Source organism: Rhincodon typus, chromosome 1, assembly GCF_021869965.1.
Source record: "Rhincodon typus isolate 14 chromosome 1, sRhiTyp1.1, whole genome shotgun sequence".
NCBI lineage: Eukaryota > Metazoa > Chordata > Chondrichthyes > Orectolobiformes > Rhincodontidae > Rhincodon > Rhincodon typus.
In genome coordinates this window covers 20,563,000-20,631,422 of record NC_063332.1, presented here as the reverse complement: position 1 = coordinate 20,631,422, position 68,423 = coordinate 20,563,000, and the positions used below count along the sequence as shown (strand labels likewise).

Sequence of the window (68,423 nt, the reverse complement as noted above, 5' to 3'; positions counted from 1 at the left end):
TTTCTGTCTTGGCCTAAATTCCCATCTACCCTTGCGATGTAATTTCTGTCTTGGCCTAAATTCCCATCTACCCTTGCGATGTAATTTCTGTCTTGGCCTAAATTCCTATCTACCCTTGCGATGTAATTTCTGTCTTGGCCTAAATTCCCATCTACCCTTGCGATGTAAAATTTTTCTTCCATACTGGAGGAATGAATAGCTGCTAATGGGGAGTACTAGTGGCTGGGAATGGATAAAGTGTGTGGTAGCAGCCAATGACAGGGCCTGGTATGTAGGGGTGGGGGAAAGTGTGTGGAAAGTTGCTGAAGCCCTAAAATTGTTGAACTCAATATTAAGGCTGCAGGGTCCCCAAGTGGAAAGTGAGATGCTGTTCTTCCAGCTTGCGCTGAGCTTCACTGGAGCACTGCAGCAAGCCTGAGGCTGAAATGTTGGCCAGGAAACAGGGTGGTGTGTTGAAGTAGCAGGCAACAGGAAGCTCAGGGTATTTTTTGTGCACAGAACATAGGTGTTCTGTGAAACGGTCACCCGGTCTATGCTTTGTTTCCCCACTACCGGGGAGACCACACTCTGTGCAGCGAATGCAGTAGACTAGATTGAGTGAAGTGCAGGTAAAGTGCTGCTTCACCTGGAAGGTATGTTTGGGTCCTTGGATACTGGGGAGGGAGGAGATACATGGGCAGGTGTTATTCCTTTGGCGGTTGCAGGAGAAAGTGCCATGGGGCTATGGGGGTTGGGGTTTGGGAATGAAGGAGAAGTGGACCAGGGTGTCTCTTGATTTAAGAGTAAGCATATATCATTGTTTAGCAACATAAAACTTAGCACTTAGAACAACTGTTTAACTTGTCCCATGAATAGTCTTCTTTAACCTGATGGGCAGAATTCATCTCAAGATGTCAGTGAACCCTTTCAGGACTAACTATCTTATACAATATGAAGTGCTTCAGCTCTCTTCCTCTCTATTCTCCGTTAAGACACTCCTTGAAACCTACCTCTTTTGACCATGCTTTTTTACACCTGCTCTACTGTGTCTTTCTATAGCTCAGCATCAACTTTTCTCTGATAATGCCCTGGTGAAGATCCTCTGGACTTTTTACTACATCACATGTGCCATATGCAATGCAAGTTACTGTTTTAATTTGCTTTTTTTGATTCCTAGCATTTTATTCTGTGCTTATTGAAATGAAGGGTAGGAAATCTTCTCATTTCAGGTAGTCAGCAACAGTATTAGGAAGCAGGTCAGGTATAACACAGCATGACACTGAACAATGCTTCCTTTATTTAAACCCATAACATGCCTCATTCCCAACCTCGGGTATAGAGTAATTGTTTGTTTTTATTTGTTCATGGGATATAAGCATTACTGGCTGGGCTAGCATTTGATTGCTCATTCCTACTTGCCTTTGACAATAATTTGTGTCAACTAGTAGCTTCTCTGAGTGAGAATTAGTGCTGCATCTTCCAGTTTGACTGGATTTTAACCTCAGCTTCGAGAGGTGACAGGTCGGTGCCTGACTTACTGCACCAAAGAGTAAGAAGGATCAATTTTAGGTTTAACCTCAGAATTGTTCCATATTTCCAGAAATCTAAATTAAGTATCCATGAGAAACTGTCTCAGCATTCATGTTACTAAAATTTACACTATTTATTTTTTAACTGAGGTTTTCATCTGTAGAGATTATTAGCGTACAAAAGATTACATTTTAATAATGTTCCTATATCATTATAGGATACACTTCATCATTCCTAAAGGCACTGAATTATAGTGATTTAAATCCCTCCAGGCAATAATTTTTCTTGAAAGAATGAAAATTTGGAATGCTATTATAATCACATTTTTCTGATTGCAATCAGGAAACATGTTGCTCCCAGGATAGAACCTTTTGTATAGGGAAGAGTTCTGCCTTTCCAACTGAACAGTCAGTGGGAAATGCATCCACGCCAATATTGGCTGACCTGCAGCTATTTAACATTCAACTGGGTATTAATTGACTAAGGCCAAGCCTTCCACCCTTGTCTGGGGAGGACATGCTGCCTTCGAGAGCTGCCAGCCATATTGTCCTAACAAATGCCCTATTCAACTGGTGGCCACTGCTGGAACTGCAGCTAGCCACTGAAGAACGTGAGCTAAGTGACACTCAAATGAACATAAGCCAAGAATGTAAAGGTTTTAGAGGCAGCAGGTAAAATAGTGGCAGAGCTGGGATGAGTCATTGGCTACTTAAGGATCTCAACAGAACCAAGCTGCCCGATGCCTTCACTGTCCCCATGGATTGAGATACTGATCAGGGATAGATGAGTCATCAGAGGGCTAGCCCAAATACTGCATTTTATGAGCCACCTACCTTCAAACTCTTCAGCAGGGATCCATAAAATTCAGCCCTAGAATTTGGTATTGTTTCATTCCATGGTAACCAGGAGACCCTGGAGCCCTGAACCCACTAATGTATTTAATGTTCAGGTGTGAGTTTACACTCTGTAGCAACAGGCTAATTTGCTTCTTTCAGTACTTTAAAATTGGACAATTTCACTTTTTCCCCACAATGCTATTTTCTTCTCAGCTTGAAATGTTTATCAAATTTTCCTGTAAGGATAGACTATAAGATATAAGAGGAGATGTAATCTACTTTGCCCATGGAGTCTGCTGATGGCTGATCAGATAATCTTCCACTCCATTTTTCTGTCCTTTCCTCATTATCTTGTTTCTGCTCAAATGATCCCTGTGACAAAGCATTCCATGATATACCAACCATTTAACTAACTCCTTTCCTTTCTTCTTTATTCATTAACAGGATGTGGGCGTTGTCCATTCCTAATTGTTAAAAGTCAGCTGCATTGCTATGCTATGGATCTGGAGTCACATGTAGGCCAGACCAGGTAAGGATGGCAGCTTCCTTCCCTAAAGGACATTAGTGAACCAGATAGGTTTTTCCTGACAATCGACAATGGATTCATAGTTATCACTAGATCCTTAATTCCAGATATTTTACTGAATTCAAATTCCACCATCTACCACTGCAGGATTTGAACCTGAGTCTTTGGATTAGCAGTCCAGCGATAATACCACTAGGCCATTGCCTCCCCTATTGTAGTAACAACTTTGAAATAATGATCAATATAAATTTCTTCCCAAATAGTCTTTTCTTATTTAACCCTTCATATTTTTTATTTTAAAAATACCATCCATCACATCTATTGACCTCTGTGTTAGTGGAGAACTGCAAATTATGCAATAATTTGTGGGGAATTGGAGTACCATAAGACCATAAGACATAGGAGCAGAAATTAGGCCATTCAGCTCATCAATCATGGCTGATAAGTTTCTCAACCCCATTCTCCTGCTTTCTCCCCGTAACCCTTGATCCCTTTGACAATCAAGAACCTATCTATCTCAGTCTTAAATATGCTCAATGACCTGGCCTCCACAGCCTTCTGTGGCAGTGAATTCCATAGATTCACCACTCTCTGGCTGAAGAAGTTGCTCCTTATCTCTGATCTAAAAGGTCTTCCCTTTACGCTAAGGCTGTGCCCTCGGGTCCTAGTCTCTCCGACCAATGGAAACATCTTCCCAACATCCGTTCTGTCCAGGCCATTCAGTATTCTGTAAGTTTTAGTTAGATGCCCCCCCTCATCCTTCTAAACTCCATCAAGTATAGACCCAGAGTCCTCAAACGTTCCTCATATGTTAAGCTTTTCATTCCTGGGACCATTCTCATGAATCTCCTCTGAACCCGGTCCAGGGCCAGTACATCTTTCCTGAGATATGGGGCCCAAAACTGCTCACGATACTCCAAATGTGGCCTGACCAGAGCCTTATAGAGCCTCAGAAGTACATCCCTGATTTTATATGCAAGTCCTCTCAAAATAAATGCCAAAGTTGCATTTGCCTTTCTAACTACTGACTCAACTGGCAAGTTTATCTTGAGAGAATCCTGGACTAGAACTCCCAAGTCTCTTTGCATTTCAGACTTCTGAATTTTCTTCCCATTTAGAAAATGGCCCATACTTCTATTCTTCTTACCAAAGTGCATGACCTCACACTTTCCCACGTTGTACTCCATCTGCCACTTCATTGCCCACTCACCTAATCTGTCCAAATCTTTCTGCAGCCTCCCTGCCTCCTCAATATTACCTGTCCCTCTACCTATCTTTGTATCGTCTGCAAACATAGCCAGAATGCCCTCAGTTCCTTCATCTAGATCATTACCATATAAAGTGAAAAGTTGTGGTCCCAACACTGACCCTCGTGGAACACCACTTGTCACCAGCTGCCATCCTGAGAAAGACACTTTTAACCCCACTCTCTGCTTTCTGCCAGACAGCCAATCTTCTATCCATACTAGCACCTTGCCTCCAACACCACGGACCCTGATCTTACTCAGCAGCCTCCTGTGCGGCACCTTATCAAAGGCCTTCTTGAAGTCCAGGCAGATTTCATCCATTGGCTCTCCTTGGTCTAACCTGCTCGTTACTTCCTCAAAGAATTATAGTAGATTTGTCAGGCACGACCTCCCCTTGATGAAGCCATGCTGACTTTGCCCTATTTTACCATACACTTCCAAGTATTTAGAAATCTCATCCTTTACAATGGACTCTAAAATCTTACCCACGACCGATGTTAGGCTAATCGGCCTGTAATTTTCTGTCTTTTGCCTTACTCCCTTTTTAAACAGGGGTGTCATGTTAGTGATTTTCCAGTCCTGTGGGATCCTTCCTGACTCTAGCAATTCCTAAAAAATCACCACTAATGCCTCCACTATCCTTTCAGCTATCTCCTTAGGAACCTTGGGGTGTAGTCCATCTGGTCCTGGTGGTTTATCCACCTCAGGCCATTGAGTTTTTCTAGCACCTTCTCCTTGGTGATAGTCATCATACTCAGCTCTGCCCCCTGACTGTCTTGAATTTTTGGAATATTACTCATGTCTTCCACTGTGAAGACTGACACAAAGTAAATATTTAGCTCCTCAGCCATTTCCTTGTTCCCCACTACTATCTCGCCAGTGTCATTTTCCAGTGATCCAATGTCCGCTTTTGCCTCTCTTTTGCCCTTTATATATTTAAAGAAACTGGCTAACTTACCCTCATATTTAATCTCCCTCCTTATATTTTTTTGTCGCTCTCTGTTGGTCTTTGTAGGCTTCCCAATCCTCTGGTTTCCTACTGCCCTTTACCACATTATATACTTTGTCTTTTGCTTTTATGCTATCCCTGACTTCCCTAGTCAGCCATGGTTGCCTCATCCTCCCTGTACCATGCTTCTTTTTCCAGGGGATGAATTTTTGCTGCGTCTCCTGAATTACTCCCAGAAACTCCTGCCATTGCTGTTCTACTGTCTTTCCTGCTAGGCTTCTCTCCCAGTTAATTCTGCCCAACTCCTCCCTCATGCCTCTGTACTTACCTTTATTCAGCTATAAAATCATTACATCTGATTCTACCTTGTCCCTCTCAAATTGCAGAGTAAATCCAATCATATTATGATCACTGCCTCCTAAGGGTTCCTTCACCTTAAAGCTCCCTTATCAAGTCTGCCTCATTGCACAACACTAAATCCAGTATTGCCTATTCCCTAGTGGGCTCCACCACAAGCTGCTCCAAAAAGCCATCTTGTAGACATTCCACAAATTCCTTTTCTTGCAATCCACTACCAACCTGATTTTCCCAGTCCACCTGCATATTGAAATCCCCCATGATCACCGTAACTTTGCCTTTCTTACACACCTTTTCTATCTCCAGGAATATTTTGCGCTCCAGCTCCTGACTACAGTTTGGAGGCCTGTACATAATTCCAAACCACGGCTTTTTTTTACCTCTGCGGTTCCTCAGCCCTACCCACACAGATTCTACACCATCTGACCTTACTTCGTTTCTTACTATTGATTCAATTTCATTTCTTAGGAATAAGGCAACCCCACCCCCTCTGCCCACCTGCCTATCTTTTTGTTAAGCTGTATATCCTTGAATATTCAGTTCCCAAACCTGATCCCTTTGCAGCCATGTCTCCGTGATGCCCACCACAACATATCTGCCAATTTCGATCTGCGCCACAAGCTCATTTACCTTATTCCTTATACTGAGTGTATTTAGATACAACCCCTTCAGCCCTGTATTAACCATCCCTCTTCTCATTGTCATTCATTTATCCAGTGTGCTTGAAGTTTGATTCCTAACCCTTTCCAAACACTCTGTCCTACTTGTGTCTGTGCTGGAGACTTTAATAATCTCTCCCTGTTCTTCTTTCCAGTCATTATTTTCATATTTTTCCACGCAGTGAAATCTACCCCTACAGATGTTAACCTGTTGCTTTGTTCCCCACTGAGGGAAGCTTTACCCCTTTCCTCCCTCCCCACTTTCTAGTTTAAAGTCCTGTTGACCAGCCTATTTACCCTTTTCACTAGAACATTGGTCCCAGCTCGGTTCAGGTAGAGACCTTCCCAGCAGTACAGATTCCTTCTGTTCCAATAGTTCCATAGTATATGCGCCTATCTTTTTCCTCAGGCAAAGTGCTGGATATTTTTTTGAATTTAAAACAGTGGGCACTTTGAATGCAACAATATTTTTCCAGCAACTTCTGTCCCATTGTAATCCTTGTGTCATTACCCATGGAGAGTTGGAAGATTCTGCTGTTTTATAACAGTGTAAGGTTCAGGGAATAACACAAGGACCAGTAATACAACAGGTCAATTTGTATTTTTATCATATTACTTTCTGGGATTTTTATCTAGAGTGGTTGATTTCACAGTTGGCCATTTTTCCTGTGAAAAGGATAAATGAATGGCTCAAATTTCCCATAACCTTTCTTACCTATGAATTTAATTTTCAGGAGCAAATTATTGCAGATGCTGGAATCTGTACTGAAAACAACAAATGCTGGAGATCACAGCGAATGAGACAGCATCCAAGGTTAGAGAGCAAGCTAATGTTTTGAGTCTAGATTACTCTTCATTTTTATCCTTTGACAATCCGTAAGACCATTAGAAATAGGAACAGGAGTAGGCTATTCAGCCCTTGAGTGTGCTCCACCATTCAATAGGATGATGGCTAATCCAACATTTTTCATGTCCATTTTAATGTCTTTTTCTCAAAATCCTTGATTGCCCTCGATCAAGAGTCTATTTCAGCCTTAAATATACACAAGGACCCTGCCCCCACAGCTGTTTGTGGCAGTGAGTTCCAAAGACTCTTCGGTCTTAAATCCAAAAGTAAAGAGCAAGCTGATATTTAAGGGAAAGCAGTTGGAATTAGGTAACTGGTGTTTGTCAGTAATGGGAAATGGAATGGCTGTGGGGCAGAAAGGTTGGGAGCTGGAGAAAACAGGATGCCGTCCTGTGTTTTTGTAGGTACCAGCAATTGGATTCTAGCTTTAATAGAATTTCAGTGTGGGGCCAGGAGTTTAGCTGAATGTGGGATTCTTTGGTTTTCTATCAGCGTGGAGGGTTTGGAAGAACTGGAGGAAGGTGAATTCGAGGTTTGGCACATTTCTGTTATCTGCCAGCCTCAGAGAAATGTTGCAGTTTACTTGCTGTAAATAAATGTATTATGCATTATTGGGTACAGTATAATTTCTGTTAATTGATAGCAGGCTGCAAAATGATTTGGAAATTACTGGTGTTCTTTGTCTTGTTACATTAAAAAAAACTGTTGCAACTCTGCTTAAAATCAGAGCATCTTCCAATTATGAAGAATATTAATGAACCATTGTGCCTTTTGAATAATTTGACAGCTTTGCAATAACCTTTACTGGGACCAGCCCTTTATTTTCATTTCTACTTTATACAATGACTTCAAATAGCATGATGTGATTTGAAGCTGCATTCTCTGGATTATTAATCTTTAAGGAACATAAGGGTTAAGTTATTGGCTAATAATCCAGTGCCTGAACCGTTAGCTAAATCAGATCACATCAAAACAACTAATACGTTTGGAGTAAAATGCTAGTATCAGTAAGAGTGACCATGGAATCTCTGGATTGTTGTAAAAACTCATCTGCTTCACTAATAAATGTCTTTTGGAAAGACAATCTGCTGTCCTTACCTGGTCTGGTCTACATGTGACTTCAGACCTACAAAAAAAAACTACCCTTTGAATAGCTTAACAATCTACTCAATTGTCAAGAAAGTGACCCATCATTATCTTCTCAAGGATGATGAGAATCAGATATTAAATATTGACATTGATAGTAATTCCCACATTCTGTGAATGAATTAAAAGAAGGCACACTGTTATACATGTATGGGTATGAGTTGCTTTAAGGCTACAGATGTAAATTATGTTCGGTAAACACTGGGTGAGTTAGTTTGGTGGCCAATTACTATCCAAATTGCAGGTATAGAAAGATCTGTAAAGTGTTTATAGAGTGTTTTCAAGATAGTTTCTTACAGCAGCAAATTCTTTAACTAACCAGAGAGTAGTTTATAGTAGAGTTGGTATTGTGAAGGGACAGGATTGATGAATGAATTCAGAGTCAAGGCACTTCCATGTAACAGTGACCACAATACGACTGAATTTTATATGTAGTTTGAATGGGAGAAGAGTGTAAGTCTCTTAAACTTGAATAAAGACAACTATGTGGGAACAAAAGCTGAGCTGGGTGAAGTGAACAGGGATATTAGGCTATTAGATAGATCAATAGAGGAGCAGTGGCAGATATTTAAAGAGGTATTTCAGAATATTCAGATTCCTGTTATCTAGAAGAATTCTAAGGGGAGAATTCATCATTCATAGTTGTTTTAAAAAGTTGGGAAAAACATTAAATTTAAGGAAAAAGTATACATTGCACAAAGATGAGTGGCAGATCGGATGATTGATCAGAAAAATAAAGAACAACTGATGATGACTAAAAGGTGAATCAGGCTAGCCAGGAATGTAAAAACAGATAGCAAGAGTTTCTACAGCTATCTAAAATGGAAAATAAGCAAAGTAAGTGTTGGTTCTCCAGAAAGCAAGAATAGGGAGTTAATAGTAGACAATAAGGAAATGACAGATGAAATGAATAAATATTTTGCTTGTCTTTAAATAGAGGATACAAAAAATCCCAATAATAGCTATAAATCAGGAGCTGAAAGGAACAGAGGAACTTGATGAAATTGCAATCGACAAGGAGGCAGTATTGAGCAAACTGTTGGAGGTGGGGTTTGACAAGTTTCTGGGTCCTGAAGAACTTCATCCAAGGAACTTAAATTTGTAATGGCTAATGAGAATTTGGATGTGTTGATGTTGATTTTCCAAAATTCACATACGTCTGGAAAGGTTCGAACAGACCGAAAAGTAGAAAAAATAATTTCTGTATTCAAGAACGGAGGCAATAAAACAGGAAACTATAGGCCAGCTAACTTGACATCTGCCATGAGGAAGATGTTAGAATCTATAATGATAGAGGTTATAGCTGGGCACTTTAGAAACACTCAAGGTAAGCATGATTTTGTTAAAGGGAAATCATGTTCAATCAATTTGTTGAAATTATTTGAAGTAACATTTTTGAAGAAGTAACATGAGCTGTGGATAAAGGGGTAGCCCTTTACTAATGTACTCCACTTGAATTTTCAGAAGGTATTTGACAACGTGTCACTTAAAAGGTTATTGTGCAAAATAGGACCCCACAGTATAGACAGTAATGTGCTGGTACACGTAGAAGATTGGCTGGCAGACAGGTACATCAATGGGTCTTTTTCTGATTGGCAGGATGTGGTTAGTGGAGCCCTGCAGGGGGTTTCTACAAACATGGAATTTTTTTTAAACAACTTAAATTGGTGGACGCTAAGACATTAAATAAATGAAGGTGGAGATAAGATTTTATTAGTAATAGGTTGAGAATGGGCAAGAAAGTAGAGGTGAGGTTGAGATGAGACCAGCCATGATTGTATTGAATGGCAGAGCAGGTTTGAGGGGCTGAATTGCCTTTTCCTGCTCCTCGTTCTTATGTCCTTATAACTTAGCTGAGGGAAGTTAGGGCATGGTGATAGCTGAATTTGCAGAAAACACAAAGATAAGTACAAAAGTATGTTGCGAAGAGGACATAGCAAAGGTGTAGACTGGTTATAGATAAAAAGTGTGTCAATAAAAAGATGGATGATGGATTTTAATGTGGGATATGTGAAGTAGTTTCTTTGAAAGAAAATGAAAAAAAAATCACTTAAATGGAGAATGACTTTAGAATTCTGATGTACAGCAAGATATAGATGTTCTGGTGCATTAAAAAATAGTAAATAAATAAAGCAAGGAATCGAAAAGGCTAATGGAATACAATTATTACAAGATGAATTTAACATAAAAAATATACAGGGCATTGCTGTGACCATATCTCAAATAGTGTGTGCAGTTTTGGTCTGTTTATTTAAGGAAGACTGTAAGTTTGTCTTAAGTGGTTCAGAGATTTTACCAGATTGATACCTGGAATGAGCAAATTATCTTATGAGAAAAGATTGGACATACTAGAGTTTAGTAGCGAGAGTTGTGATTTATATATATAAGATTTTGAATGGTTTTGACAAGTTGGAAGTGGACAGGATGTTCCTCTTGTGAGTGAGTCCAGAATAAGGGGGCATTCTTTAGAAATTAATGGTCACTTTTTTAGGACAGACATGGGAAGGAACCTGTTCTCTCAGAGGGTTGTCCTATTTTGGAACTGTGCTGAAGAATGTGGTGGAGGTAGGGTCATTGAATATTTTTCAGACAAAATGAACAAGATGCCTAACAAGATTTGTGTTAGGCAAATCAATCAAATTGGGGTGAATGGGAGTGTTGAATTCAAAACACTACCAGATCAGCCATGATATTATTAAAAGGTGGAGCATGCACGAGGGGCTAGTTTTTTCTGGGATGTGGGATGTGGGCGTTGCTGACTGGCAGCATTTATTGCCCATCCCTAGTTGCCCTTGAGAAGGTGGAAGTGGTCGTGAGTTTGGAAGGTGCTGTCTGAGGATCTTTGGTGAATTTCTGCAGTGCATCTTGTAGATAGTACACACTGCTACTACTGAGCGTCGGTGGTGGAGGGAGTGAATGCTTGTAGATGTAGTGCCAATCAAGTGGGCTGCTTTGTCCTGGATGGTGTCAAGCTTCTTCAGTGTTGTTGAGGCTGCACTCATCCAGGCAAGTGGGGAGTATTCCATCACACTCCTGATTTGTGCCTTGTAGATGGTGGACAGACTTTGGACAGTCAGGAGGTGAGTTACTTCCTGCAGTATTCCTAGCCCTGACCTGCTTTGTGTTTATGTGGTGAGTCCAGTTGAGTTTCTGGTCAATGATAAACCCCAGAATGTTGATTGTGGGGGATTCAGTGATGGTAACACCATTGAATGTCAGGGGGCAGTGGTTAGATTGTCTCTTATTGGTGATAATGATAGCCTGGCATTTGTGTGGTGTGAATGTCACTTGCCACTTGTCAGCCCAAGCCTGGATATTGTCCAGATCTTGTTGCATTTGAACACGGACTGCTTCAGTATCTGAGGAGTCATGAACGGTGCTGACCATTGTGCAAACATCGGCCAATATCCCCACTTCTGACCTTATGATGGAGGCAAGGTCATTGATGAAACAGCTGAAGACGGTTGGGCCTAGAACACTCCCCTGAGGAACGCCTGCAGAGATGTCCTGGAACTGAGATGACTGACCTCCAACAACCATGACCATCTTCTTTTGTGTCAGGTATGACTCCAACCACCGGAGCGTTTGCCCCCGATACCCATTGATCCCAGTTTTGCTAGGGCTCCTTGATGCCACACTTGGTCAAATGCAGCTTTGATGTCAAGGGCTGTCACACTCACCTCTCTCCTGAAATTCAGCTTTTTTGTCCATGTTTGAACCAAGGCTGTAATGAGATCAGGAGCTGAGTGACCCTGGCGGAACCCAAACTGGGCGTCACTGAGCAGGTTATTGCTGAGCAGGTGCTGCTTGATAGTACTGTTGATGACACCTTCCATCACTTTTCTGATGATTGAGAGTAGACTGATGTGATGATAATTGGCCGGGTTGGATTTTTATGTATAGGACATACCCAGGCAATTTTCCACTTTGTCAAGTAGATGCCAGTGTTGTAACTGTACTGGAACAGCTTGGCTAAGGGAGCGGCAAGTTCTGGAGCACAAGTCTTCAGTACTATTGCTGGACTGTTGTCAGCGCCCATAGATTTTGCAGTATCTGGTGTGTCCAATTGTTTCTTGATACCATGTGAATCAAATTGGCTGAAGACTGGTATCTGTAATGCTGGGGACCACTGGAGGAGGCCAAGATGGATCATTCACTTGGCTCTTCTGGTTAAAAATTGCTGCAAAAGCTTCAGGCTTGTCTTTTGCACTGATGTGCTGGGCTCTTCCATCATTGAGGATGGGGATATTTGTGGAGCCTCCTCCCCCAGTGAGCTGTTTAATTGTCCACCACCATTCACGACTGGATGTGGCAGGACTGCAGAACTTAGATCTGATCCATTGGTTGTGGGATCGCTTAGCTCTGTCTATCTTTTGCTACTTTTGGTGTTTGATGTGCAAGTAATCCTGTTTAGTAGTGTCGTATGCCTGGTGCTGCTCCTGGCATGGCCTCCTGCACTCTCCCTTGAACCAGGGTTGATCCCCTGGCTTGATGGTAATGGTTGAGTGGGGGATATGCTTGGCCATGAGGTTACAGAATGTGATGGAGTACAATTCTGCTGCTGTTGATGGCCCACAGCACCTCATGGATGCCTAGTCTTGAGTTACTAGACCTGTGCGAAGTCTGTCCCATTTAGCACGGTGATAGCGCCACACAACATGATGGAGAGTATTCTCATTGTGAAAGTGGGACTTTGCATCCATAAGGACCATGTGGTGGCTCCCTCTAGTTAGTTCCCTCTCCACCTGCCGCAGACCCAGTCCAGCAGCTATGTCCTTTAGGACCCGACCAGCTCGATCAGTAGTACTGCTGCCGAGCCTCTCTTGGAAAGTCAGATGTCACATGACACTATGTTATAGTCCAACAGCTTTATCTGAAATCACAAGCTTTTGGAGTGTAGCCCCTTCTTCAGTGAGAGAGAAGCACACAGAGACAGAATTTATAGGCAGAGAGATCAAGGGCAGAGAAATCAAAAGCTCAGACAAATGGTGTGAGTGGAGTATCAAATAATAATTCTCTGCAGGTGATCAAAAGTGTCAACAGCTGAATAACAAGCAAAGGGATGACCTATAATCAGACTAAATGAGACAGAGAGATAATTATAAAATAAATAAAAATAAGGTGGTGCTGGAGACAAACCAAATGACTGGAATAACATGATAGGTGTAAGAGTCACATGCCAAGGGTCTAACGAAAGTAATAAGTAATCCAAAACTGTACAAGCAAATTAAAGTAGAGAGATCATAACAGTTTATGAAAGTGATAGTGTCAAAACAGGACAGTAAGGAAGATTTTACAAATACAGAACAGTGTGATGGGGTCACATGTAGCATGGCATGAACCCAAGGTTACGGTTGAAGCCATCTTCATGGGTATGGAACTTGGCTATTGATTCTGCTCGGTGATTCTGCATTGTTGTGTATCTCGAAGGCCACCTTGGAGGATGCTTACGCGAAGATCGGAAGCTGAATGTCCTCGACCACTGAAGTGTTTCCCGACTGGGAGGGAACATTCCATCTGGCGTTTGTTGCATGGTGTCCATTCATCCATTGTTGTAGTGTCTGTATAGTCTCACCAATATACTATGCCTCGGGGCATCCTTGCCTGCAGTGTATGAGATAGACAACATTGGCCGAGACACATGAGTATCTGCCGTGCACAAGGTGGGTGGTATTCCCACAAATGATGGCAGTGTCCATGTTGAAGATCTGACATTTCTTGCAGAGGTTGCCATGGCAGGGTTGTACAATGTTGTGGTCGATGTTGTCCTGAAGGCTGGGTACTTTGCTGCAAACAATAGTCTGTTTAAGGTTTGGCAGTTGTTTGAAGGTGACAAGTGGAAGCATAGGGAAGATCTTGGTGAGATGCCTATCATCATCAATGACATGTTGAAGGCTGTGAAGAACAGGACATAGTCTCTCCGTTCCAGGGAAGTACTGGACGCTGAAGGGAACTCTATCGGTCGTATCCTGTGTCTGTCTCCTGAGGAGGTTATTGCAGCTTTTCACTGTGGCACATCAGAACTGGCGATCAATGAGTTGAGCATCGTATCCTGTTCTTATGAGTGTATCCTTCAAAATCTTTAGGTGTCCGTCGTGTTCCTCCTCATCTGAGCAGATCCTGTGTATGTGCAGGGTTTGTCCATAGGGGGTGGCTTCTTTAATAAACATATTAAATAATAAAAATATTCAATAAAATTCTGAAATTAAGAGTCTAATGATGACCGTGAAACCATTGTCGATTGTCAGAAAAACCCATCTGGTTCACTAATGTCCTTTAGGGAAGGAATCTGCAATCCTTAGCTGGTCTGACCTACATGTGACTCCAGACCCACAGCAATGTGGTTGACTCTTTACTGCCCTCTGGGCCTTCATTAGGTGAAGAAGCAGCACTCCAAAAGCCTGTGATTTCAAATAAACCTGTTGGACTATAACCTGGCGTCCTGTGATTTCTGACTTCGTCCACCTCAGTCCAACATTGCATTGCCGCCATATCACACTCTTGGTGGTGGACATTGACATCCCCCACCCAGAATACATTTTGTGCCCTTGCCATCCTCAGTACTTCCTCTAAGTGTTGTTCAACATTGAGGAGTACTGATTCATCAGCCGAGGGAGGACAGTCTGTGGTAATGAGCAGGAGGTTTCCTTACCCATGTTTAACCTGAAGCCATGAGACTTCATGGGGTTCAGAATCAACGTTGAGGACTGCTAGAGCAACACCCTCCCGACTGTATACCGGTGTGCTACCACCTCTGCTGGGTCTGTCCTGCTGGTGGGACAGGACATATCCTGTCTGGGACATTGTAAGGTATGATTCCATGAGTATGACTATGTCAGGCTGTTGCTTCACTAGTCTGTGAGACAGCTCTCCCAATTTTGGCACTAGATCCCATATGTTAGTGAGGAGGACTTTGCAGGGTCGACAGGGCTGTTTCTGCTGTTGTCTTTTCTGATGCTTAGGTCGAGACCAGGTGATACGTCCAGTTTCATTTCTTTGAGACTTTGTAGCGCTTGGAACAACTGAGTGGCTTGCTAGGCCATTTCAGAGGGCAATTTGCCATATTGCCACATGGAGTCACGTGTACCCAGCCCAGGTGAGGTTAATAGATTTCTTTCCCTGAAGAATATTAGTCAAGCAGATGGGTTTTTCTGACAATCAACAATGATTTCATGGTCATCAGTAGATTCTTAATTCTAGGTTTTTATTGTTGAATCCAATTCCACCATCTGCCATGTCAGGATTCAAACCAGAACATTATGGGGTCTCTGGATTAATAGTCTAGTGATAATACCATTAGGCCATTGCCTTCCCTTAGAAGGGAAATGGTTTATGGCTTGCTTTTATTTCCTATTCACTTGTGGGTCATGGGGACAGCTGGCTGGCCAGCATTTCTTGCCCATCCTAGTTGCCCTTGGGAAGGTGCTGGTGAGCTGCCTTCTTGAACCACTGCAGTCCACCTACTGTAGGTTGACCCATAATGGCCTTAGGGAAGGAATTCTACTCCTACTTTGTATGTTCTAAGAGGATGTAGCCATTGTGGCACTGTTATTTTCCATTCTGTACATTATTGAAGAATATTTTTACTTCTTGATAGATTTTGCTTTGAAGTGTGATGTAGACATCCATGTTAGACAATGTATGACACCTAGTGTGATGCAGAGCAACTACACACACCAGCTCCTGAGCTCTACTCTGCGTTTCAGAGGATGTGTTATTGCAAATGGATAGGAACAATAACATCATGAAAAATGTTATTCCTGGGGTGTAGGAGTAGGAACACAGGCCTTTGAGGCCCTCAGGCCTGCTCTACCATTCAATAAGGTAATACCTGCTCTGTTGCCTAACTCCATAAGCCAGCCTTGCAGCAATATCCCTTTGTACCCTTGCTTAATTAAAAAAAAATCAATTGCAGATTTAAATTTAACAATTGAATTAATATCAACTGCCACTTGAGGAAGAGATTTCCAAAACCCCACTACTCTGTGCATAGAAGTGCTTTCTAACATCTCTCCTGAATGGCCTGGCCCTATTTTGTTTTATTCATGGCATCACTGGCTAGGTCAGCATTTATTATCTATCCCTCATTGCCCAGAGGACAGTTAAGAATCAACCACATCAGGCATGTTGGTCTGACCAGGAAAGAATGGCAGTTTGCTTCCCTAAAGGACATCTGTGAACCAGATGGGTTTTTCCCAACAATCTACAACAAAACCCATTTGGTTCATTAATGTCCTTTAGGGAAGGAAACTGCCATCCTTACCTGGTCTGGCCTACATGTGACTCCAGAGCCACAGCAATGTGGTTGACTCTTAACTGCCCTCTGGGCAATTAGGGATGGGCAATAAATGCTGGCCTAGGCAACGATGCCCTCATCCTGTGAACGAATAAAGAAAAAAAATATTCATGGTCATCATTAGACTCTTAATTCCAGGTTTTCATTAAATGCAAATTCCACAGTCTGGGATTCAAACCTGAGTGCCCAGAACATTGCTTGGGTCTTTGGATTAAATCCAGCGATAATACCACTAGGCCGTCGCCTCCCCTCCTATTTGTAGACTATGCCCCCGGTTCTAGACTCTTCAGCCAGTGGAAAGGTTTACCTTTATCTACTCTGTCTTTCCTTGTTAACATCCTGAAGACCTCGATTAAATCATGCCTTCCAGAGCATCCTTTGAATAAAGGTCTAATTTGTCTAACCTCTCCTCATAACCTAACCCCTAGAGTCCAGGTATTATTCTTGTGTTGAACTCCCTCCAGGACCAAAACATCCTTCCTAATATGTGGTGTCCAGATCTGCTCTCAGTAAACTAAGTGGTGTCTAATGAGCATCTTGTACAACTGCAGCATAACATCTGCATCCCTATACTCCAGCCCTTTAAGATATGAAGGCCAGCATTCCATTAGCCTTTCTGACTATTTTCTGTACCTGTACATAGCATTTTGAAGAGTTATGCACCTGAACCTCCAAATCTCATTGGACATCTACTGTATTTAACTTTGTACCTTCTAAAAATACCCAGATCGATCCTTTCTCAGTCCAAAATGGATGATCTCACACTTGCTTATATTAAAATCAATATGCCACAGCTGCTTTACCCATTCACTTAATCTACCAATATCATGTTGTAATTTTATGCTGTCGTCAACATTGTCAACATTGCCAAATTTTATGTCAGCAGCAAATCTGGCCACTTGACTTTTTATGCCAATGTCCAAGTCCTTAACAAATATTGTGAATAAATAAGGCCACAAAACAGATCCCTGTGGGACACATCTAGTCATGTTGAGCCAATTTGAGTCCTTACCTATTATTCCACTTCTCTAGTTCCTGCCGCTCAACCAATTCCCTATCCATATCAGTAATTTGCCCTCAGTTCTGTGGATGTCCACCTCAGCTAACAGTCTTTTGTGTTGGACTTTATCACAAGCCTTTTGGAAGTCCATATAAACAACATCCATCGACTTACATCTGTTCACTACCTTTGTTACGTCTTCAAAAAACTCGATGAGATTTGTAAGTCGGTCCTTTACGTTTAGGACACCTATTGGCATTAAGTAACTATCTGTGTTAAGTGAATTTGTACATTGTAAAAGACTGATTTTATTTCAGTATACTCAAAGATTATACTCCTTATCAGGATGGCAGCAGAGTAGCATGGATCTTGTCTGGGTCTCATCTGCTTTATCTCTTTTCTTTTTTTAACTTCTGCTCTTTTCCTTTCCTTTTCTGTTTTTCTTTGGCAGGTTAGTCTGTAGAATCAGCGCAGCAGCGAGAGCAGGCTGTGTGCAGAGTGGCGGAAGCAGCAGCAAGAATATCCTCCTGACATTTAGGGCTGGCAGCCGCGGGAGCAAAGCTCCTCCAGCGACCAGGGGCCTGGCCCGGCAGCAGAACCAGGCACTCCCAGGTGAAGAGTGGGGACTCTTGGTGCTGGCGAGGTGGCAGCGGAGCCAGGGATTCCTAGTCTTGGTATGCCAAATGTGAGGACTCCTGACCTTGGGGGGATTGGGGGGGGCGGTGGTAGTATCAGTTCAGCGTGGCACTCAATGGTGGCAAGGTGGGTCCAGCAGCAAAGAGATGGCATCTAAAGAATAGCGACTATTACATTAGTGGGTCTGGCGCAGGCAGCAGCAAGTTACTGAAAGACCCTCTTTCAGTTATATCTTTTCACTCTTTTTATTGTTGAACTATTCAAAATGGCACCAGATTGTGGTGACAATTGAAGCTTTTCGCTGCATTTTACTGTATTAATCATTGAAAATGCAAGTGACAATAAATAGATCAGTCATTCACAAATCATTCATTCACTCCCCAACATAAGAACATAAGAACTAGGAGCAGGAGTAGGCCATCCGGCCCCTTGAGCCTGCCCCGCCATTTAATAAGATCATGGCTGATCTTTTTGAGACTCAGCTCCGTTTACCCGCCCACTCACCATAACCCTTAATTCCTTTACTGTTCAAAAATTTATCTAGCCTTGCCTTAAAAACATTCAGCGAGGTAGCTTCAACCACTTCACTGGGCAGGGAATTCCACAGATTCACAACCCTTTGGGTGAAGAAGTTCCTCCTGACCTCAGTCCTACATCTGCTTCCCTTTATTTTGAGGTGATGCCCTCTAGTCCTAGTTTCACCTGCTAGTGGAAACAACCTCCCTGCCTCCACTTTATCTATTCCCTTCATAATCTTATATGTTTCTATAAGATCTCCCCTCATTCTTCTGAATTCCAATGAGTATAATCCCAGTCTACACTGTCTCTCCTCATAATCCAACCCTCTCAACTCTGGAATCAACATGTGCTACAGAAAACTGCACAGATACTTTTGTGACATCTGAGATGTGTTGGACAGGAAATGCCTGCCTATAAAGAGGTATTATAGAAATAAAATTTCTTTGCGAACATTCTTTCCGGATCAGCTCACCATATTTGCATATATTTTGACATAGCTATATTTTGACATAGCATCCATCTATTACGTGATGTGACTTAACAAGAAGCCATTTAAAACTATAATCACACTGTTTATTAAAAGTTAAACAAGTCTGAACGGCCCAAGAATTTACAAGTTACCATAACGCATCAGAATTATAAAGCAGTTTGACAAAGTGAAGAGCAAATGCTCAAGGACACTTAAAACATCATTAGATGTCAGCAATATATTTCATAACTCAGGTTACAGCTGATTGGAAAATTACAGTAACAAACAAGAGCTCACAGAGATGATGAACAACATCTGAACAATATTGATTTACTGGGGAGAAAAATAATTGAATCTTCAAACACTTTTATTAACAACCGTATATTTTTATTCTCAGAAGTGCTTGAGCAAATTAAAACCGTGATCAAGCATCAAAGTCCTCAAAGTTCCTTTGTATCAAATTCCCAAAATAGATTCATCCCAAAGTTTTTCTTCTTCTGTTCTTGTATCAACTTCCTTCTTTTTCTTTTGCTTTTTATGTTTTAGTTTCATTTCCTCCTTTTCTTGATTAAGTTCCTTTTTTTCCTTTTTATGTTTTACCTTTTCTTTGTTGAGAATAAACTCATTTCGATCCCTTTGCTCTGCTTTCTGCTTTGACTCATCTTTAACTTGTTCCAAACACAGTCCCTCAGGGCTCTCCTCTACCCTGTAGCTCAGAAGCTCACTTTCCCTTTTAGTTTCTATTTCCTTGTTTCTTTTGTCCCTTCTGTGTTTCTTCTTCCCTCTAATCTTGTCTTTTTTGCAAGAGTCTAAGCTGTCATCAGAGGTTATGGGTTTACATTCATCGAATGACTCCAAGCTGGATGGACCTTGACTATTTTCTGGATGCGTTGGCATCAGAGCAAGTTGCATGTGTGTGTGGCATTCTATATGCAAGTTACTATTTTGTTCGCATTTGTCCCTCAGATGGTCATTTTGCAACGTGGGCAACAGCTCAGCTCCAATTTCCACGTAATTTGGGAAAGCGTGTTCATCTGGGAGACCACTTGGTTTGGCTGTAGGGAAACCTTCCAACGGATATGCAGGAGAATGGGGTGGGCTGGCTGAAGGCAAGTTCACAGTGTCTTCTTCTTCCTGATTGTCTTCAAATTTTCTAAAGGACACCTTTGGCACCAGACCCCTTGCTTTCTGAACTTTAATAAAGTCATCGAGTTCATCCTGGAATGAGTCGTAGATCTTTGACTTAGTATTCTTTACCAGGTTAACCACTTTATTTTCTCTGTGGATAAATAAAAACAAAATGATCAGCACTTGCTTTTAGTGGAGCATGTAAATTAGATTACACAGGGCTCCCCGATTACAGGCTGTTCATCACACTCTGTCACAAAAATGACTGGGATCCTTCATGTCAAGAATGTACCACATAAATAGGTTAGCCAGGAGATACTAACTTTCAATATGACGGAAATTACCATGCTAAGTTACTACATTAGAAAATGCATGAATTTCCCCAAGGATATGATTTATCCAAAAGTAATCCAGAAAAAACTATATATATATATATATTCCTAATTCAATGCATAGACCTAATCATAGAATCTCTTTGGTGTGGAAGCAGGCCATTCAGCTTATTGAGTCCACACTGACCCTCTGAAAAGCAGCCCACCCAGATCCAACCCCCTACCCTATCCCTGCAGCCCTGCATCTCCCATGGCTAATCCACCTAGCCTGAACATCCTTGGACACTGAAAAATTTGACATGGCCATTCCACTTAACCTGCACATCTTTGGACTGTGGGAGGAAACTGGCGCACCTGGAGGAACCCCACGCAGACATGGGGAGAACGTACAAACTCCACACAGACAGATGCCTGAGGGTGGAATTAAACCCGGCTCCCTGGCGCAGTGAGGCAGCAGTGCTAACCACTGAACCATCTTGTTGCTCCATATGGAATTTAGTTGAAAAAATGTCAACTGATTTACATAAACTAAACATTAATGAATGGCAAAATGCACAAATGAAATATGAAAAGCCAAACAGCTTGTTTCCAGAAAGACTTATTGTCAGTTTCATTACTAGCAAACCTTCAAGCAACGTGGTATTTTGTAATTCAATCCCAATCATTAACATAACAAGTGTATTTGTATCAGTGGGATTTGGATGGAAAAAAATGCAAAACTCTTACTTCAAGTGATGTTTGTATCCTTGTAGGTGACACTGGTACTGCTCAATGGAATTGAGTGTAACATTGCAGATAGCACATGGATAGTCACCCGCTCCTACTACAAAACATAATCCGAATTATTTTTCCAATTATGACCAAATCTGTACAAGATTAAGACTGTTACCTATTTACTTATTTTCAAACATACAGATGCTTAGGAATTAAGCATGTAAATGATAATCTTTACGAACAACATTACTTCCATCACTTTGATTCACTTTGTACTACAGGTGCCATTCTCGGCCCATTTGCCCATCTGATCACGGCCCCGTTGTACTCTGAGGTAACTCTCCATTTTCCCTATTTCTTGCTATTTTTTTGCCCAAATTTATCAGCTCACACTATTAAATTCCATCTGCCACTTATCTGCCTATTCTGTGAGCCTGTGTGCTGTTGCAGTGTTTTCTTTATGCTTTTGTGTGATACGAGCATTGCTGGGTTGGCTAGCATTCATTGCTCAGTCCTGGCTGCTCTTGAGCAATGACTTCCATTGTGCTTGTTACTCAAGATTATCTTTATATTTAGTCAGCGGGCATTTCAATATAGATTGCAAATGTCCGCAAATTTCTGACTTACAAAGTTACAACTTGACATCAAGCCATGTTTCTTTTCTTGTATTCTCCAGTTCACCTAAAATCTGAAGATCTTGATTCAGAATTTGTGAAACCAGTGAATGTAATGTCTGTTGTACCTGCATTCTTCCTATTTTTACCAATTAGAAAAAAATTGCTCATGAAATGTGGGTATCACTGGTTAGGACATAATATATTGCTCATCCCTAATTGCCCAGAGGGCAGTTAAGAGTCAACCACGTTGCTGTGTTTGGAGTGACATGTAGGCCAGATCAGACAGCATATGTCCTGCCACAAAATGAATCAGTTTTTGTTTAATGACAATTTACAGTGGTTACAAATATTTCTTGTCTAGAATTCAAATTTCACCATCTGCCATGATGAGTTTGAGCTCATACCCAGAACATTAGCCTGGAGTTCTGGATTACCAGTGACATCACCACTATACCACTGCCTCCCCTAATGCAGTGATATTGAGAATTACTCACCATTCTTCTCAGGAGAATCTGTCTCCTTCCCCATTTCCTCCATTAGTTGTCTCCTTAGGTCATTTTTCTTGTGCTTCTTGCCATTGTAATGTTGCTGGGCCATTAGTGGGTTGTTAAAAGAGGCATTGCAAAGTTTGCAGAACCTGTTGGGATCCTCCAGGTCCAAAGCTGCGGAAGCTGCTGTAGCAGCTTCCTGTGCCACTTCTTGTTTGCCCTTTTCCAGTTGCTCACTCTGCACAGACCCCTCCTCTGAAGGTGGACTTGCCACATTTGTGGTCACTGTGATAGAACACAGCACTGAAATTCAAAAAATGGCTGCAATGACTCAAGATAGCTTTCAAATTTTACACTTCATATTACTGTTTTTGAGAAGTTGAATAGTGCACAGCTTCTACTGGAGGAGAACAAATACACTTATATCTGTAATGTCATATAGCTAACAGATCATACCTATGCCCCAGAAATTGGGGCCATATAAAGGTACAAATCAAACACTATTTGATCAAATTTCAAGTTTTCAATCCAAAAAAAAACAATAATATTCTTAAATATGTTGTTCTAATGAGAATGAACATAAAAATTAGGAGAAGTAGGCCATTCAGCCCCTTGAACCTGCTCTACCAGTCAGTAAGATCATGATTAACCTGTTTGTATAGAACTAGACCACAGAAATCTATCCAAGTTAAGTTTTACAAATTATTTTACAGGTGCTTCTCCTTTAAACTGATAGTTGCGTTGTGTGATTTCCTGCTATAGAAAATCCCCATAGAAGATCACGTTAAGGGGAAGTTTGCATTACAGCGTCCACTATTCATCAATTGCCAATTCATGTTAATGAAACACATTATAGCAGAAATACCTGTAGTAATAAAACTGATCCATTACACAATGTAATGATAATTATGTCTTAAGCTATTTACATGACAGAAAGTATCAGAGTACAGTATTACAGAGAATAACTGCATTCTGAACAAATACCAATTTTGGTAATTAATGGCTGTTAATGTATGTGGTAGGGGAAAGTTTGGAAACTTTAATGAAAATTAAGGGGTTAATGTGCAATATTGCATGGACATGAGGTTAGCAAATAAAACTACTGCACATGGGATGGGGAAGTATACCACAATGATTTAAGAATTGGCTAGGATAGACTCGACAGAGAGCAGAGGGTAGGAATAATTCATTCAAGATGGCGGCAGAGTAAGATGCTCCAGTTGGAGCTTCTCTGCTCGCCAGTTCTTTTTCCTTTCTCTATCTTTTTTTTTCCTCTTTGCAGCAGTTTCTCTTCCCTCACCCCCCTGCCCAACTTCTTATACCACCCTACCCCACCTGGAGAATGGAGGCGAGACAAATGTAGACAAGTCGCGGTTGGAGCCTGGGCGGGGGCGGGAGCAGAGTGCATGGGACGAGTTCTGGAGCAGGGAGCAGAGCGAGTGACAGCCAGAGCCCATAGCGGCAGCAGAACGAGTGCAAACCAAGTCGCGGGCTGCGTCCTAGAGTGAAAGCGGAGTGTGGGCCGAGTCCTGGAGCAGCAGCAGAGCGAGCATGGGCCAAGCTGCGGGCCAGAACCCTGAGCGGTAGCAGAGCGAGTCCTGGACACAGGCCAGCACATGAAGGCAGCACGGCCTTGTGTTCTGAAGCTCGGTGGGCCCAGACTCATTTTGGAAAAGGACTATAAGTTGAGTTCTTTATAGACACCTTTTATACTCATTCTGGGCTTTTAAACTCTGTATTCCCATGCTAATTTTTTTTTACTATTTCAATTCTATGACAACACAAAGTAGCCTGTCCCTAAGATGGAGCCAACAGACAACATTGCAAATTTTTCACTGCACTACTTTGAGTGCACGTGACAATAAAGGCTATTCTAATTGGATTGTACTCAGAATGGGGGGCAGGCAGCTATTTAGTGGGATACAACAGTGGTTAATGCTAAGTCCATAACTGTTTACAATCTTTTTAAATGATTTGGACATGGAACCACATATCTTATTGATGAATATTGCACTTTTTTTACAGATTTGCTGATGACACTACCAACTGGGTAGGAATGTAGGTTGTGAGGCAGGTGCAAAGAGGATTCAGAGGACTTGGATAGGCTATGTGAATGGGCTAGAACATGGAAAATGGAATATAATGTAAATAAATTTAAACAGATTCATTTTTGGCAGAAAACACAGAAAATATTTCATAAATGGGGAGTGTTTAGGAAGTGCAGGTGTCCAAAAAAACCTGAGTGTCCTTGTCCGTGAGTTTCTAAAAACTAGCATGCGAGTGTAGCTACGAATTAGAAGGTTAAACAGTATATTAACATTCATTTCAAGGGAATTTGAGAACAAAGATATCTTGCTGCAATTGATACAGCCTCATTGCAATCTTAGCTGGAATATTGTGTACAGTTTTGGACGCCTTATCTAAGGAAGGATATTCTGGCCGCAGAGGGAGTGCAATGGAATTTCACCAGGTTAATAAAAACCGAAAGAACTGCAGATGCTGTATATCAGGAACAAAAACAGAAGTTGCTGGAAAATCTCAGCAGGTCTGAGTTCTGAGGAAGGGTCACTGGACCCGAAATGTTAACTCTGATTTTTTCTTCACAGATGTTGCCAGACCTGCTGAGCTTTTGCAGTAACTTCTGTTTTTGTTCACCAGATTAATCCTTGGGATGGCTAGAATGTCTTACGAGGAGAGACTGAAGAAGTTGGCTTGCGCTGTCTAGAATTTCAAACAATGAGAGGCGATCTCATTGAAACTTTCAAAATTCTTACAGGGAATGACTTGGTAACTACAGAGATGTTTCCCCTGGCTGTCAATTCTAGAACTGGGAGACATTTTGTGGTTAAGACTGTCGAGTGTGAATCCATGAATCAAACTGAAGTCAGAACCAATAGCTTGTACTCTGACAAAATCAGACATTGAGCATGACATAGGAAATGGAATCTTCAGAATGAGCTTACTCCTACCAGTCTGTGGCTGTGTGATACACGGCTGCTCTCCGACAAGCTGTTTGAGCCGCTTTGCATGAATCTTGCCTTTATAATGGGACTGAGCAACTATGGGGGATGTGAAAACCATATTGCATAGGATGCAAAATTTATTCTTGTCCACTTCGCCTGTTCCAGCATCCTGCAATCAAACATCAGGCACAATCTCAGTAAACACACCAACTGTCAATTTATTTGGCTAAAAGTCTGCAGTTTGAACACCTGCAGTACAGCAACTTATATATTTTTTTAATAAAGAAGGATAAGTACGTAAGTAACACTTCAACATTTCTCAAGCTGTTTCATGTAGAATGAACACAGAGCGACAACTCAAGTAAGAAAATGTGGTATCCACTTTTCTCACAACCAGCAAACATGATGAATGACCCAGTTAATGTGCTGGTGGTACAGGGAAGCCTGCCATGATGATAGCAGATTTTGGCAATTTCCTTCAATATTAAAAACAGGATATTAAAAGAACAGCAGATAATTAGTCAGATAACATCTCAATAACAGCACATTAAAAGGAAACTATCTATAAATAATTATTTGATTAGCTATTAATACACTGCAGTGTCACCTTTTATCATGTGCTTAGTACAGTAGTCAAAGTAAATCCTTTAAATTCAGTTTTGACAGGGTATCATCCCCGGTTCAAAGGAGAGTGCAGAAGGGCATGCTAGAAGCAGCATCAGGCATACCTGAAAATGGGGAGCCAACCTGGTGAAGTTACCATACAGGACTACTTGCATGGAATTCAGCATACACAGCAAGTGACAGAAACAGGTAAGCAACGTCACAGCCATTGAGTCAGATCTAAGCTCTGCAGTCCTGCCAAATCCAGTTTTGAATAGTGATGAACAATTAAACAACTCACTGTAGATGGAGACTCCACAAATACCCCACCTTCAGATGGAAGGAGCTCAGCACATTAGTGTAAAGGGTAAGGCTAAAGTATTTGTAAAATCTTTAACCAGAAGTGCTCAGTGGACAATCCATCTTGGCTTCCTCTGTAGGTCGCCAAAATTACAGATGCTAGTCTTCAGCCAATGCATTTCACACCACGCGAAATCAAGAAACGGGTCTGGGCCTGACAACAGTCTGGCAATAGTACCAAAGACCTGTGCTCCAGAACTTGCCGTTCCCCTAGCCAAGCTGTTCCAGTATAGCTAAAATACTGCCATACTCAACAATATGGAAAATTGCCCAAGTTTGTCCTGCACACAAAAAGCAGGACAAATCCAACCCGACAAATTACTGCCTTAGTTTACTCTTGATCATCCGTAACATGATGGAAGGTGTCATCAACGGTGTCATCAACAGTGCTATCAAGTGGCACTTTCTCAGTAATAACTTGCTCATTGATGCCCTGTTTGGGTTCCGTCAGGGCCACTCAGTTCCTGACCTCATAACAGCCTTGGTTTAAACATAGACAAAGGAGCTGAATTCTACAGGTGAGGTGAGTGTGACAGTCCTTGACATCAAAACCACATTTGACCAAGTTCAGAATCTTAGAAGCCTTAGCAAAACTGCAATCAATAGGAATCAAGGAAAACTCTCTGCTAGTTAGAGTCATACCTGGAACAAAGGAAGACAGTTGTGGTTGTTGAAGATCAGTCTTCTCAATTCCAGGACATCTCTGTAGGAGTTCCTCAGGATAGTGTCCTAGGCCAAACCATCATCAGCTGCTTCATCAAGACCTTCCCTCCATCACAAGGTCAGTACTGAGGTGTTTGCTGATGACTGCACAACATTCAGCAACATTTGTGACATAAACTGTCTACATCCAAATCAGAAAGACCTGGACTATATTCAGGAGTGGGCTGACAATTGGCAAATAACATTCATGCTTACAAGTGCCAAGAAATGACCATCTCCAATAGGAAGGAATCTAACCATTGCACCTTGACTTTCAATGGCATCATCATCGCTCATTATCAACATCGTGAGGATTACCATTTACGAAAATCTCCACGGGACTCACCATAAAAATACTGCAGCAACAAGAGCAGCTCAGAAATGAGGAATCCTGAACGGAGTAACTCACTATCTGACTTCCCACTTCTGTCCACCAACTACAAAGCACAAGTCAGGAGTGTGATAAAATACTCCCCACTTGCCCGGATGCATGGTGCTTCAACAAAGCTCAACAAGCTTGACACCATCCAAGACAAAATAGTCCAATTGATTAGCACTGCATCCACAAGCATCCACTCCCTCCATCATTGATGCTTAGAAGCAGCAGCATCTACACAGCTCCATATCAGTATCTTCCAAACCCTTGACCACGTCCATCTAGAAGGACAAGGGCAGTGGATACATGGGGACACCACCACCTGCAAATTCCGCTCCAAGCCACTCACCGTTTTGCTACTCCTTCAGTTCACTGCATCAAAATCCTGGAATTCTCTCCCTAACACATACACCACATGGATTGCAGAGGTTCAAGAAGGCAGCTCCCCACCATCTTCTCAACGGCAACTAAGGTCAGGCAATAAATGTTGGTCCAGCCAGCAAAGCTCATGTCCATGAGAAATAAACAAAAAAGGCTGACGATTCACCTAGCCATAGATAGAGAGGGGAATAGGATACTACAGAATTAGAGTATATCTTGCTTACTCCTGTGGTTTTAAACAATATTGTTTTTCCTATTAAAGGTCTTAAAACCTTAAAGACTTGTGTGATCTTTTAAGTTGGTCACTGAAATTCAAATATCTTCTTGATTGTAAAACCCGAGTTGCGCATGAAATGGTACTGAGGAGCCATTTTATCAAACTGCTTTTAACCTTGTGGTGAAGGTTTATCCACAGTGCTGCTAGGAGGAAGTTTCAGAAGCTTGACTCAACGATGATGGAGAAACAGTAACATATTCCCAAGTCAGATAGGTTACTTGAAGGCATTGCTACTCCCATGCACCCACTGCCGTTATCATTTGGGATGTTGGAGTTCTGGCTTTGTGGGGTTTGGTCAAAGAAGCCTTGGTGCTAATCTTCAGTGCATCTTGGAGATGGTACATAGGAGAGCACCAATCTGAAGGAAGTGAAGGTATAACATGGAAAAGATTTTTTAAAAAATTCATTCTTTCATAGTATATAGGCATTGCTCGTACCATTTGATGCCCATCCCTAATTGTCCTACGTCTAAATTACTTCCAAGACCATTTCAGAGGGCAGTTCAGAGTCAATAACAGAAGACTTGGAGTCAAATGTAAGTTCAGACCAGGTAGGATTGGCTGATTTCATTCCCTAAAGGGACATTTGTAAACTAGATGGGATTTTACAACAATCATGACAGTTCCATGACACTATTAGGTGTCAGGCCCACTAAATTGAACCATTACATTCAGCATTTTGCAGTTCAATTACGTTCAATTTCAGATTTTTAAAATTGACTTGAAATTCCACTAGCATCCTGTTGGGATCTGCATCTATATTTGGCCCTCTGGACAACTAATTCACTGACATTACCACAAGGTTACTGCTTTCCCCAAACTCGACTCAAGTGGGCTGCTTTGTCCTGGATGGTGTCAAGTTTCTTGAGTGTGGTCGGAGCTGCACTGATTCAGGCAAATGCAGAGCATCCCATCACAGACCTGATTACTGCCTTGTCAATGGCGAAGAGACATTTGAGAGTCAAAAGGGGAATTATTCACTGCAGAATAAGTATCGTCTGACCTATTTCTATAGCTCAATATTTACATGGTTGTTTCATGTGAGTTTCTGGGCAATGTTGAATTTAGGATTATGGTGAATGGGGAATTTTGCAATGATAATGCATTTCAACATCAAAGGGAGATTGATACTTACTCACTTGTTGGAGACTGCCATTGTCTGACACTGTGTGTGTGGTGTGAATTGTATTTTCCACTTACCAAACTCAACCTGAATATTGTTCAGGTCTTGCTACATGTTGACACCGACAGTTTCAAAATTTGCAGACTTGAAAATGGAACTTAACACGATGCAGTCATTGAGTCCTACAGCATGGAGGCAGGCCTTTCGGCCCAAACTGGTCCATGCCGAACAAAATGTCCATCCACGCTAACCCCATTTCTCTGCACTTGGCCCATATCTTTCTAAACCTTTCTTATCTGTGCATTCATCCAAATTCCTTTCAAATGTTGTTAATGTACCTGCCACAACCACTTCCGCTAGCAGTTCATTCCATATGCATACTACCCTCTGTCAAAAAAAAAGTTGCCCTTCAGGTTCCCATGTATTCTTTCCCCTCTTACCTTAAACTGATGCCCTCTAGTCCTCGATTCCCCAACCCTGGGAAAAAGACTGAGTGCATTCACCCTATCCACGCCTCTCATGATCTTAACCACTTCTATAAGATGTCTCCACAGTCTCCTACACTCTAATGAAAAAAGTTCTAGCTTGTCCAACCTCTCCCTATAACTCAGTCCCTTGAGTCCTGGCAACATCCTTGTAAATTTCTTCTGCACTCTTTCCAGTTTAATAACATCCTTCCCATAGCAAGGTGACCAAAACTGAACCCAATACTCCAAGTGCGGCCTCACCAACATCATGTACAACTGCAACATAACAACCCAACTTCTTTACTCAATGTCCTGATTGATGAAGGCCAGTGTGCCAAATGCCTTCTTCACTGCCCTGTCTACCTGTGACTCCACTTTCAGAGAACCGTACACCTGAACTCCAAGGTCCCTCTGTTCCACTACACTCCTTAAGACCCTAACATTCACCAAAAAATTCCTACCTTGATTTGACTTTCCAATATGCAACACCTCGCACTTATCCATATTAAACTCCATTTGCCATTTCTTAGCCCACTTCCCCAGCTGTTCAAGATCCTGCTGCAATTTCTGAGGAACCTTTCTCACTGTCCACAATACTGCCTATTTTAGTGTCATCTGCAAACTTACTAATCATGCCTTGTACATTCTCATTCAAATCACTGATATAGATAATAAATAGCAATGGGCCCAGCACCAACACGAGGCACACCGCTAGTCACAGGCCTCCAGTCCGACAAGCATCCTTCTACTATTACTCTCTGCTTCCTACATAGAACATAGAACAGTACAACACAGTACAGGCCTTTCGGTCCACGATGTTGTGCCGACCTATTATCCTACTAAGATCAATCTAACCTGCATACCCTACATTTTACTATCCTCCATGTGCCTATCCAAGAGTCGCTTAAAAGTCTCTAAAGTCTCTGACTCCACTACCACCGCCGGTAGCGCATTCCACACGCCCACCACTCTCTGTGTAAAGAACCTACCTCTGACATCTCCCCTATACCTTCCTCCAATCACCTTAAAATTATGCCCCCTCGTAATAGTCATTTCCGCCCTGGGAAGAAGTCTCTGGCTATCCAATCTATCTATGCCTCTCATCATCTTGTATGCCTCTATCAAGTCACCTCTCATCCTTCTTCGCTCCAATAAGAAAAGCCCTAGCTCCCTCAAACTTTCCTTATAAGACCTGCACTCCAGTCCAGGCAGCATCCTGGTAAATTTCCTCTGCACCCTCTCTAAAGCTTCCACATCCTTCCTATAATGAGGTGACCAGAACTGAACACAATAATCCAAGTGTGGTCTAACCAGAGTTTTATAGAGCTGCAGCATAACCTCACAGCTCTTAAACTCAATTCCCCTGCCAATGAAAGCCAACACACCATATGCCTTCTTTACAACCCTATCAACTCGGGTAGCAACTTTGAGGGATCTATGGACGTGGACCCCAAGATCCCTCTGTTCCTCCACACTGCCGAGAATCCTGCCATTAACCCCGTATTCTGCATTCAAATTCGACCTTCCAAAATGAATCACTTCACACTTTTCTGGGTTGAATTCCATCTGCCACTTCTTTGCCCAGCTCTGCATCCTGTCAATGTCCCACTGCAACCTACAACAGCCCTCCATGCTGTCCACAACTCCACGAACCTTCGTGTCATCGGCAAACTTACGAACCCACCCTTCCACTTGCTCATCCAAGTCATTTATAAAGATCACAAAGAGCAGAGGTCCCAGAACAGATCCCTGCGGAATACCACTGGTCACCGAGCTCCAGGCTGAATACTTTCCATCTACTACCACCCTCTGTCGTCTTTTGGACAGCCAGTTTTGTATCCAGACAGCCAAATTTCCCTGAATCCCATGCCTCTTTACTTTCTGAACGAGCCTACCATGTGAACCTTATCAAACCATCAAGCCAATTGTGTATCCAACTTGCCAACTCCCAGAGAGTCCGTGAACATTCTCACTTCTTGCCATGTGATGGTGGGACCGATGTTACTGAAGCAGCTGAAGATCACTGGGTTGAGGACACTGTCCTCAGGAATTCCTGAAATAAGGTCTGGCGACTGAAATGATTAGCCTCCGACTGCCACTCCCATCATCCTTTGTACTTGGTATGACTGCAGAAGTCTGCCTTGTCCCTGGTGCCTCAGGAGGCCTGAATGTCGAGGGCAGAGTTTCAGTCATCATCTGACCATAAGCATTAAAATGCCTTTGGACAGCCTCTGTTGCTGCTGCTTGCAGAACGATAGCCCTGTCACACTTTAAGAAACATCCTAGAGCAGGAACAGGCAGGCAAACTGACATGGTAGTCAGGGCTCACCTGACTACAGGACCACCCCCATTAGGATCGTAAAAGCCATGCCTTTATTCCAAAGGAAATGGTTTAGAATAGGTCACACAGTCTCAAAGTAAGAGGCAAGCCATTTAGGATGGAGATGAGAAGGAATCCCTTCACTCAGAGGGTACTGACTTTTTAGTATTCTTGATCCCAGGTGGCTGTGGGAGCTTAGTCATTGGGTATGTTCAAGACAGAGAGCAATTGTTTTTTGGATGCCAAAGATATTAAGGGATAGGAGGCTGGCAAGATAAATTAGCAATGAGGTAGAAGATCAGCCATGATCAAGTTGAATATGCCGTAATCTCTTTGAAAACCACTAACCAAGTAGTCCCTCTTCGTAGCTCTTTCCCCATAGCCCTTCAAATGTTATTGAATTTGCTCCTGCTACTCTTTCAGGCAGTTAACTCCCAATCATAAGAAGTAACTGAATAAAACTGTCTTTGGTTCTTTACCAATATCCTGTTACCGATACTTCTGTCACTGGAGACATTTTATCCTTTTTTACTGTGTCCAAAGTTTTCACGATTTTGAACATTTCTGTCAAATCTACTCTAATATTTTCTGCTGTTAGGAGAACAACTTCAGTTTTTCTAAACTCTCCAGGTAACGTAAGGCCCTCATTCTTGTAAATCTGCCTTACATCCTCGCTGTAAATTCTTGTTTGTCCTTCCTAAAGCAAGGTGCCCAGAAAAGAAGACACAATTCCAGCTGGGGCCTTGCAAATACATTGTAACTGTTCAGTATTACTATAATGTCCGGCTTCACTGCAAAGTGAATTGAGAAACATCTTCATCAATGTAAAAATACCCACCTGGAAGCCAACAGCTACATTCTCTGTTTTGATTTTTTTTGATGGTGTTCCTTCTTCTTTATGCAGTTGAAAGTAAGAGCGCACCTTGTTGGCATGTTTTTTGCTCTTTAAAACAAACAAAAGCACAGGGAGTGAGTTTAATTTTCAATTATTGTTAAACAGAAAGAAGCAGTCATGAGTTAAGAGGCATTGGTGAGATAGAGAAAAGTGAGCAGTTGAGGTTAGAAGGATACCTGATGGTAATACGTGGATGTAATTGCTTACACTGGCACTCAGGTCAACCAGCTTGATAAACTCAAAACAAAAATTGGGAAATTTTAATGCCAAATCATGCTCAAAATCACGGAAGTTCACGTTTTCTGCTAGTTCATTTTGCTCAGATCAGGCTCATCCCCCAAAACTAGTCAAGCCTTCACGTCAAATTTGTGATATAACATCTACTGCACTTAGAGTCATAAAGCTGTATAGCATGGAAACAGACCCTTTTGACCAAATATTCTAAATCAGTCTAGTCCCATTTGCCAGAATTTGGCCCACAAGCCTCTAAACCCTTCCGATTCATATACCCATCCAGATGCCTTTTACATGTTGTAGTTGTACCAGCCTCCATCACTTCCTCTGGCAGCTCACTCCACACACGCACCACACTCTGCGTGAAAAAGTTGCCTCTCAGGTCCATTTTAAATCTTCCCCCTCTCACCTTAAACCCGAGCCCTCTAATTTTGGACTCCCCAATGCTGGGGAAAAGACCTTGGTTATTCACCCTATCCATGCCCCTCATGATATTATAAACCTCTATACTAGTTTGGAAAACCTCTTCAAACAGCATTCATTTTCACAGCTAGTGATACGTCTAAAAGACGTTTGCACCAACAAGATATTTAATGTACTTGGAAACTGACTAATTGTTTCACTGCTCTAGTGAAAATATGAGGGGAGGGAATGACCTAATGGTGTTATTGCTGGATTATTCAATCCAGAGACCCAGATAACATTCTGGGGACGCAGGTTCCAATCCCGCCATGGCAGATGGTGGATTTTGAATTCAATAAAATATCTGGAATTAAGAATCTAATGATGACCATGAATCCATTGTTGATTGTCAGAAAAACTCATCTCGTTCACTAATATCCCTTAGGAAAGGAAACCGCCATCCTTACCTGGTCTGACCTACATGTGACTCCAGACCCACAGCACTGTAGTTGACTTTGAACTGCCCTCTAAGCAATTAGGGACGGGTAATAAATGTTGCCTAGACAGAGACGCCTTCATCTCGTTAATGAATTAAAAAAACCTATCAGTTCAGTGTAACTTTTAACATAATTTTCAATTATTTTAAATCTGCTTGCTCACAGGTGTAGGCCAAGGCGTTTTATTAAAAATGTTTATTCTGTTGATAAATCCATATTCAGTATTATTAAAAATTACATCACTCCCATGACTGATGTAATCTTTCTCTCCCTCTTTCTTCTTTCCCTTTCTTCTGTCTCTCTCTTTCTATTTTGTATTTCTTTCTCTTCTATTTTTCTCTCTTTCTTTCACTTTCTTCTTTCTCTCCCTCCTTCTTTATCTTTTTCTTCTGTCTCTCTTTCTTTCCCTTGATTCTTTCTCCCTCTCTTTCTTCTATCTCTCTCTCATTCTTCAATCTCTTTTTTTTGCTCTCTCTCACTTTCTTTCTCTTTCTTCTTTCTCTTTCTCGTCTTTCTTTCTGTTTCTACTCCATCTCTTCCTTCCTGTGTCTTTCTCTTCCTTCTTTCTCTCTCTTTCACTTTCTTCTTCCTCTCTCTCTCTTTCTTTCTCTTTCTTCTTTCTCTTTATTCTGTCTCTGTCTTTTTCTTTCTCTTTCTTCTATCTCTCTCTCTCATGCAAAATCTTAGACCATAAGACATAGGAGCAGAAATTAGGCCATTCGGCCCATGGAGTCTGCTCCGCCATTCAATCATGGCTGATAAGTTCCTCAATCCCATTCTCCTGCTTTCTCCCTGTAACCCTTGATAAGACCATAAGACATAGGAGCAGAAATAAGGCCATTCGGCCTTCTCAATGGAAAGAACAATAATGAAGTATCTTGCCCTGGTTCAAGGAGGATTTTACATATTTGATTACACAAATGAATTCTGAATCGTAACCTAACCTGCACATCTTCAAATAGAATTTGGGCACAATTGCCCGATTCTGCCAAATCTTTACATGAAGTTGTCCAACTTGCGGTTGGGTTACAGTCTGGCCATTCAAAGATCTCCCCATTACCCAGTTTCTGAAATATACTAAATGCGGATAAAAGATTCTGTAAGGAGCTGCTCATCTGATTTACCAAAGTTTCTCAGACAGCACCTTCCAAACCTATGATCACTCCTATCTAGGAGGACAAGAGCAGCAGATACTACACCAAATGGACTTGAGCGGCTCAAAAGGCAGCTCACCACCACCTTCTCAATAGCAATTAGGGATGGTCAATAAATGCTGGCCTAGCCAGCGAAGTGCACAAGCCCTGATTGAACAATAATAAAAAAAGCACAGGTGGTTTCTCACTCACATTTGCTGATGATGGGGAAGCAGCGGGATGGCACATGGTGTGAACAGTCAGGGCTTTCTGAGGCCTGGAAAGGTCACTGGGTATGGGGATAGCACAGTGGGTGGGCTCGTACTCAGAGACTCTTACAACAGGGTAGGTGGGGGACTGGTGGTGGGGGCTGGAATGTGCATGGGGTGGGGGAAGGCTGCCGATCCTGCTAGAAGAAGGTGATCGCTTGTGCCTGCCTGATCCACCCATATGAAAACATAATTATACGGCCATCAATGGGCTTGTGAACCAGGAGGTGCCCTCTCCTACTTCCAGCCTCAGTAGCTGCCACTTTTACAAGTATCTCAGAGAAACAAGGCACCAACCCTAATCGGAAATAAGTCCTAGTGGAAAGCTTTGAATCAGCTGCTGCCACTAAAATGTCCCCCTTGATCCTGATAAACTGCTTAGATATAAATCTGATGGCATGTTTCCAATCCTGACAGCAGGATTTCATTGATTCCTAAATGATACAGCTGAAAGATTTCATCTTTCTGTATTTCAAATGTGGCATTTGATCTACTTTTGCTCCACTCTCTGAACTCCCAAGACACTCCATGTGCAGGAATATCAGCTGGAGTATACAATACTCTGTTACTACCATGCCTGATTTCTGCCTTCTGCTAAAATTGCAATATATTGCAATTCTTTTCAAACAAAATTGCACAAACAAAATGTTCTTTGCAAGGGGTAGGTTTTGAAGTGTGAAACAGCATAGTATTGAACAATCAAGTTCAGAGTCACAAAAGAAAAGTCAATCTTCTGAGATGACAGAAATGTTTGTATTTGGAGACCACTTGTCCATATTTAGAATATTCCTCCACTTATTCTCGAGCAAGGTAGGCTGCTACCAACAGAATCACAACTGAAGTAATTGAAGAATAGCCCTTAATTCCTGCCTATGACATAGCACTGTGTCTTTGTTAATTTAAGAATAAAGCCAAGAAGTAACACAAGATTAAACTAGGATCTAATACTGCTAGCCAACTATGTTCATTAACAACAAAGTCAAACTATTTCTGATTATTCACACCCATCACTAACACTGATTCTGTACGTAGATATCCCTTTTGTTACCATTAGCACCCCCTTTGTCCTTTGTTCTGGGCACCTTCATTTTCTGTTCCACTTACTCCTCCTCCTCCTTTTTGAACAGCATAAAAAAGCACCATTATTCAATCCTTTACAGTTCCAAAGAACAGCTTTTCTCTTGGGAAGGATATGGAGGCTTTAGAAAGTGTGCAAAAGAGTTTTACCAGGACACTGCCTGGATTGGAGTGCATTAGCTATAAGGGGAGGTTGGACAAACTTGGATTATTTTTGCTAGAGCGTCAGAGACTGAGGGGCGACGTGATAAAAGTATATAAAATTACGAGAAGCATAGATAGAGTGATAGTCAGAGTCTTTTTTCCAAGGGTGGAAAATGTCACAATCTAGGAGGCTCAGGTTAAGGTGAGAGGGGAAAACCTTAAGTTAGAATGAAGTGAATAAAGTTTTTTGCTCCCCCACAGAGGGTGGCAGGTGCCTGGAATGCACTGCCAGGTGAGGTGGTAGAAGAAGATACATCAGCAAAGTTTAAGGGGCATTTATAAACACATGAACAGGCAGGGAATAGAGGGATTTTGAAAATGTGCAGGCAGATGGGATTAGTTTAGAATGGCATTGTGATCGACCTAGACATGGTGGGCCAAAGGGCCTGTCCCTGGGATGTACTGTTCTATGTTCTATGACTGAAAATGTTAACTCTGTTCCTTAGTGTTAATGAAAACACTGAAGATAAATTATTGAAAATATCACTAAATTAGCAGTCTAACACTAATATTAGCAAGATAAATTTCTATTCATCTGATGACTTTTCTTTCTGAAACTTGCTTCACAGCAGACAGATGAAAAAAAACACCTGAAAGGTCCTGATCTGAAACGTCAACTTTCCTGATGCCACCTGGCTTGCTGTGTTCCTCCAGCTCCACACGGTGTTATCCCTGAAATGTGGCATCCCAGGTGTAAAGGTTGGGGCTCCTGTTTTATTATTCCAGCTGCTATTTTACTTTATGATTAACTATTGTTGCATGTGAACATTTCCATAATACTACAACAGAAGTACACCTCATAAGATCACAACGAAAAAAAAACATTTTTCAATGAGAAAGTATCCAATTTACAGGTACACAGAAAATAAATAATGGCTTGTCTGTGACACACAAACAGCATTTAAAGAATGTCAAGTGACAACAGCAAAGACTGACTGAATAGTACATCTATTGAAACAAGAGTTTCAGTTGACCGGGAAGGTATTTTACAAAACCAGATTATGAGTGTTGTGGGGTGGTCACAGGTTCTGGTGAAAAACAAAAATGCAATGGACAATATTTTATTTATACGTGCTTATCATTTAAAAACTACCTCATAATGTGTGGTTCTCTGTACTTCTGAGATCAACATGGCACAGCAAACCCTGCAGTAGTTGTCCATGAAAAGTTCGCTGTCACTGTGACACCCCATTTTGTCTGAAAAGAAACATTCATTTTATCAATGGTAGCATTTCAAAATCAAGGCAAGTCCATCTATATACAGTCCACTGATACAGACTCAAAGTCAATTCTTTGCAATTGTAAAAATTCTTACATTTCCCAATAACTTAAGTGAAGTGGATAACACAGCAAAATAAAACAAAAATTTATAAATAACTTCAAATTAGGAGCAGATGGTTATCTGAAATGTACTCACCTCCGAGGTATTGAAAAATTATGCATCTGACAAGAATGATTCTTTTTGTTTTGAAATATGCAAACAGATTTCATACAAAATCATTAAACCATTAAACAGACCTACAATTCACTCAGATTTGAGTGCATTCTGAGAATTAAAGCACTTTGGTTTCTGAGATAGTAGGAACTGCAGATGCTGGAGAATCCGAGACAACAAGGTGCAGGGCTGGATGAACACAGCAGGGCCAGCAGCATCTTAGGAGCAGAGAGACTGACGTTTCGGGCCTAGACCCTTCATCAGAAATAGGGGAGGGGAAGGGGGTTCTGAAATAAATAGGGAGAGAGGGGGAGGCGGATAGAAGATGGATAGAGGAGAAAATAGGTGGAGAGGAAACAGACAGGTCAAAGAGGCGGGGATGAAGCCAGTAAAGGTGAGTGTAGGTGGGGAGTTAGGGAGGGGATAGGTCAGTCCAGGGAGGACGGACAGGTCAAGGGGGCGGGATGAGGTTAGTAGGTAGGAAATGGGGGTGGGGCTTGAGGTGGGAGGAGGGGATAGGTGGGAGGAAGAACAGGTTAGGGAGGCGGGGACGAGCTGGACTGGTTTTGGGATGCGGTAGGGGGAGGGGAGATTTTGAAACTTGTGAAATCCACATTGATACCATTGGGCTGCAGGGTTCCCAAGCGGAATATGAGTTGCTATTCCTGCAAGGGACCACTCTCTCCGTGACTCTCTTGTCCGCTCCACACTCCCCTCCAGCCCCACCACACCCGGCACTTTTCCCTGCAACCGCAGGAAGTGCTACACCTGTCCCCACACCTCCTCCCTCACCCCCATCCCAGGCCCCAAGAAGACTTTCCACATCAAGCAGATGTTCACCTGCACATCTGCTAATGTGGTATACTGCATCCGCTGTATCCGTTGTGGCCTCCTCTACATCGCGGAAACCAAGTGGAGGCTTGGGGACCGCTTTGCAGAACACCTACGCTCGGTTCGCAATAAACAACTGCACCTCCCAGTCGCGAACCATTTCAACTCCCCCTCCTACTCCTCAGATGACACGTCCATCCTGGGCCTCCCGCAGTGCCACAACGATGCTACCTGAAGGTTGCAGGAACAGCAACTCATATTCCGCTTGGGAACCCTGCAGCCCAATGGTATCAATGTAGATTTCACAAGCTTCAAAATCTCCCCTCCTCCTACCGCATCCCAAAACCAGCCCAGCTCGTCCCCGCCTCTTTGACGTGTCTGTTTCCTCTCCACCTATTTTCTCCTCTATCCATCTTCTATCCGCCTCCCCCTCGCTCCCTATTTATTTCAAAACCCCCTTCCTCTCCGCCATTTCTGATGAAGGGTCTAGGCCCGAAACATCAGCCTTTCTGCTCCTATGATGCTGCTTGGCCTGCTGTGTTCATCCAGCTCTACACCTTGTTATCTCACTTTGGTTTCTGCTCGTCAGATTGTGAATATTCAACAGAAAAATAACAGAAAGTATCTCAAGTACAGGTCACTTTCAGCGATGAAACTATTACTTACACCTTTTCAATATCTGTGCTGAATATATTATGACTAAATTAACTTTAATAGCATTCCCCATCTCCATGAGCCCTTCTAGGTATATTCCAATTTCAAATTAGAGCGTTTTGATTTTTGTTAGCTGTAATGGTGATTTTAATGATTAAGTCCAAAATGAACCTTTATCATTAAATGCTTTTTAAATAATTTAAATGTTTCCAACCTAATTAAGTGTACTTATTTCTCATCAAACCTATAGTTCTGACCAGATATTGCTACAATTCAGCCAGGCTGAGTTATGCCAGTGTTGATGCTCTGTGTGATCCTCCTCCCATTCTCCTATTTTAAACCAAATCTGCATGTTCTTCTATTTCTTTCTCTTGTATATTCATTGAGCTGATCGTTAGGTATATCTATGCTATTCACTTCAATCAATCCATTTGGTAACAAGTACCACATTTCCAAATTTATCTCAGTAAAGAAGCATAAATTAGGAAGATGGTACACCTCTTTGCGGTCAGTTATCTCAGCAGGACTTTGTAAGGGTAACATCTTAGACAAACCACTTACAGCTGCTTCATCAATGATCTTGCCTCCATCATAAGATCAGAAGTAGGGATGTTCACCAATGATTGCACAACGTTTAGCAACAGTCATGGCTCCTCAGTTACTGAAATAGTACCTATCCGAATACAAGACCCAGACAATATCGAGACTTGGACTGATCTCTTCAACAAGAGACAATCTAACCATTGCACTATAATACTATCTCTGAATCCCCACAGTCAACATTCTAGGTGTTATCACTTACCAGAAACTGAACTGGACTAGCCATATAAATAAAGTGGACTTATAAATACTGTCACTACAAAGGCAATCAGAGGCTAGGAATCTTGCAGCAATTGACTCACCTCCTGACTCCCCAAAGTCTGTCCACCATCTACAAGGCACAATTCAGGAGTGTGATGGAATATGCCCCACTTACCTGGATGGTGGTTACCTGGATGGTGCAGCTCCAACGACACTCAAAAAGCTTGACACCATCCATGGAAAAACAGCCTGCTTGATTGGCATCAAATCCACAAGCATCCACTCCCTCCACCACTGATGCTCATGAGCAGCAGAGTGTGCTATTTACAAGATGCACTGCAGAAATTCACTGAAGATCCTTAGGGTGCACCTTCCAAACCTATGACCACTTCTATCTAGAAGCACAAGGGCAGCAGATACATGGGAACACCTGGAAATTCCACTTCAAGTCATTCACCATTCTGACTTAAAAATATAACACTCTTCCTTCACTGTCACTGGGCCAAAACTGGCCAACACTGGCAAGGAATTGCCTCTGTGGATCCACTTACACAAAATGAACTGAAACAAAAACAAAAATTGCTGGAGAAATTCTGCATCTATGGACAGAAAGCAGACTTAACATTTTGGATTCAGTGACCCTTTCTCAAAATGAACTGCACAAGTTCAAGAAGCAGTTTACCATCACGTCAAGGGCAACTAGGGATGGGCAATAAATGCCGGGCAACAAATGCCGTACCAGACAGTGAAACCAAGTTCACTGAATGAGTTTAAGAAGTTGGTTCAGGAGTTATTAGTGACTCATATTTATAGCTCCTAATTGTGGTCTCATCTACTTTTGGAAATATCTCGACGCATAAATTGTCAAATGCTTTCACAATTTTAATGACCACTATCAGATTACACCTTAACATTTTATTTTCTAGAGAAACGAGTCCCAGTCTTTTCAGTTTCTCTTGATTCTCATAGCTCTCAGGTCTGGTAACAATTTTACACATTTTTTTGTCACTCTATATATTTTTTTCCAATCTTACTCATTTCTGATGTCTGTAGTGTAGCTCTTGCCACATATGAACTTAAGTTTTAGTTTCCTATTAATCTGAAGGCTCACCACCATGTTAAATGCACAAGATCTAACAAAGCAATACTACAAGCATCCATTTCAAAGAATGCAGATTGCGGAGTTTTTATGATAGACAACCTGAATCATGGATTGGGCTATAAGACTTCATCAATTCTTCAAACAAAATATGGTTACGGAGAAAGTGCAGTCAAAATGCTTCACTCGTTACTGGTCACTAATATTTTTCTGAAGATCATTCACAGCAAGAAACAACAACTTTGCATTTATATAGCAGTTTTAATATAGCAAAACATCTGAAGCCTTTAATCAGAGAGTTATATTAAAAAATCATTGTTTGCAGTGCAATGACTGATGTCTACTTTACATAATTCAAAGAGTGTTTTAACTCCATCTGTTTTATCCAGTAGTTATTTATTATGCAGCTACATAGCATAAGTCTACATCTGCTCTCAGAATATCCAAATGGTCCAGCTTAAAGATATGTCAAGAGTCAAGGTAGAATCACAAACACAAAGTATAAAACTTGCCTCAAACCATGGTATTCGCTCTATATTATCCAATAACATTATTTCTAATATTAATTTGAATGTAATGTGCTGGTTTGGGGTCAGCCCATTCTTATCTTGGAGACAGAAGGTTGTGGGTTCATGTCCTGTCCCAATGAACATAAACTACAACTTGCATTTATAAAATGTCCTCCAAGGTATTTGACAGGCACTTTATCAAACAGAATTCGACACAGAATCACATAGGAAGGCATTAGCAAAGATGATCAAAAGCTTGGACAAAGAGGTAGATTCACAAGAGGAAAGCGTGGGAGCGAGGTGATCAGCATAGGGTGAATATTCCATAGTTTAGGCCCAGTGCAGCTGAATGCACAGCCAGAATTGGTGGCGCAATTAAAATCAGGAATGCTCAACGGAACAGATTTCAAAAAGAAAACTCAGGAAGACATTCAGTGAAGTGTCCGAATGCTATGTTTTCACTGCATTGATCCTTGCAAGAAACAGTAAATTGAGACTGTTTTGGTAGACGTTAAAGATCTCAGGGTATTACTCAAACAAGAGCAGAGAAATTTTCTCAGTGCACTGGCCAATATCCACCTTGCCAACAAAAAATACAAATTTCCTGTGTGTAACAATGGCCGTGACTGATGACAAAGTAACAATGGTTGTGAATCAATCAAGTCAATGTGAAGAATATAACAAGGTGCTGCAATGCAAGACCCTTTTCCCAAGGCTGAGTTTGCCACTCATTGCTCAGACAGTAACTATGCCAGTGATATCACTGCCAGAGATGTTGCTGCCCGCATCAAAGATCAGGATATCTGCAACACTGAGCAATTCAAAACAATTTTAACAACAGCAGAACAATAAAATGCGCTCATTTCCAAATGTTTCTCTAATTTCAAATGTTTGTGAAGTTTTTACAGAGTCAAAGCAGGGCATGGAGCAGGGCAGTGAGCTGACCACTTGAAGTGGGTTGAGGGGTGCTGTGAGTGCAGCAACGATTACAGCAGCACTGCACATCCACCTACCAGCAAGTGGGTACAAATGTTCCGTGCCAGGCGGGCATCAATGATGTCAGTGCCACTGCCGTCTTGTACCAGTATGGTAGCAGGAGATACTTCATTCTTGGACTGTCTCCATTTTTGCAATCATTTAGAAAACACGTGTAAGCTACGTGGCTATCTATGTTACCATGTCAACAAAAGCAAAAAATGATTAAGAAACTTCTATTGCCTCATATGAAAACATGCTTCCATTCAAAGTTCATATTCACCCTTCACAGTATCCTCCTCAGCCTCTTAATCGTCTCACTGCACCCAAATGCTAACAGCTGTGGAGTGCAGCCAGTAATGTAAGCACACTAATTATCCACAATTGCCCATTACTCAAAATCTCTTGTAGATTATCAGAATAAACCAGATAAATATCAGCCTTAAACCACAAGTGCATGTACCATTCCACTGACTTGAACACTGGATGTACTATCCTTCAGTGGAAGAATAAGTTTCAACGTTGGAGATGCCATCTTGCAGATCAGACATTAAATGAGGGCCTTATGCAGAAGATTCTAGGGCATGGTTTTGAAGAACAACAGGGGAACTCTCCCTTGTGACCTGGATAATATCCATCACTCAACAACATAACTGAGATAAAGAGATCTTCTTGGCATTTCACCAACTTTCCATGAGAGCTTGCTGTGCTGCACCTTTCTTATGTTACAGAAGTGACAATAGTTCAAACATACTCCATGTGCTGAGAAACAGGTTGGCTTGAAACCACTGAAATACGCTGTGGCTGGATTTTACAGATTCCAGCAGAATAAAGGAGGCAGAAGAGGAAGGGCACAATCTGCCCCCTCCTGCCATTACAGTGCAATTCATCAGGTGATTGCCAGCTCATGGGTGGTGGGGAAGGGGGAAAAGGGAACTATATACAATTGGTCGTCTACAGCAGGACAACTGGCAGGGCAGAGATTAGATTGTGCACCAGAAGTTGGTGCTAACTGCCCATTGAAAGGCCCACTGCCTTGGTTTGTTGGGAGCTTGTTAAGAAATCCAAGTTTAAACAAAGAAAAACAGAAGATAGGAGTAGGCCATCTGGCCCTTTGAGCATGCTCTACCATTCACTATGATCATGGCTGACCATCCAACTCCATAATCTTGTTCCTGCTGTTTCCCCTAATGACCCATGTTTGGTGAATGCAATGTAGAAAAAAGGCAGCATCCATCACTAACACTGAAACAGCAGAGCACCAAGTGAGAACAGTTTGTTCCGTTTTACTAATTATCGTATCTTATGAGGCACGCTTACCTAGGAAGAAATAACATGCTCAAACCTATCCCATTCCTCTTCTGCAGGAATGTTCTGAAAAAACATGAAGTGGGACTGTCTTAGCGTTTAGGGCTTGGATGGGGAGGAATTTTTTAAATGTGTACAAGAAAACTTTCTTATTCAATATATGGATGTTCCTACTAGAGCAGGAGCTTTTGGGAAATAAAGCAGGGCAAGTGACTGAGTGTCAGTGGGGGAGCACTTTGGGGAAAGTGATCACATTTTTATTAGCGTTAAAACAGGTATGGAAAAGGATAGGCCTGATCAAAAAGTTAGAGTTCTAAATTGGAGTAAGGCCAATTTTGATGGTATTAGACAGGAACTTCCAAAATTGATTGGGGGGCCTATTTGCAGGTAAAGGGATGGTTGGGAAGTGGGAGGCCTTTAAGAGTGACATAACAAGAGTTCAGAGACAGTATGCGTCTGTTAGTATGAAGGGGCAAGGCTGGTAGGTGGATGGCTACAGAAATTGAGGATCTGGTCAAGAAAAAGGAGGAGGCATATATCAGGGATAGACAGTTGGGATCGAGTGAATCGCTGTTTTTATTCCATACACCAGCTGTAGCTGCCAGTCCTAACAGAGGGGAATGCAGTGCATGACAACGACATACAGAACCGGAAGTCGATGCCAACAGTTGTACATGGAAAATTGCAGCGGGTGCCAACTGCACAGCTTGGAGGGAAGGCTAGTTCCATTAAGATGCCGTAGTAAAACTGGAGTCATTGGGATTCAGGGAAAAGTTGGGCATTAGCCTGGGTCTCTGGATTATTGGTCCATGGACACTTCCACTGCACAAAATCCTACCTACTATGACAAATATGAACAAATGACGAAGATGTCCTGGGACAAAAGGAAAAGGGAAAATGGTTGTACTGACGAAACACTGTATTGGTCCAATCAGGGTGTGAATAGCAGGAATAATGAACAGTTAACCCCATCTTAAATCTGTCCTGGTCCGTATTTTCATTTCATCCGATACTTTAACAAAGAAAACCTTTCCTCTTCCTTTCAAGTGTCAAGAAATGAAAATTTCAACAACGCGTGTACCAATCACCCTCTGATCTTTCTTCCCATTCACTTCCCCCTTCTCCTAACCCCAACTCTTTCCGGCTACTCTCAATATCTTTTTACACCTCTCTGACACTGAATGATACGTGCTTAGCTTTATCTCCTTACACTCCCACCTCAATTAGTCTCCAGCTCAACATGGCTTTGAGCTCTTCTTGCATCACCTTCACCCCACAATAACTTCTTTGGCCAGCAGATCTCTCCTTGATCTGCAGAGCCTTATAACTGCCTCCTGCATTCTCCTCTTGTGTGTAGTGAGTGGCGTTATCACTGGACTGGTAACCCAAAACCCCAGGCTCATACACTGGGGGAAATTCCCACAACAGAAGATGGTAAAATTTGAATCCAATAAAAAAAAAAACTGGAATTAAAAGAAAGCGATTGAACCATTATGATAATACCATAAGACCTAGGAGCAGAAGTAGGTCACCCTGCCATTCAGTGAGATCATTACTGCTCCCATAATCCTCAACTCCACTTTCCTGCCCATAGTTGCTTGATTCCCTTACTGATCAAAAATCTGTCTATCTCAGCCCTGAACATACTTAATGACCCAGGCTCTGCAGCCCTCTGTGGTCAAGAGTTTCACAGATTCCCTCTTCTCTCAGACACGAAATTCCTCATCTCTGTCTTTGACGGTTGACATGGACTGCAGCGATTCACGAAGGCAGCTCATCACCACCTTCTCAAAGGCAACAAGAGATGGCCAACAACGTCCATGTCTCACAACTGAATTAAAAAATGCTAAGCTTTCCATTCTCCTTTGCAGAGGCTGATGGATTACTACGTAATTCTAAAATAAACTGTATTTTGAGGTTTGTATTCTTGTCATCTGTCAACGTTTTAAACGCTTTATACAGCACTTTGCAAGCTGACTGGTTACAAGATTGGCTGTAATGCAATATCACACGCACAGCATGAGCAGTAAGAGTTGCAGGCGCTGAACTGATATTCCCATAATGTTGACTCACTTAGACATGAAATTTTATATTGGGTCAGATTCAGACACATGCTAAAAGTGCTTTAAGTGAAACCTGGCAGCTTTGGTAATCCACTTAGCCTTTGATCATATTTGAGCTCAATTACAACAGCCTGTAGTAACTGAGCTGTTAAAAAAATTGAACTTGTGCTACCTATTACTACCTCTGTTAATATCAGCCAAGAGTGTGCCAACTGGGAATAAAATCCTCTGAGCTATATCGTTTATAACAACATCAACATTATTTTTAATCAGTTGGCTGGTTAGTTTAGTTGGAGCAGAACTCCTTCAGGCCAATTACAATTTGTGAAAAAAAACTTACTAAATAACATTCCCTCTTTTTTTCTTTCATGTTTGCCCATTTATACAATGCTTTCCAATCTTTCCACTACAAGATGACTTGCTAAAACACAGCATCTTATAATAATAATTGGAAATATCTCAAACTCTTAATATACTAAGTTCCTTCTAAAGGATAGTAGCTATAAAAAATAACTAGCCTTTCTTCACTCCTGTACTATTCTGCTTATGTAGTAATTGGAGTGGGATTGAACCTATAACCTTTGATTCAGAAAAGAGGCTGCTACAACTCAAACACGACAACCTTCACCATCACAAAAGCAAAACAGCACAGATACTGGAGATCTGAAATAGAAACTGATAATGTTGGAAACATTCAGCAGATCAGGCAGCTTTTCCATAGGAAGAAATACTTAATGTTTCAGGTCATTGACGCCTCAGCAGTATGTTCACTCTCTCCTGCATTGCACAGTTTGCACACATTCAACGCCCACACTTCAACTTTTCTGGACTCATTAGGATGAGCAGTTTCTCCATAGGGTGGTATCAGATCCCACTAGAAATAGATTTTGTGGAATAGCTTGTGGTAGAGCCCACTAGGAAACAGGCAATTCTGAATTTGGTGAAATGTAATGAGTTAGACTTGATTAGGGAGCTTAAGGTGAAGGAACCCCTAGGGAATAGTGACCATAATATGATAGAATTCACCTTGCCGTTTGAGAGGGAGAAGCTGGAATCAGATGTGACAGTATTACAACTGAGTGAAAGTAACTACAAAAACATGACGGAAGAACTGGTCAGAGCTGACTGGAAGGGAAGCCTAATAGTGAAGAGAGTTGAGCAGCAATGGAGGAGTTTCTGGAGTTAATTCAGGACACACGGCAGAAATTCATCTCGAGAAACAATAAAACATACAATCAAAAGAGAAAACATACAACATGGTGAAGATTACTTGGAAGCCAGAGGATTGGGAAGCCTTTGAGGATAACTGAAAAAGCAATAAGTGGGGAGAAGATGAAATATGAGGGTAAGCTAGCTAGTAATATAAAACAAGATTGCAAGAGTTATTTTTAGATATATAAAAGCTACGAGAGGCAGAAGTGGACATAGGACCACTGGAAAATAACGCTGGAAAAGTAATAATGGGGAACAAAGAAATGGCTGAGGAACTGAATAGGTACTTTCCATTAGCTTTCATGGTGAAAGACACCAGCAGTATATCAGAACTACAAGAGAGTCAGGGGACAGAGGTCAGTGTGGTGATCATCACGAAGGAGAAGGTACTGGGGAAGCTGAAAGGTCCCGGACCAGACGGACTACATCTGAGTGTTCTGAATGAGATAGCTGAGGAGACTGTGGAGGTATTAGTGGTGACCTTTCAGTAATCACTAGAGTTGGGGAGGGTCCCAGGGGACTGGTGTAACGTCTCTGTTTAAGAAGGGAGGGAAACTTTCGGCCAATTAGCCTGACCTCGGTCATTGGTAAGATTTTAGCATCCGTTATTAGGTTGAAATGGTGCAGTACTTGGAAGTGCATGGTAAAATAGGGGTAACTTAGCATAGCTTTGTAAGGGGAGGTCATGCCTGACAAATCTGTCAGAATTCTTTGAGGAGGTAACGAGCAAGTTAGACAAAGGAGAACCACGGGACATGATCTATTTGTATTTCCAGAAGGCCTTTGACAAGGCGTGGCACAGGAGGCTGCCAAATTAAGATAAGAACCCAAATTGTTCAGGCCAAGGTACTAGCGTGGATAGAGGATTGGCTGACTGGTAGAATGCAGAAAGTGGGATAAAGGGGTCTTTTTCAGGATGGCATCCATTAACTTCTGAAGCTTTGCAGAGGTCAGTGTTTGGACCCCAACTATTCACATTATATATTAACGGTCTGGATGAAGGAACTCTCAGCATTGTGGTTATGCTTGCAGATACAAAAATAGCTGGAGGGGCAGATAGTGACAAGGAAGTGGAGAGGCTGCAGTAGGTTGAACAGACTAGGAAAGTGGCAGATGGTATACAGTGTGGCAAAGTGTGAGGTTATGCACTTTGGTAGGAAGAATAGACGCGTTGACTATTTTCTAAATGGGGAAAGGCTTTGGAAATCTGAAGCACAAAGGGACTTTGGAGTTCCAGTTCAGGATTATCTAACATTAACCTAAAGGATAAGTTGGCAAATGCAAATGTTAGCATTCATTTTAAGAGGGGTATAGTACAAAAGCAGTATACCGCTGAGGCTATATAAGGCTCTGGTCAGAACATTGTGAGCAGTTCTATGCCCTGTATCTAAGGAAGGATATGCTGGCATTGGATGGGACCAGAGGAAGTTACAAGAATGATCCCTGGAATGAAGGATTTATCATATGAGGAGTGGTTGAGGAGTCTGAGTCTGTACTCAATGGAGTTTAGACGGATGGGGTTGAGGGGGTGGGGGGGGGGGGTGGTGTTCTCATTGACACTTACGGAATACTGAAAGGCCTGGATAGAGTGCACATGGAGAATATGTCTCCACTAGTCGGAGAGACTAGGACGGCCTCAGAGTGAAGGGACGACCCTTTAGAACTGAGATGAGGAGGAATTTCTTCAGCCAGAGGGTAACGAATTGGTGGAACACATTGCCGCAGAAGGCTGTGGAGGCCAAGTCATTGGTTGTATATACAACAGAGACAGACTCTTGATTGGTACGGGGATCAAGGGTTACAGGGAGAAGGCAGGAGAATGGGATTGAGAAACATATCAGCCAGGATCAGCAGGCATGATGGGCCAAATGGCCCAATTCTGCTCCTATACCTTACGGGCTTATTTTCTTGGAGAGGCCCAATAATATCAAATATCAGCTTTGTACATCAATGTGATTGTTCAATATACAATTCTACTAAAAATATTCAATTTTTGTTACGAATTTTTAGGCACTTGCAGGATTTTCACTAAAACTACTGCTCATCAAACGATTGTTTTTTTTAAAAATGTCAGATATCAGCAACCACTGCTTATACATATACCTTTTGATTTAGGAAATGGCACAATACTCACTTTATCAAAAGCACACATGTACCACACTCATATGAGGCATAAATCTGCTGAGAATAATGAAAATGCTGCTATTTGATTTTTAAATGCAAATGTAGTCATATCAAAAGACTTTTAGTTACAATTCCCGCATTCACTAGCATGGAGCATCTGAACATCTGGTGTCACTAAGGGTGGTTTATTGATGCACAACACAAAGGAAACCAGGACAAACAGTACTGTACAAAGGCCAGGCAATTACTTCAGATTGTAAAGTGATAAATTAAATCTCTTATTATACCAGCAACATTACTGAAAGGTCAACTTATCAAAAGATGACAAATAAGGTATTAAAGTTACTTGTGCAGGAAACTAATCGTCTATCTATTAGATGGAAGTTCGCATAATGATTTGGTTTGATTTATTTATTGTCAAGTGTACCTAAGTACAGTGAAAAACTTTGTTAACGAGCAGTACAGGCAGATCATTGTAAGCAAGGACATACAGATCTTAGGCTGCAGAAAAAACTCTGACAGAGGCATACCGGTTATGTTGCGCAGGGTGTTCGCTGGGCAAGATCAACATTAGCAAGATCAGCATTATCTGAAGTTAGAGAGTCCATTCATCAGTCTGATGGCGGCTGGGAAGAAGCTGTTCCTGGACCTGCTGGTGCATATGTCCAAGCTTCTGTATCTTCTTCCTGACAGAAGAGGTTTAGGAGAGCATTACTGGGATGCGATGGGTCGTTGATGATGTTGGCAGTCTTTCTTGGCAACAAGCCGTCTAAATGGAGTTCATGGATGGAAGGAAGGTTGGCTTCTGTGATGGTCTGGGCTGTGCACACCACCCTCTGTAGTTTCTTACTTTCCTGGGCAGAGCAGTTGCCATACCAGGCCGTTAGGCACCCAAACAATATGCTTTCAATGGTGCTTCTGGAAAAGTTGGCAAGGGTCCTTATGGACATGCCAAATTTCCTGAGCCGCCTGAGGAAGAAGAGGCATTGTTGCGCCTCCTTGGCCTTCACATCTACGTGGAAATCCAGGACAGGTTATCGGTTATCGTCACTCCTAGGAACTTGGCGCTCTCCACCTTCTCAACATCAGCTCTGTTGATGTAGATGGGCATGTGTTCTCCTTTCACTCTGAAGTCAATGATCGATTCTTTAGTTTTGCTGACATTGAGAGAGAGGTTGTTCTCATTGCACCATGTCACCAAGCCCTCTATCTCCTTTTTGCATTAATGGCGCATTTGTGGGGTATGTCTTCATCGTAACATAGAGCTCCAGCAGGAACGCATTGGTGCATTGCTATGTTAAAGCCTTATTGTTGAGAAAGAAAAGCCCGACTGCAACAACCATCAGGTGGCAGCACAGCACTATTCTCCACAAACCAAGCATGGCCAAAAAATCATCACATCTGCTAATTATGATAAGCTCACTGCCACCCCAGTTCCTTTATGGCAGAGGCAGAGGTATTACTTTCTATGAACGTGTTATGGTAAATACAGCAGGTGGGACTTGAACCTGAGCCTCCTGGCTCAGAGTTAGGGACATTACCACTGTGCCACAAGAACCATTGTTACTTTTTAGCAATTGTCTGCTTCAGTGAGCTCCCTCTTTTCCATCAGCCAGCTGTCGATTGCTAACTCATTAAAGGTCAGCAATCAGAACGTTAAAGGAGAATAAATACAGGGTTGTTTAACTTTGTTTGAAATTTATGTTTCAACTTCGAAGCCGGATTTCTTTATTCACTGTTGTGCTTTGTCAATGCTAGATTTTCAATGAAATAATCCTGGCTGCAGCAATATAATTGTGATTATAAAACTCTTGTTTGTTCCCACTGAGGCCATGAGGTGAAAGAACAAAACAAATTGCCTGTGTGCAATTCTGGTTGCCCTGTTACAGGAAGAATATTATTAAACTAGAGACAGTTCAGAAAAGATTTATCAGGATGTTGCCGGGAATGCAGGGGTTGAGATCTAAAAATAGATTGGAAGGGCTATTTTTATTCACTGGAGCGTAGGAGACTGAGGGGATGACCTTATAGAGGTTTATAAAATCACGAGGGGCATGGATAAGGTGAATAGCAAGGGTCTTTTTCCCAGGATAGGGGAGTTCAAAACTAGAGGACATATTTTTAAGGTGAGAAGAGAAAGATTTTAAAAAGGACATGAGGGGCTACTTTTTTTTACACAGAGTGTGTGTGGGGAATGAACTGCCAGAGGAAGTGGTGGATGCAGGTACAGTTACAACATTTTAAAGACATTTGGATAAGTTCATGAATAGAAAAGGTTTGGAGGGATCTGGGCCAAATGCATGTAGGTAGGACTAGTTCAGTTTGGGAACATGGTCAGCATGGACTGATTGGATTCAAGGACCCTAGGGAAAAGATGCTTGCTATTTACCTTATCTGTGCCCCTCAAGATTTTATAAACCTCCATAAGGTCACCCCTCAACCTCCTCTGCTCCAGTGAAAAATGACCCAGCCTATCTAGCCTGTCTTTATAGCCAACATCTTGGTAAATCTTTTCTGAACCGTCTCCAATTTAATAACATCCCTCTATCCTTCGGGTGACCAGAACTGGACATAGTACTCCAGAAGAAGCCTCACCAAATCCTACACAACCTCGTACAACCTCAACATGACGTCCCAACTCCATACTCAAAGATCTGAGCAATGAAGGCAAGCATGTTAAATGGGCTCTTAACCGCCCTGTCTACATGTTTTTACACTGTCTCCAATTTCACAATTTTCCTGTAATGTGGCATCAACAGCTTTCATAATTCTACAGTGGAGATCCAATAAGAATCTTATTGACGTTCAACATCACTTCTTTGCTCTGGTATTCTAAGTCCCTATCAATAAAGCCGAGCATACTGCATGCCTTATTAACTGCTCTCTCGACTTGCCTGGTTACCTTTAATAATCTACGCACATATACACCCAGGTGCCTCTGATCATGCACTCCGTTTAGAACTATTTTATAGGTTCTTTCAATTTTCTTCCTAAAATGCATCAGCTCATGCTTCTCTGCTTCTCTTGAACTTTGTCTGCCATCTCCATCAATTTGTCAATTTCCTTTTGGAGCTCGACACCATCCTCACAAATTACAATTCTTCCAAACTTTGGAATTGTCCCCTGCACACCCAAATCATTAATATACATCAGAAAACGCTACTGAGAGTTGAAAGAAATTGCTAGGTTTGCACAGTGGATATAAATTAAACTTGACACAGAAAATTAGGGCCAGTACTTAATGGTACAAGAACCTCACATATTACGAGACTTCTCTGTTCTCAACCACTCCAGCCCAGAAAAGGAACAACTGAAACCACGGACTCACAGGTAGTGAAACGTTCTTGCATAGGTTTAAAATGTAACTATTTTTCTTACTTTTCCATAGTGTCTTCTTTCTCTCTTAATCTGTTCTTCCTTTCCATGTCTTTATTGCTCTTTGTGTCTATATTGAATCTGTTAGGTAGTTGAGCAGATAGTTTCCTGGCCTCATCATTCATCGAGTTTCCAGATGCTCTCCTAAGCCTCACCACACCATCATCAATTCGCAATCTGTTACAAAATTTACTCCCAGTGTGAGGGTATCGCTGGTTAGGCTAGCATTTGTTGCCCATCCCAGAGGGCAGTTAGGGGTCAACCACATTGCTGTGGGTCTGGTATCACATGTAGTCCAGACCAGGTAAAGATGGCAGTTTCCTTCCCTAAATGCATTAGTGAACCAGGTTTTTCCCGACAATTGACAATGGTTTCATGGTCATTAGACTCTTAATTACAGATATTTACTGAATTCAAATTCCACCATCTGCCACGGCATGATTCAAACGCTGGTCCCCATACAATTACCTCGGTCTCTGGTTTAACAGTCTAGTAGTAATACTACTAAGCCATCCCAAACTGTAGCACCTAAAGCCAACAGTTCTTTTTTCAGATATAGTACGAGGTGGAATTAAAACCAACAAACACAACACCATAGGATATCCTGCTCAAACAATTTTTGGGTAACATCTGTGGGACCAGAAATGTCAGTTATTTCTTCAAAAGTAGCAAACTTCAACCATTCATTGCAGGATAATGGAGTGTCTCTCTCTAATCTGGACAATGCAGAGAGTTTTGGGTTTTTCAACTCTGCCCAAAGGATTTGTTGGACTCTCTTCAGGTCTTTGATGATGATCTCATCCCTCCTATGTTCAAGAACACTCATTGGTTTGTTTAATGCTTAACTTGAGTAAACACTGACTAGCACTTGAAATGCAAGCTATCAGAAATCAAACAAATCCCAAGCCTTTAAATCATCTGCCTTTCAAAACTGTCTTTACTGTTACTTTGCTAAATGGAGTTTGTGTACAGACATTGATCGACACTTACATGGATCAATATTTGTTGGAAAGATGTTAAATTGCTGTTAAATAAAGACATGGGGTCAATTCATCTCCTGTTGCCTAGTTTCTGTCAGAGCTATTGGGGATGGGGAGGGGAGGAACGGGGCGGGTAGCACTAAAAACGGGCCTAATTCAACCAGTATTATTTTAAAAGTGGTGAGTATATCCACCTGAAGCTGGTAGAGATCTCTTTAAATATGTTGACTGGGTTTGCTGATGTCTTTAGTTCCCCCAGTCTGCTTTTTAATGTAAGGTGTTAGAATAGGTGAAGCGTGCTTATTGTCACCTGTGGAATGGTACAAGGTTTACTTTGCCACACTAGATTTAAAGTCAGAGTTAAATTCTCATCCAAAAATTCACATTGAAATAGCCCTGAATGTAGAATATATTACCACATGAGTAACTGAGATGCATAACAGATGCATTTCAGGGGAAACTGGATCAACACAAGAGGGATCAAGGAGCACAAAGGTACACTAATAAGGTAGGATGAAGGAGGGTGAGAGGAGACGTATGTGAAGCAGAACCAACAGTTCAGACATAGCTGGACTGAATGGTCTGCTTCTATGCTAGAAACCGAACGTAATCCTCTACCTTCTGTTTCCCCTCATTCAGGGCTTCACTGGTTAGGCCAGCATTTATTGCCTATCCTGGAATACCATGAGATGACGATCCATCTTGGCCTCGTCCAGAGGTCCCCAGCATCTCAGATACCAGTCTTCAGACAGTTCTATGTGAGATCAAGATATGCTGAAGGTGCTGGATACTGCGAAGGCCCTGATAATATTCTGGCAATACTAGAATAATAGTGATACCAGCATAGAAACAGGTCCTTTGGCCCACCATGATTATGCAGACCAACAGATACCAAAATGCATTAATCCCATTTACCTTCACATGATCCACAGCCTACAATGCCCTGATATTTTAAGTGCCCATCCAGGTACTTCATAAATATTGCAAGAGTATCTGCCTCCAACACCCTCTTGGACAGCACGTTCTATATTTCTACCAAAGCCATTTACTCCTCATTTGTGGTCTTAGCCATGTCTGCCATGGTGAAAAGACTCTTATGATTTACCCTGTTTATGCCTCTCACAATTTTGTATACCTCAATAAGACCTCCCCTCACCCTCCTGTGCTCCAAGGAAAACAAACCCAGCCTATCCGGTCTCTTAGATAACAAGGTGTAGAGCTGGATGAACACAGCAGGCCAAGCAGCATCAGAGGAGCAGGAAGGCTGACGTTTCGGGCCTGGACCCTTCTTCAGAAAATCCAGCATCTGCAGTTCCTACTATCTCTATCCCGTCTCTTCTCATATTTGAGTCTTTTCAATCCAGGGATCTTCAGAGATCTATGAACCTAAACACCAAGATCCTTTGGTTCTTCAGTGCTCCCTAGGGACCTACCATTTATTGTGTACATCTTTCCTTTATTAGACCTCCCAAAATGCATCACCTCGTCCTTATCAGGATTAAATTCATGTCCCATTGCTCTACCCAATTTACCCACTGATCTATATCAGACTGTAGTGTGAGACCAATCTTTTCACTATCAACCACACTTCCAATTTTTATATGATCTGCACGTTTACTAATTATACTATCTATATTCAAATCCAAGTCATTAACATACATATCAAACAACAAGAATCCCAGTAACAATTCCTATGGTACATCGCTGGTTACAGGCTTCCAATCACAAAAACATCACTCCGCCATTACTGCTATTTGTAAACTAATTTTGGATCCAGTTTGCCAACTTGCCTTGGCCACAAGTATTGAAGACTTGTGCTCCAGAATTTGGTGTTGTTCCGCTGTTCCAATATAGCTACAACACTGACATTGATCTGACAATGTGAAAAATTGCCTAGGTATGTCCTGTTCATTAAAAGCAGGACAATCTATTTCAGATTTGGCCAATTACCACCCACTTGTCTATTCTTGATCATCAGTAAAGTGATGGAAGGTGCCATCAACAGTATTTTCAAGCAGATGCTGCTCAGCAATAATCTGCTTACTGATGCCTAGTTTGGGTTCTGCCAGGGCCACTCAGCTCCTGACCTCATTACAGCTTTAGTTGAAACATGGACAAAAGAGCTGAATTCCAGAGGTGAGGTGAGAGTTGCAGCACTTGACATAAAGGCTCCATTTGACTGAAGTCAGTGGGTATCAGGGGGAAAACTCTCTGCTGGTTGGAGTCACTTCAACAGAAAGGATGATGATTCTGGTTATTGGAGGTCAGTTATTTCAACTCCGGGACTTCTTAGAAGTCCCTTAGGGTAGTGTCCTAGGTCCAAGCACCTTCAGCTGCATTATCAATGACCTCCCCTCCATCATAAGGTCAGAAGTGGGGATTCTCACCGATGATTGATCAGCACCATTCATGACTCCTCCGATACTGAAGCAGCCCATGTTCAAATGCGACAAGATCTGGACAATATCCAGTCTTGGTTGACAAGTAACAAGTAACATATGTGCCACACAAATACTAGGTATTTACCATCTTCAACAAGGGAAAATCTAACTACCACCCCTGATATTCGATAACATTGCAATCACAGAAGCCCCCACTATTGGGGTTACCATTGACCAGGAACAAAACTGGACTAGCCATATAAACAGAGTGGCTACAACAGCAGGTCACAAGCTAGGAATATGGCAGTGAATAAAGCATCTCCTGACTCCCCAACACGTATCCATAATCTACAAGGCACATGGCAGGAATGTGATGGAATAACCCCATTTGCCTGGACTGAGTGCAGTCCCAACAGAACTGAAGAAGCTTGACACCATCCCGGACAAAGTAGTCTGCTTGATTGCCACCATAGTTACAAAACTTTACTCTTTCCACCAGCGACGCACAACAACAGCAGTGTGCACCATCTACAAGCTGAAATTCACCAAAACTGAGAGTCTATGAGCGGGTTATTGCTAAGCAAGTGCTGTGTGAGGACACTGTTGAATTCCCCTTCCATCACTTTACTACTGGTCAAGGATAGACTGCTGGGGCAATAATTAGCCAGATTGCGTTTGTCCAGCTTTGTGTGCCCTGGACATACCTGGGCAATTTTCTACATCTGAATAAAGGCAAATACTGGAAATCTGAACTGGACTCAGAAGGTTGGAGGAACCCAACAGGTCTGGCAGAATCTGTGGAAAGAGAAACAGAATCAACATTTTGAGATGGTTTGGCTTCTTCAGAACAGAAAAGTAGTGGGAAATAGGTTCTTTTTTATACTTTTGACAGAGGCATCAGAGGAGCAAGAGGGCAGATGGTATAGAAGCCCAATGCAAAAGACATAAAAGGTGTGAAAGGGAGAGAATTAGTTTGTGTTCCTCAGTGCAAAGTAAACAAGATACAAACATGACACAGCTGTGGGAAAAGGTGGGGAAGGAACGTGAGAAAAATTGGGGCAGACATAAAGCAGTCAGTTTCTAAAATTACTGAATCCTAATTGGGCTCAAAACATAAAGGATGGAACTTGAATTGGAATACATGTAGAATGAGGTAGAGAATGAGCCTGTATATGATATACTCTCTTGCTCCTCCTCTGACTTTGTCAAGAACCTATTATCCAACACCTTCCATCTCTGATGAAGAGTCATACCAAACTTGAAATGTTAACTCTGCCCCTCTCTCCACAGATGCTGCCAGACCTGCTGAATTTCTCCAGCGTTCTCTGTGCTTGTTTCAATTTTCCACATTGTTGGGTAGATGCCAGAAGCTTTACTGGAACAACCTAGCCAGGGGTAATGGAAAGTTTTGGAGGACAAGACTTCAGGACTGTTGCCAGGATGTTGTCAGAGCCAATAGCCTTTGCAGTATCCAGTGCCTCCAATCATTTCTTGATATCACATGAAGTGAATCAAATTGGCTGAAGACTAGTGTCTGTGATACTGCGAATCACTGGAGGAGGCTGAGATGGATCATCAATTTGGCAATTCTGGCTGATGATTGCGGTGAATGCTTCAGCCTTATCTCTTGCACTCATGTGCTGGGCTCTTCCATCATTGAGGATGGGGATATTTGTGCAGCCTCCTTCTCCAGTGAGGCGTTTAATTAACAACTAGCATTCACAATTGGATATGGCAAGACTTTACAGCACAGATGTGATCCATTGGTTGTGAAATAGCTTAGCCCTGGCTATCACTAGCTGCTTATGGTACGTAGCACGCAGGTAACCCTGTGTTTAGCTTCAACAGGCTGACACCTCAAAATTGGATATGCCTGGTCTTGCTCCTGGCCTGCCCTTATGCACTCTTCATTGAACAGGTGATCTTCTGACTTCATGATAACAATAGAGTGGGGGGAAAAGTCAGGCCACGAGATTGCAGATTGTGTTTGAATTATGATTTTGCAGTTGCTGATGGCCTGCAGAACCTCATGAATGTCCAGTCTTGAGGTGCTTCATCTCTTTGAAACCTATCCAGTTTAGCACGGTGATCAAGCCACAGAACATGTTGTGGAGGGGTATCCTCAATGTGAAGACAGGACGTTTTCTCCACAAGAACTGTGTGGTCATCGCTCTTACAAGTACTATTGTTATGGACCAGATCAAACTCCCTTCAAATGTATCAAGGAGATAGCCTAGACCCTAATTTTTATCTTATTTAAAGGCAAGTGTAAGGCACTGTGTTCCAGATGTAACTCGATTGGTCACACTGCTCGGCTTTAAACAAACTACATTTTATTCTTACATCTAAAACACAAATAAAGAAAGAAGAACTGGTATAACTTTAACTCTATTGGAAAAACTTAACAGATTAATAGATTATTTAATCCTACCAAACAGCAACTGTTCCAATATTGTAACACCCCATAAACACACACTTGGCAAAGGCAAATTCAGTGAAATAGATTGTCTCAGATGCAATGTTTCTCCAGTCCAGGAGGAAAGAAAGAAAATTCTGGCACAGAGAGAGAACTCAAGCATTTTGCTGTAGCAGGGACAGATGCATGGCATCTTCAAAACACCAATAATTACTGAAAGCTAAACTAAAACCCTGCCTCTATGGGAGCCTGATTCCAATCATTTATGCTGCTTCTATTGTTCCAACTTAATAAAACCTCCAAGGCCTCACAAGCTGTTTACTTTAACAGCTTGGAACAGACTGCGTAATACCTCTGTTTCAACCTCTCTTCATAAAAAAAAACCAGGACAAAATACACCTCTCAAAACCATAGTATTGACACACTATCACTGACAGATGCATCTGAGGCTGGAAGATTGGTGAGGATGAGGTCAAGTATGCTTTTAATCCCTGCTGGTTCCTTCACCACCTGCCACAGACCCAGTCTAACAGCTGTGCTGCTGCCGAGCCATTCTTGATCATAGACATTGAAGCCTTCCACCAGAGAACACTGCACAGCCTTGTCACCTTCAGTGCTTCCTTCAAGTTCAACATAGAGAAATGCTGATTAATTTAGCTGTGTGTGTGTGTGGGTGGGTGGTGACGCGGTACATATCTGCACATTTCCTTGCCCATGTTTGACCTAATGCCATTAGACTTCATGGGGTCGAATGTCACTATTGAGGACTCTCAGGGCAACTCCTTCCTGACTGAATTTTAAAATTAAGTCTTTAACTGACTCTCACTGATGTAGCAATCACATCTCTTATTTTCAGCACTATCCAAAGCCCTTTTATTTTATTCCTGTCCTTTCGAACAGGCCTCATCCAACTCCCAAGTACAAATCCCACTTGCCCCAGAACTAGTCTCCCAATACCCCAGAAATCTAAAGCCTCCTGCAATATTTCTTTAACCACCTCCATATTTGTTCAAAATTCCTATTTCTATTGTTAATAGCACATGGTACTGGAAGTAACCCTGTGATTTCTGCTTTTCAATCAACTTCCTAGCTCCCTAAATATTACCTTTGCGACCTCATCCCTCTTCCTATCTATGCCGTTGGTACCAAAGTGGACTATAACCCTTGACTGTTGATCCTTCCTCAGAGGAATGAGTGACATGTGTGAATCTCTCAGCAGGGAGGCAACCATCTCCCACTCACACTTACAGCTGCAGAAAGCCTGGCTGTTCCGAAAATTATCAAATCTTCTACCAGTATTGCCTTTCCACTCTTCTCCATCTCTCTCCCTAAGCCACTAGGGCAACTGTGTCACCTGTGCTGTCATAACCTTGAATGGTACTGCAAATGTTAAACAAATAATGAAGATTGGAGTACACATTGTTATCTTTTTGTAGCAATGATATGAATTAGTGACAGGACATTTCAGGCTGGGTGCAGTAGGCACATCGCTCATGGGCCTCAGCTCCAATATTTCCACTCTACAACTGCCCGCACTACCTCTGTGTGGGAAAGTTTATGAAATTAATGCTATTGTTAAAAACTACTCATAATGATCAACTCTTTCAGTCTGCACCATCTACCTGCAGTCAGTCTGTTCTGGGATTCAAAGCCAGGATTTCAGACAAAGAAACATTCAATTCAATGTGCCACACAACTTTTCCCTTAAACTATTCAAAAAGAAATCAGAACTAGTGAAGCAGCGACTTCTCATAAGATCCACAACAAGTAATTTTTATCAAGTAGCACCAAAGCACAAGTTTGATATGAGGCATGATCCCTGCAATAAATTAAGAGCACGTGTAGCCTGAGCCACTGCCTAATTGCATGCATCTGACATTCTGATTTAATTCCTGTCTTAATTTAGAATGTAAAGATAACTGATAGAGATGAACATTAAGTCTGTGAAATAAACTATCTACTCTTTGCAATCCCTCTCTGACTTCTTAAGGAAACTATTTGCACTAATAGATAACTTTCCCCTGTGGAGCTGATGAACTTCCTTTTGTCTATAGCATGCGAGTTTCCAAATCACAAAGCTGAGGTTGCTGCGGAGATAAATTACTGCTCAAGTACTGGGCGCTTAAAACTACAGAGTCATGGAACAATGTATAATTGCTTTCTGAAAATAACTCAAAAGATCGATGGCAGGAAGTCATCAAAGTAATGCTACTGAATAGCTGATAAAGCCCACATACATGAGTAATAACACCAAGGTTTGCAGGTGTGAGAGCAAGAACAGATTTTCATGGCCCCATATTGCTACATCTCAATGCAACCAGTGGCAGTACGGCATTAGCATGGATCTTAGAATCTCTACAGTGTTTATACAGGCCATTTGGCCTATCGAATCCACAGTGACCCACTGAAGAGCATCCCACCTAGAGTTCCCTCCACTTTCTAACCCTGTAACCTCGCATTTTTCATGACTAACCCACCTAGCCTGCACATCCCTTAACGCTATGCGAAATTTATCATGGCTAATCCACCTAATTTGGACTGTGGGAGGAAACCGGAGCATCCAGAGGAAACCCAAGCATAATGAGGAAAATGTACAAACTACACACAGACACAGCCCGAGGGTGGAATTGAAATGGGTCCCTGGTGCTGTGAGGCACCAGAGCTAACTACTGAGCCACAGTGCTGTCTAAGCCACTGACTCTTAGCCTTTGTTTCTCTGAGGACTGAACTCGGGACGTTCAGATTATGAGACTGATGGAGGGATTGTCTAATGATCAAAGGCTAAACAGATTGGGACTCTATTCACTGGGAGTCTAGAAGAATGAGAAGTGATCTCATTCAAATGTACGGGAATCTTAAGGGGCTTCACAGTGTAAATGCTGAGAGATTATTTCCACTCATGGGACAGTCTAGGGCCAGCATACACGCAGAATAAAGGGGGGCCAATTTAAGACGGGAAGAGGAGGAATTTCTTCTCTCAGAGGCTTGAGAGACTTTGGAACTCCTTGCCACAAAGAGCAGTAGGGGCAGAGTCCTTGTGTATTTTTAATGCTGAGATAAATAGATTTGTGATCAGTAGGGGAATTGAGGGTTATGAGAAAACGCAGGAAAGTGGATGTGAGGAATGTTGGATCAGCCAAGATCTGACTGAATGGCAGAACAGGCTCGAGGGGCTGTATGCTTACCCATTTCCTATTTCTTCTGTCTTAACAAAGTACGTTCAAAATCTAATAAAGCACTTCAATGAATTAATGAGGTGGTAAGTTATACATCAACTGTTAGAATCCATTAACTGTTTCTTTGAACCCCTCAAGTTTTTTCCATACCAGACAGCATTCTACAGGCTAAATGGTCACAAGACAATGCTTCTTCAGTAAATACTGTTTGGTCACCAATAGTCATTTAAGGATGTAGGCGCCATTTTACTGCCTAGTTTATTGTGAGTAGGGCTGAGCGAGACTCTCACAAGGAGATTCTCAATGTGGATGAAAGTACAAACTTGGATGCATGTAGGTATTTCAAAACCTTGGGATCTCCCAAATGCGCCAATGAAATACTTTTGAACTGTCATCATTATTATAGAAAAATTGAGCACTAAATCTGCATGTAACATCCTGCAAATAAGAGAAATGTCCAGATATCTATTTTAGTGATGTCAGTTGAAGGATAAATGTTGGTCAAAGCACTGAAAGAATTCTGCCTTGCTTCATTAAATCGAACTGGTCCCAGTTTCAAGCATAAGGACTTGGCCGAAAAAGTAAAAAGGCAATTCAAAAATATTTGAGCAGGTTTCCTACCAACTGCAGCAGGTATCACAATGTAAAACACAAATTTTCCAAGGCCAACAATTATTCATTTCTGCACAAAGAAAATGACATTTCACCAACATAATTAGAATTAATTTACATATTATTTTCCACTTGACTACAGTTAAAGTATGAAAAAATAGTAAGGATATCAACATGACAATATAAACTAAGGCACCAGCCATTATTGACAGATATTATAGGTGATCGCTATGTTCCAATTCACAAGAGACAGAATCACAGAAGTATTACAGTGCAGAAGGAGGCTACTCAGCCTATCATAGAGTCACAGAGTTATACAGCATAGAAACAGACCATGTTCCTAAACTAAACTGCCTGCACTTGGTCCATATATATCCAGACCTTACCTATTCATGTACTTATTCAAATGTCTTTTAAATTTTATAATTGTACCTCCATCCACCACTTCCGCTAGCACTTCATTCCGCACAGTAACCACTCTGTGTGAAAAAGTTTCCCATCATGACTTTTTCAAATCTTTCTCCTCCCACCTTAAAAATATGTCCAACACAAACAGAGGTTGATGGACAAGCTCAGCAAGTCTAGCAGCATCTGTAAAGAAAAAATCACAGTTAATGTTTCAGGTCTGGGGATCCTTCCTCAGAGCAGAACAGGTTCTGTGGAAGGGTCACCGGACCTGAAACGTTAACTCTGATTTTTTTCTTCACAGATGCTGCCAGACCTGCTGAGTTTGTCCACCAACCTGTTTCTGTTCCTGATTTACAGCATCCGCAGTTCTTTCGGCTTTTAAAAATATGAGCCCTAGTTTTGAACTCCCCCATCCGCAGGGAAAAGACCTTTGTTATTCATCTTATCTATGCCTGTCATGATTTATACATTTCGATAAGGTCATCCCTCAACTTCCTGCCTCCAGTGAAAACAAGTCCCAGACTATTTTTATAACTCAAACCCTTCATGTCTGGCAACATACTGGTAAATCTTTTCTGAACACTTTCCAGTTTAATAATATCCTTCCCATAACAGGGCGACCAGAACTGCACACAGTACTCCAGAATAGGCCTCATCAACATCCTGTACAACCTCAATGTGACATCCCAACTCATATACTCAATGGTCTGAGCAATGAAGGCAAGCATGCCAAATGCCTTCTTTACCACCCTTTCCACCTGCAATGCAACTTTCGAAGAACTAGGTACCTGTTCTGCAACACTACCCAATGTCTGTGCCAGCTCTTCAAATCTGCACCATTAATGTACTGCCAATTTTCTACTGTATCTCCTACACTTGCACACTATTTCTATCCAAATAATCATCCAGTACCTTCTTGAATGCCTCAAATGAATCTACCTCCAATACATTTCCAGGCAGTACATGACCATACCCTAAATATTTGCTGACTGAAAAAGCTTTCCTCACCGCATATTTGATCTTTTTGGAAATCATTTTAAATCTGCACCCTCTGGTAGTCAAAACTAGATGGGATCTTTGGGAGAAGTGGTTTTAAAAGTTGGGATAATTCAGTACCCATTTCAGTCATATGTACTGTTCACATTTTTCTACACGTTCAATAGTAATTCCTAGCTAACATTTATAATGGAAACTGCCAGTATTATCTGGTCAAACTGGAGTTACATCCTTCTGCTACAGCATCTTCACCATGGGGGCGGGGACTTAAGCACAGCATGGGAAACTGATTAAGCAGTTTCTATTGCAAAAACTGGTGTCTGAATTTATAACGGACGAAAGTGGCAGAAACTAAAGAGATACAAATACATTCTGACCTTATCAGAGAATCACAGAGTTGTACTGCTGCTAAAGGAGGCCATGTGGCTTATCATGCCTACACTGGTTCTATTACCTGGTGCCAATTTCCTGCTTTTTCCCGATATCCCTGCACAGCATTTCCATCAAACATAATTATCCAATGTCGTCTTGAATGCCTCAATTAAACAAGCCTCCATGATATTTTCAGGCAGTGCATTCCCTGACCTAACCACTCACTGTGTTAAAAAGACATTTTGCTCACATCACCCTTGCTCCCCACAGTGGCCTTCTTTCCAACAAGAACAGCCCAATTTCTTCAATCTATCCTCATAACTGAAGTTTCTCATTTCTGGAACCATTCTTATTTTGACATATTCATTACAAATGTGAACATTCATATCCTCCTCCCTTTCTATCTCCTACTGTATTATCCAAATCCCCCAGCCCCTCTCTATTTGTCTCTTCCAAATTAACCTGTTCAAAACATGAGTTCATAAATGTCCAGGATGATGGAAGCACTCTTAGCAAGGTGGTTGGAGCGGGGGGGAAGGCAGGGGACAGAAAGAGAGAAAAACTGAGAGAACTGCAGATGCTGTAAATCAGAACAAAAACAGAAGTTGCTGGATAAGCTCAGCAGATCTGGCAGCATCTGTGAAGACAAAATCAGAAATAACGTTTCGGGTCCAGTGATCCTTCCTTAGAACTGGGAGGGTCACTGGACCCGAAACGTTAACTCTGATTTTTTCTTCACTGATGCTGCCAGATCTGCTGAGCTTATCCAGCAACTTCTGTTTTTGTTGTTGTTGTGACAGAAAGAGAGAGGTGTGATTTCACAGAAGCATTGTAGTTTGAAGCTGGATTGCATTACATCGCTGAGTGTATCAAATACTTGGTTTGATTATGTATTGATGCTGAGTAGACTGGTTTTTCACATGATTGAAAGGTTTCTGTGCACTGTACAATTTGGAAGAATTTGTCAATCACCTTGCCCATTGGCTGCTATGGATTGTGTAGCTTTGATTCAAAAGAAATCACTGTTCACCCATCTGGTTTGCCAGGGCTGCGTACCTGACACCCTGAAAGGTTTGCTTGGGCATGCAGAGCGCTCTGTGCGTGCACACTTTATTAAACACCCTGCCAGCAAAAAAAATGACACTGTCCAAATAAATATGAGCAAACATGACAAATTATATCATTGGCAGTACTGGCAGGGATACTGCACATGCACATTTTGCACATGTGTACTGTGAATGTTTTGGCATGTCAGTAGACATTTTCTCCTTCCAGAGGATAGCGTTCAACAAGGTCCCAGGGTTTACTTGCAGGGGGAGGGATGTCAGGGCTGAGGGCCAATCCAGCTTTAGGAACAGGGTTGGGGATTGCTGAAGATTTGGAACTTGAAGTCAATCTTTCTTCTTGAAATTTAAAGAAAAGGCAATTGAAATCTGACAGTGAATGAGAACCTACGCAAAAGGAGCTGGTGTGGATGACTGAGAGGGAACTTAAAGACGTGTTGGGAAAAGGTCAACTTAATATTTAGCTTTGCTGTAGGAGATTAAACATAAGCTTCGAACATTCTATCCAAGAAAGAATGTGAGTTATTTTATTAAAATTGAATTGCAAAAGAACATGGGATGCTAGGTTTTAAACTGGAATACAAAATTCAGAGAAAAATAAGGTAATGGTCAGAAAGGATCCTTGAAGGTGTTCATGAAATGAGCAAATAGCCAACTAATGGCCAGAATGAGTAATTACACCATGAAAAGTTTATAGCAGCAGGACCATCTTAAACAGAGACAAGGATTAACTCGGGCAATGGTAGCATGCACGAACTAGATCTTTTCTTTAACATGTTATAGGTAAAATGACCTAAATTTTGCAATAGCAATGACAACAAAACTGTCAACAACAATCACTGTTTCTCCTTTGATACTGGCAGCAACTTTTAAACTCTGCACATGTGCAGTTAAACCCAAAAATCAAGAAGCTGCTGTGTTTTCATTGTTCCTCCAGAGGAAGATACCTAAGAACGCAGTCAATTAGAAATCATTGAGCTGATGAGAATTTCCACCATTATGTTTTTAATCCAGCAATAAAAAAACCCTTGAAAAGATTGAATGAGGTACAAATGGTTTCTAAATGCATATGAAGCTCATTATTAATGCTAACCATTCTCCCTGGCCTTGTTGAATGTCACATTTCTCCATCAGGATTAGAAATACCACATATTTTTGATTGTGATATTTTAGCTTCTCTCTTAATCCTGTGTGTACGTCTCAACTAAATGTCTTCACATTTAATTTTAAAATTTTCAGAATGTGAAATAAGACATTTTGTGATTTCTATTTCCTGATTTGCTACCTGTCAGAATACTTCAATGTGCCTGGTTGCATACCTTGCTTGATGACACTGCTGTTGGTGGAAGCCCAGAGATACCTTTGTCTTGACACCTGCTCCAAACTGATGTCAGACAAGGGAAAGTCTGCACCATAGAAATCACTCAGTCTTTACAGGCAACTTTCTTCAAGTTCAGTGGCAAATGCTGTTGCTTTGTCACTGATCATGAAATCCAGCCCATTGAGCCTCTGAACCTTTTTGGTGTGCATTCAATAGTTAAGTCTAATTTCTGTTCACACGCAAACACACGTATTTTTAGGCATTTTCAGCAGAACTGGCTGTTGCACAAACATATCTAGATTTTTATATAACACACTTGGTGATGCCATATGATGCAGCCCTACTTATTGCCAGAGATGCTGTATTTCTAGTTTGAAGTTGAGAGTTGTGAAAAGAGCTTATGTAGAAAGTATTATCAGATTGTGTCAGTGGAGGTTTTAACAATATTCCTGTTGTAGAATCAAATGTAAAAATAAAATGATAAATGAATTCAGGATACTCATTTTTCATAATATTTTTCATTTTCATAGGAAGTTTCTGTCACTGGCACAGCATGTGATGCCCATTTTAAACTATCCTTGAACTGAGTGGCATTCAAAGAGCAGTTATTGTCAATTATTGCTGTTGGTCTGGAGTGAGATGTAGGTCACACTAAATAAGACCAGAAAATTTCCTTCCCTAAAGAACATTATATATATGTATGTTTTAGACATAATTTAAAGGGCTACGTAGATAGGCCTGGAGAGCAGGACTAGCTGGATAGCTCTTTTGGGAGCCAATACAGACATAATGGGTTGAACGGCCTACTGTAAAATTCTATGATTCTACGAACATTAGTGAAGCGGATTTTGTACCAATTAGCAATTGCTCCACATTCCCATTACTCAGATCGGCTTTCAGTTCCAGATCTTTGTTATTAATTAATTCAATTTAAATTCCATGAGTTGCCATGGTGAAATTTGAAGCTGTGCACACCCATCTACCCCGTCAGGCCTCTCTACTAATTCAGAGACAATAACACTACACCACTGTCTTCCCACAGTCTGCACGCATGTCTAAAAATGGTTATAAATGTTCAGTGGAAGAATATATCAGAGAGAAAGACAGAGAGACACTCAGAGTTTTAAGACTCTGAATTTATAAAACAATTACGATTACACCATTTAAGGCAGTGCTCAAATGGTATCAATCTTTTATCAATGTAAAGGTAGTGTGATTTGAGGCAAATGTATCCATGCTTATTTCTGAAAAAGATGTGAGACTACTTTGAGTATGAAACAATTTTAGGTTTATTGTATGAATGGAGTGAAGTCAAGTTTATGAAGCTCCCAAGTCATGGGCTATAGCACCCTTCCATTGGCCTAAGCACGATTCAGAAAATAGCAGAATAATTTTAGTCTGACAGCTTCATATCGTTCAAACATTTGCTCATCGATTACCTATTTAACAACTACCTATTCTCCTCCTCGATACAACTGGCCACACAGTGAGTTGACAGAGTCAATGAATGGATAATTGGACATAAGGGATCACACTACAAGCAACTGTTTAGCAGGACAAGCATCCATAGTCCAATTAAGCTGAGTTTTAGCAAGTGAAAGTCATTTTATGTACTTATGCCTTATTCTCTGGAAACAAGAAAATTAATTGTATTCCATAGGAAGCAAATGTACCTATCACATCAAAGAAACAACTCTCCATTTCTGAGATAGTAGGAACTGCAGATGCTGGAGAATCCGAGACAACAAGGTGCA

At 41.6% G+C, this 68,423-nt stretch overlaps 1 protein-coding gene across 3 annotated transcripts; it reads right to left on the bottom strand.

Moving 5' to 3' along the window:
• Positions 1-19,077: 19,077 nt before the first annotated feature.
• Positions 19,078-57,095, bottom strand: LOC109923889 (zinc finger matrin-type protein 1-like). 3 transcript variants are annotated; one of them, XM_048604820.1, is made up of 7 exons: positions 57,009-57,095; positions 37,651-37,754; positions 32,685-32,789; positions 25,245-25,407; positions 22,282-22,578; positions 21,183-21,279; positions 19,078-20,275 (listed from the first exon to the last, which is right to left on the bottom strand). In XM_048604820.1, exons 2-7 carry the CDS (start codon positions 37,747-37,749, stop codon positions 19,453-19,455), a joined length of 1,584 nt encoding a protein of 527 aa, XP_048460777.1. In that variant the 5' UTR covers positions 37,750-37,754; positions 57,009-57,095; the 3' UTR covers positions 19,078-19,452. The 3 variants fall into 3 exon arrangements, with proteins under 3 accessions (XP_048460777.1, XP_048460790.1, XP_048460782.1); XM_048604833.1 differs by having other exon boundaries at positions 22,282-22,560; XM_048604825.1 differs by having other exon boundaries at positions 19,079-20,275; positions 21,183-21,276.
• Positions 57,096-68,423: the final 11,328 nt, after the last annotated feature.

What these genes read in the sequence shown, in the direction of transcription:
- LOC109923889 (XM_048604820.1), bottom strand. Translation starts at nt 37,749, where the DNA reads ATGGGGTGTCACAGTGACAGCGAACTTTTCATGGACAACTACTGCAGG. An exon ending in ATGTAGCTGTTGGCTTCCAG is followed by an intron (nt 25,408 to 32,684) that starts GTGGGTATTTTT and finishes GTTTGATTGCAG; the next exon opens with GATGCTGGAACAGGCGAAGT. An exon ending in TATCACACAGCCACAGACTG is followed by an intron (nt 22,579 to 25,244) that starts GTAGGAGTAAGC and finishes TTTGAATTTCAG; the next exon opens with TGCTGTGTTCTATCACAGTG.